Source organism: Bombina bombina, chromosome 2, assembly GCF_027579735.1.
Source record: "Bombina bombina isolate aBomBom1 chromosome 2, aBomBom1.pri, whole genome shotgun sequence".
NCBI lineage: Eukaryota > Metazoa > Chordata > Amphibia > Anura > Bombinatoridae > Bombina > Bombina bombina.
The window spans coordinates 677030777-677102865 of record NC_069500.1 but is presented as its reverse complement, the minus strand read 5'-3'; positions in this window follow the sequence as shown (position 1 = coordinate 677102865).

Below are 72089 nucleotides of genomic sequence, written 5' to 3'. Positions count from 1 at the left end.
AACATGAGGTCACGTTGCCATTGCTGTTAGCTTGTAGTACCAGCGCACATTAACACTGGTATTACACAGTGGAGCGCAAATATTGCTTTCTTGAAAGCGATATTTAGAGCTCCACTTGTAATCTGGCCCATAATATATAAAAATCCTTTGCAGTCTTCAGTGCTCACTGTTGATGCTGAAGCTCTCTGCTTACAACAAACCACTACTAAAACGGCATCAAAGGATCTATTATAATACATACTAGACTCTGTTGTGTTGTGAACCTATAAAATAATATATAGCGTTAAATCTTGGCCCTGTATCTAACCTCTCATTACCCTTTTCCCCTGTCCTTATTCAGACTCCTATAAATTAGTGTAGTTCTACTGAGGTGCAGTTTTCATCAATATCAAAGGAGAAATGACTTGCAGTGTACTATATCAAGGGAGAACATTTCAAAAGGTGTTTTTTTTTTTCATTTTTATTTCACACCATTCTACATGACATCATGAACAAAATGAAAAAGGTACAAACTGTTCACTGAAGAGAGCAGACAGGAATCTCTGGGCTGTGGAAAAATTAGCCCTTTTTATTGTGAGCCTGTTTTTCATTAGCACAGTAAAACTGAACTGATAATTATGACAGGGCATCATATAACAAAGATGTATGTAATAGATATAACATCAATAACACATATTGCTTTAGGGTCTAGCACCGCAGTGTATCTTTTTGACATTTGTTCAATTTTAAGCTGAAGTCAAGTACCTCAAGAATTCTTTGTAACATAAAAGAGACGTAAGCTGGTAAACTTGTGTAAAACAAGACAGCCCTGAAACAATTTATCTTTGCGGCACATAGAGAGGATAATGTAACAGATTTTAATATTATGTATGTGGTCTTACAGGGCTATTTCTGGAGTAATGCTTGTAAAGGGGTAAAAATGAATAGTGCGTACTACAATGTGAATATAATTATGGATGCTATAAGCATAGACACCAGATGTATTCAATAATTTTTTTTTTGTGCAGCTGTAGAAATTAAAAATCTAGGAAAACAAACGTGAAGACTGTTTATACAATTTGGATATCATATTAAGTGACAAGTCACACTCAATCGTCTAATTTCAATTTACCAGCCCTATAGGTTTGTTTCCTATGTAATGAATGCAGTTAGTGCAAGACATTTTTTTACCCTATTTTAGGTTGCACCCATTGTGCTTGTTGGGCTGAAGAGGTAGGAAAAATGGCCCTTACCACTCCCCTGGACCACCTAACTATGCGTAAGGCTACACAACTCAACCCACTGCAAACACAACCTCACCCACTGCAAACAGAGCTCCACTAACAGAACACCCATGACACGCTCGTCCAAAAACATAAAACGCTCGTCCTGACAGTGCTTGACCCCCATGACTCCCATACTCAGTCCTCAGCCTTTGGATATAAGAGATTCTCTTGGAGATGTCATGGCTCAAATACATTTCACTTTTGGTCACTGATGACGTTACTCAACCCAAAGCACAAACATACATGTATCCTTTACTTCCTTATAAAGTATACCACACCACTAGTGTCATCCTAATTATAATTAGTGATGTCCCGAATAGTTCGGCGGTGAATAGTTCCTGGCGAACATAGCTTGTTCGCGTTCGCCGCGGCGGGCGAACATATGCAATGTTCGGTCTGCCCCCTATTCGTCATCATTGAGTAAACTTTGACCCTGTACCTCACAGTCAGCAGACACATTACAGCCAATCAGTGGCAGACCCTCCCACCTCCTGGACAGCATCCATTTTAGATTCATTTGGAAGCTGTATTTTTAGTGAGAGGAGGGACAATGTAGCTGCTGCTGATTCAATAGGGAAATCGATAGCTAGGCTAGTGTATTCAGTGTCCACTACAGTCCTGAAGGACTCATCTGATCTCTGCTGTAAGGACAGCACCCCAAAAAGCCCTTTTTAGGGCTAGAACATCAGTCTGCTTTTTTTTTTTCCTGTGTAATCTAATTGCAGTTGCCTGCCTGCCAGCGTGTGTGTCAGGCTCACATCGTATACTGTGTCCACTTGCCCAGTGCCATCACTCATATCTGGTGTAACAGTAGTGTACATTTAAAAAAAACAACACTTTTTGACTGTGAAATAATAGCAGACAGCTGCCAGTACCCAAGATGGCCGCCAATAAGGCAGATGGGGAGGGTTAGAGAGCTGTTTTGGGGGGGGGATCAGGGAGGTTGGGGGCTAAGGGGGGATGCTACACCACAGCATATGTAAATATGCTAAAAAAAATAAATTTTAAAAACCTTTTATTTTAGTACTGGCAGACTTTCTGCCAGTACTTAAGATGGCGGGGACAATTGTGGGGTGGGGGAGGGAAGGGAGCTGTTTGAGAGGGATCAGGGGGTCTGATGTGTCAGGTGGGAGGCTGATCTCTAAACTAAAGCTAAAATGAACCCTGCAAGCTCCCTACAAACTACCTAATTAACCCCTTCACTGCTAGCCATAATACACGTGTGATGCGCAGCAGCATTTAGCGGCCTTCTAATTACCAGAAAGCAAAAGCCAAAGTCATATATGTCTGCTATTTCTGAACAAAGGGGATCCCAGAGAAGCATTTACAACCAGCTGTTTGTAAATAATTTCAGTGAGAAATCTAAAATTGTGAAAAAATTTAAGTTTTTTTTAAATTTGATCGCATTTGGCGGTGAAATGGTGGCATTAAATATACCAAAATGGGCCTAGATCAATACTTTGGGTTGTCTACTACACTACACTTAAGCTAAAATTAACTCTACAAGCTCCCTACATGCTCCCTAATTAACCCCTTCACTGCTGGGCATAAAACACATGTGGTGCGCAGTGGCATTTAGCAGCCTTCTAATTACCAAAAAGCAACGCCATATAAGTCTGCTATTTCTGAACAGAGGGGATCCCAGAGAAGCATTTACAACCATTTATGGCATAATTGCATAAGTTGTTTGTAAATAATTTCTGTGAGAAAACTAAAGTTTGTGAAAAAGTGAACAATTTTTTTTTTATTTGATTGCATTTGGCGGTGAAATGGTGTCATGAAATATACCAAAATGGGCCTAGATCAATACTTTGGGATGTCTTCTAAAAAAAAATATATACATGTCAAGGGATATTCAGGTATTCCTGACAGATATCAGGGTTCCAATGTAACTAGCGCTCATTTTGAAAAAAAAGTGGTTTTGAAATAGTAAAGTGCTTCTTGTATTTATTTCCCTATAACTTGCAAAAAAAGCAAAGAACATGTTAACATTGGGTATTTCTAAACTCAGGACAAAATTTAGAAACTATTTAGCATGGTTGTTTTTTGGTGGTTGTAAATGTGTAACAGATTTTGGGGTCAAAGTTAGAAAAAGTGTGTTTTTTTCCATTTTTTCATCATATTTTATAATATTTTTAATAATAAATTATAAGATATGATGAAACTAATGGTATCTTTAGAAAGTCCATTTAGTGGTGAGAAAAAACTCTATATAATATGTGTGGGTACAGTAAATGAGTAAGAGGAAAATTACAGCTAAACACAAAACCACAGAAATGTAAAAATAGCCCTAGTCCTTAAGGGAAAGAAATTGAAAAATGGCCTTGGTCCTTAAGGGGTTAAAAAAAAACCTAGAAATTTGACTGTGAAATAATAGCAGTCAGTTTCCTTCACGCGTGTGTGTTTCAGGGCCTGCCAGGGCACAGTGTCACACCAGTGCAACTCATATCTAGTGTAACAGTAGTGTACATTTAAAAAAAAATACAATTTTGACTGTAATAGATTGAATAGCAGTTAGTTGTCTGCAAGCGTGTGTGTCATGCCTACAGCGTCTACTCTGCCAACTTCTGCCAGTGCACAGTGCCACTCATATCTGTTGTCACAGTAGCTTGCACGCATAGTACCACTAATCGAAAAAAAACTGACAGGCAGAGGCAGGCCACCCCGCAGGGGCCGTCGTGGTCGTGGTGCTGTGATTCCCTTTGGCCCTAGAATAATGCCCAGTGTTCAGAGGCCACATACCCTGAACTCGAAAAGTTCTGAGGACATAGTTGACTGGCTAACACAGGACACCCAATCTTCTACAGCTTCCGCTCGGAACCTTAACGCACCATCCTCCTCCAGCTTAGCTTCGGGCACCTCTCAAGTTACCACTCGCCCGCCTGCCGCCACCACCAACACTAGCACCACAGCCGCTTCACTTGATCTGTCAGAGGAGTTATTTACACATCAGTTGGAAGAAATGAGTGATGCTCAACCATTATTGCCAGAGGATGTAGATAACAGGGATATGTCTCAGTCAGGCAGCATTACACACATGGACGTACGATGTGATGATGATGATGTTGTACCCGCTGCGGGAGTTTGGTCTGTCACTGTGAAGCGGGCGTAACCCTTACACTACCTGATCATACCTGATGTTTTAAAGCACGTTATTCCAAACAATTTAGGAATGTTAGGTGATTTATGCCCTTTATGGATTAAAACCAGACTCTGCATCAACTATGTAATTTTCCATGGGAGTTTTGCCATGGATCCCCCTCCGGCATGCCACAGTCCAGGTGTTAGTCCCCTTGAAACAACTTTTCCATCACTATTGTGGCCAGAAAGAGTCCCTGTGGGTTTTAAAATTCGCCTGCCTATTGAAGTCTATGGAGGTTCGCCCGGTTCGCCCGTTCGCGAACATTTGCGGAAGTTCGCGTTCGCGAACCCACATTTTTATGTTCGCGACATCACTAATTATAATTCAATATCTATTTAATTATCCAGATGATTCTTTATAAAACTGAGGCGTAATTATAAATGGCACTCACTCTCTGAACAGCATATAGTACGTTTTTAGTAATAAGGTTAGTAAGTTGTCAACATATTAGCTAGCAACTACTCTGGTTAAATATTAATATGACAAATGAACTTAGTATAATGATGACAGATTAAATAAGAGCATCATTAGGTTCATGTTACTTTATGAGAGTTTTACAACTATGGACAGTTTAGGTATCTGGCAGACACAGATTTACCATACTATCCTGGGAGTCTCACAGCTTGGGTAGTTTTCCTGCAGTAGTATATTTTACAAATAAAAAAGCTTTATGAATGAATTCCTTCTTTATAGGTCAAATAGATTAAATGTAATGAGCTGTATACCTGGATATCAGCAATTATAAAAGAGAGCTCTTCAACCATAGGATGTGCATTTGTGATTTTAACTCAACATCAAGGCAACACATATAGTGAATCCTTATTATATTTGTTGTGAAGATAGACTTTCCATACTGCTCAAAAGCAATCACATAAAAAGTCATTATGGGTTGAAAAGCTCTCTCCCCTGATTTATGTAGATCTCACAGAACATATAAACCATAGTGCTATTTGGATCTATATTAAAGAAACTGGAAAAAAAATTGTACTGAAAAAAATTCTCCCGTTTAAATAATCCGTTTTGCCCAGTGGAGTGTTTTAAATCATTTGCAAACAACTCATTTACCTTTATTTCTCTTGAAATAACTGCTTTTGCCTGTTGAAACTACCACCTAAACTGAACTACTATAGCTACTATAACTACTATAACTACTATAACTACTATTCGGCTAGATTATGAGTTTTGCGTTATGAGCGGCTCAGTGTTAACTTGCAAGTTATTTCCACTGCTTACCTCCCTATAGCGCTGCTATTGCAGGTTTGCAAAAACCCGGTGTTAGCAGGCAATATGTCAGCGTGGAGCAAAATTGAGCTCCATACCACACTCAAATACCAGCGCTGCTTTGAGCTGTTTTTACGTGCTCGTGCATGATTTCCCCATAGACATCAATGGGGAGAGCCGGCTGAAAAAAAGCCTAACACCTGCAATAAAGGAGCGTAAAGCTCCGTAACGCAGCCCCATTGATTCCTATGGGAAAGAAAATTTATGTTTACAGCTAACACCCTAACATAAACCCCAAGTCTAAACACCCCTAATCTGCCGCCCCTGACATCGCCGCCACCTACATTACCCTTATTAACCCCTAATCTGCCACCCCCAACATCGCCGATGCCTACATTACTCTTATTAACCCCTAATCTGCCGCCCCCAACATCGCTGCCACCTACCCACACTTATTAACCCCTAATCTGCCGCCTCCAATGTCGCCGCCACCTACATTACAGTTATTAACCCCTAATCTGTCTCCCCCGACATCGCCACCACCTACCTACACTTATTAAACCATAATCTGCTGCCCCCAACGTCATCGCCACTATACTAAAGTTATTAACCTCTAAACCTAACCCTAAGTCTAACCCTAACGTAACCGTAACCTTAACCCTAACATCCACTAACTAACAAAATTAAAATAAATGTAAATAAAAATTTATATTAATACCTAAATAACTCCTATTTAAAACTAAATACTTACCTATAAAATAAACCCTAAGCTAGCTACAATATAACTAATAGTTATATTGTAGATATCTTAGGTTTATTTTTATTTCACAGCTAAGTTTGTATTTATTTTAACTAAGTAGACTAGTTAGTAAATAAACTGAACTACTATAGCTCCTATAACTAGTAGCTATAGAAGTTCAGTTTATTTACTAACTACCTAGTTAAAATAAATACAAATTTATTTTATTTAATTAACTATTTACTAACTACCTAGTTAAAATACATACAAATTTACCTGTGAAATAAAACCTAACCTGTCTTACACTAACACCTAACCTTACACTACAATTAAATCAATTACATTAATCAATTTGAAATAAAAACTAACCTGTCTTACACTAACACCTAACCTTACACTACAATTAAACCAATTACATTAATTAAATACAATTAACTAAATTACAAAAATAATAAACACTAAATTACACAAAATAAAAAAGAAATAATCAAATATTTAAACTAATTACACCTAATCTAATAGCCCTATCAAAATAAAAAAGCTCCCCCAAAATAAAAAAAAACCCTAGCCTAAACTAAACTGCCAATAGCCCTTAAAAGGGCCTTTTGCGGGGCATTGCCCCAAAGAAATCAGCTCTTTTACATGTAAAAAAAATACAAACAACCCCCCAACAGTAAAACCCATCACCCACACAACCAAACCCCCCAAATAAAATCCTTTCTAAAAAAACGTAAGCTCCCATTGCTCTGAAAAGGGCATTTGGATGGGCATTGCCCTTAAAAGGGCATTTAGCTCTTTTTCAGCCCAAACCCTAATCTAAAAATAAAACCCACCCAATAAACCATTAATAAAACATTATTAGCCAATAAGATTTTTCAACTTTAATTACGAATGGCTGATAGAATTCTATCAGCCAATCGGAATTCAAGGGACGCCATCTTGGATGACGTCCCTTAAAGGAACCTTCATTCTACAGTAGCCGTCGAAAGAAGAGGATGCTCCGCGCCGGATGTCGAAGATGGAGCCGCTCCTCATCGGAAGAATGAAGATAGAAGATGCCGTCAGGATGAAGACTTCTGCCCATCAGGAGGACCACTTCTTGCTGCTTGGATGAAGACTTCTCCCGGCTTCGTTGAGGACTTCTTGCTGCTTGGATGAAGACTTCTTGCGGCTTCGTTGAAGTCTTCAAAAACTGTAAGTGGATCTTCAAGGGTTAGTGTTAGGTTTTTTTTTAAGGGTTTATTGGGTGGCTTTTATTTTTAGCTCAGGGTTTGGGCTGAAAAAGAGCTAAATGTCCTTTTAAGGGCAATGCCCATCCAAATGCCCTTTTCAGGGTTTTTTTATATAAGATTTTATTTGGGGGGTTTGGTTGTGTGGGTGGTGGGTTTTACTGTTGAGGGGTTGTTTGTATTTTTTTTTTACAGGTTAAAGAGCTGATTTCTTTGGGGCAATGCCCCACAAAAGGCCCTTTTACGGGCCATTGGCAGTTTAGTTTAGGCTAGGGTTTTTTTTATTTTGGGGGGTTTATTTTGATAGGGCTATTAGATTAGGTGTAATTAGTTTAAATATTTGATCATTTCTTTTTTATTTTGTGTAATTTAGTGTTTAATATTTTTTGTAATTTAGTTAATTGTATTTAATTAATGTAATTGAATTAATTGTAATGTAAGGTTAGGTGTTAGTGTAAGACAGGTTAGGTTTTATTTTACAGGTAAATTTGTATTTCTTTTAACTAGGTAGTTAGTAAATAGTTAATAACTATTTACTAACTATTCTACCTAGTTAAAATAAATACAAACTTAGCTGTGAAATAAAAATAAAACCTAAGCTAGCTACAATGTAACTATTAGTTATATTGTAGCTAGCTTAGGGTATATTTTATAGGAAAGTATTTAGTTTTAAATATTAATTATTTAGGTATTAATTGTAATTTTTATTTAGATTTATTTTAATTATGTTAAAGTTAGTGGGTGTTAGGGTTAGGGTTAGACTTAGGGTTAGGTTTAGGGGTTAATAACTTTAGTATAGTGGCAGCGATTTTGGGGGCAGAAGATTAGGGGTTAATAACAGTAATGTAGGTTTCGGCGATGTTAGGGACAGCAGATTAGGGGTTAATAATATTTAACTAGTGTTTGCAATGCGGGAGTATGGCGGTTTAGGGGTTAATATGTTTATTATAGTGACGGCGATGTCGGGAGCGGCAGATTAGGGGTTAATAATTTTATTTTAGTGTTTGCGATGTGGGAGGGCCTTGGTTTAGGGGTTAATAGGTAGTTAATGGGTGTTAGTGTACTTTGTAACACTTTAGTTATGAGTTTTATGTTACGGCTTTACAGAGTAAAACTCATAACTACTGACTTTCAGTTTATGGTACGGATCTTGACGGTATAGGATGTACCACTCACTTTTTGGCCACACAGGCAAACTCGCAATAATGGTGCTATGGAAGTCCCATTGAAAAAGGACTTTTTGAAAGCTGCGGTAGTTACGTTGCGTTACGGTCAAAAAAGTGTGCGGGACAGATATACCTGCAAAACTCGTAATACCAGCAGTAGTGAAAAAACATCATTATGAAGCTTTTTCACTCATAACGCAAAACTTGTAATCTAGCCGATAGAATTCTATATTTTATTTTAGGAAATATATGTAAACAGGAGACAGCAAAAGGAATCAACCTCACAGTGGGGATGGGAGAGATTTGTTTTGTATCTAAAATAGTTCGTTTTATTCAACCAACCAAAATAAATATTTCACTAACTTACTTTTGGTGTTTGTTTATACAGAAAGATAACACAAACAGCTCTATACTTTCTACAGGCTCAGCCTTATTAAAATTGAAATTAAACTTTGCATAGGGTACTTTCTATAGTGCACATACAATCTCATTGAAATATTGTCCTGTATCTCATAACAGTTTAGAAGCTTTCCAATTCTTTTTAGGAAATTAGTTTAGAAATACTGATTAAGATCAAGATTATCATTAATTCCTACAAATTAAATTTACATTGCATGACTTTTTACTTATGTCCAAGCAAGATTACAAGACAGATTCTGCTTGTAATCATTTTTGAGGAAATATCTGATCCAAATCTTCATGGCAGCAGATGTGTGTTATAATTTTGTTAATAAGGTATAAGAGAATGGCAAACCAATGACTGACATCACAGCATCATATACACATGTACTTTATAGTGAACGTACATGGATGAATTGTTTAAAACAGGATAAATGTAAACTCCTGTAAAGTCATACGTAATGCATCTACTGTTCAAATATAAACCATATTGTCTTCCTTAATTTTGTAATCTTACTCAGTTATCAGACATAACAATACCTTTACTCTTTCAGTTGTCGTCAAAACAACAATATGCAAAACAGCATTGCTTATGTAACCATTCCAGAAATAAAAATGTTTTACAGTCTGTAATATTTAATAGATTACTTTGTATATGTTCTCCTTCCTTAGTTGTTTTCTTATTAGTATAGTCACAATTTTCTATTGTTTTTATGCAAATTAAGAGGAATTCAGTGGTTTTCCTGACTTGCTTGTGTCTTTCATTGTATTTTAAAATGTAATATTTTATCTAATTAATTATTAAAAAATACATTTGACTGATAACTAATTTATCTTAAATACAATATAAAGTTTGTTGAAAAAAAGCCAGTTTTGGCACCAATCACTGGCTCTGGACATGAAAAAGGTACAGATCTTGGAGTGCTGAAGGTCTCTGATTGGTGAATATGAGCATTGCACTTGCTTATGTGTCAATAAAGCTTGTACAAAAGAGCGTACACACCAATTAGAGGCTATATCCCATCTCATTTCAGTCCCTGATATTATGGGGCCTATCTATCAGGCTCCGTACGGAGCTTGAGGGGCCGTGTTTCTGGCGAGCCTCCAGGCTCGCCAGAAACCCCAGTTATGAAGCAGCAGTCTAAGGACCGCTGCTCCATAACCCTGTCCCCCTGCTCTGAGCAGGCGGAAAGGAATCACCATAATTCAACCAGATCGAATACGATCAGGTTGATTGACACCCCCTGCTGGTGGCCGATTGGCCGTGAGTCTGCAGGGGGCGGCGTTGCACCAGCAGCTCTTGTGAGCTGCTGGTGCAATGCTGAATACGGAGAGTGTATTGCTCTCCACATTCAGCGATGTGTGTCAGACCTGATCCGCATTGTCGGATCCGGTCCGACAGACATTTGTTAAATAGGCCTCTATATATGAACTGAACAGCTCCCTTCTGATTATCAGACTTCCTTTTAGGTGTATAATGTATATTATAGAGTCAGAATATATTTTTCTATTCATGTGAAAATCCAATCAGCACTGCCTATTTACAGCAAAATTTGAAGTTCAATCTGTTTGGCAGATTTTTAAAGCAAATAAAAACTTTCCCAATATTTATATAAGAAACACTGGTTTATATGCTATAAATCTTGTCAAACAAATGTACTGCTTATCTGAGGCTTATAAGGTTTGTCATGTCCTCTTGAAAGATTTCTAAAGAAAAAACAAAAAAAAACATTGAAAACGTAGAAGCTGTGTTTGTGTTGTTCACTATTGCAAGAGTAGAAAGAGTGTATAATGATTTGAAATTTAATAGGGTGTAAATGTGCAGTTAATTCAGTTTATCATGAGGATTTATATTAGATATGTTACGAGTTTAAGTAGGAAAACAAAAATGAATCTCTCAGCTGTTGACTAGTATCAAGTTGTCCAAATCTTGCTTGTGAAGTGAGGTCTGGTGGTCAAATTCTCACTAGAGCTGAACATTTTATTACATCTTTCCAATGTCTAATTTAATCTGACAGATTGCTAACAAATAAAAGGCAAATCAGTCAATCAATGTATTAGGAAGCCACAAATTTTATCTGATTACACAGAATTAGGGCTGGGAAAAAAATGCTCATAGTAACTTTTTTTTTATAGCATAAACTCATAGGGCTCCATTTAGGAAACTGCAGCTTTGGAGAGTCTTTGACTGTAGGCTCACATGAGCGAGCCTGCAGCCGATAGTTTAGAAGCAGTAAGAAGTCTTCAGATCGCTGCTTCCTAACCTGTATGCCAGCTCTTAAGTGGCGTTTTTCAGTCCCCTACAACTTCTGCGAGAGAGGTGTCTGACAGGCTATGCGTGAGCCAGGGCGGCAGCATGGCACAGACAGCAGCTTGTGCAATGTTAAATGCAGGCAGTTTATTGCTACCCGATGGAAGGACTGTGGCGGAGGTGTCTGCCCTTATCTGTCTGGCCATTGTTTAATGTATCATATTATCTTATATTTTTGGCTACCTTTAATTTGTAATTATTCATACATATGTTTAGTATTTCCATATGTATTATTATACTTTATTTATAAAGCGCCAACATATTCCGCAGCGCTGTCCATGAATACAATTAATTTAAATAAAACAATGATATAAAATTTGTAAGAGACAAAACAAAATTTTACAAACACATACAGGAAGACTTGAGGGCCCTATTCCTCTGAGAACTTACAATCTAGAAGGGGAGGAGGTTGAGAAACAGGAGGTGAAGACTGCAAGATTGAGAAAGATGTTAATGCAGAGTTAGATGAGGGAAATGTAAGGTAAGTGAAATTAATTTATTACTGAGTTGGGGGTAGGCTTCTCGGAACAAAAAAGTCTTCAGGGAGCATTTAAAAGAAGAAAGATTAGGGGAAAGCCTGACAGGATGAGGGAGAGTGTTCCAGAGGGTAGGTGCTGCACGACAGAAGTCCTGCAGTCTAGCATGGGAAGACGTGATAGTCGAAGATGCAAGGAGCAGGTCATTGTTGGATCTTAGTGGGTGGGCTGGAGTATACTTGTGTATTAGAGAGGATAGATAATGTTGGTGAGAGCTTTGTATGTAAGGGTGAGAATTTTTAATTTAATTCTGCTGTGAATGGGGAGCCAATGAAGGGACTCACAGAGAGGTGCAGCAGACGGAAAAGGTAGATAAGCCTGGCAGAGGCATTTAGGATGGATTGAAGGGTGGGAGAGGTGGGAAAGAGGAAGGCCAGTAAGTGGGTTATTGCAGTTGTCAAGCCGGGAGATAATAAGGGAGTGAATTATTTGCTTTGTGGTGTTAGTGCTCAGAAAAGGGCGAATCTTGGAAACATTGCGTAGGTGGTTGCAAAGGGATGAAGAAAGCAATTGGATGTAGGGGGCGAAGGATTGGTTTGAGTCAAGTGTAACGCCGAGGCAGCGGACTTAGGGCAATGGGGAGATGGTGATGCTGTCGACAGGGATAGAAAAGTCAGAAGTCGGCGTAGAGCTTGAGGGGGGGGGGATTAGAAGGAGCTCAGTCTTGGACATGTTAATTTTTAGGTGGTGAGAGGCCATCTAGGAAGAAATACCAGATAAGCAGTCGCTGACATGAGAAAGGACAGATGGAGAGAGAGTGGAGGTGGAGAGGTAGATCTGGGTGTCATCAGCATAGAGGTGATATTTGAAGCCAGAACTGTTGATAAGTTTACCCAGTGAAGAAGTATAAATGGAGAAGAGTAGAGGACCCAGAACAGATCCTTGAGGTACTCCAACAGACAGAGGCATTGAAGAGAAGGTAGATAAAACAAATCATTTTTATTGAAGTATTGAAACATTGTACCCATTAAAGAGAGTTATTATTTTTTTTTTTATTTTTTTTTATCGGACTAGGTTTTTATTTTTTCCCTCTGGGCAGCAAATGAGCTAAATGCCCTTTTAAGAGCAATGCCCAACCACTGCACTAGAGGTATACCTTTTTGAGCGAGTTGGATTAGCACTGGAGCGATATGTTTTTACTTTCAACTCATAATACCAGCGCAACCCGACTCGCACAAAAGGTTTACCACTAGCGCATTTAGCGCTCTAGCAAAAGCGTTAGCGATCCACTTGTAATCTGGACCTTTATGTTTTTGCCTCTGGTTAAATTAATTATACTGAATAAATAACATTTCATACCCCTTTGTTAACATGAGAAAAATTGACAGTTATAAATCATGTTGCTGGTGAAAATCTGTGAAGTTTTATCATTTTGATAAAACATATTTATTGTAATGTATAACATATGTTTAATTTACAAAAAAAAAGTATAGACATTGAGAGTGCTCTATACAAAATATATTATCACCTATGCTTCTGCTGCGGTCCTAGCCACAGGCTGATTTTACAAAAAAAGGTTGACAGCTATGTGTAATAGCCATTGATAACCTAGCCAGACAGTGTGGTTATGAATTCAGAGCAATAATGTGTATAGACAGTCAGCTGGAGTCCAACAGTACTTATTTGAAGTAGAATAAATAATTCAAGGGAGTGATTAGTCAGGATTATATGTTTTTTGTTTTACCAGTGTAGAAAAGGTATGTGCCAAACTGGCTCCCATTGGACTGGAGCAAATGATTAGTGTTCACTTCATTTATCAAGAGAAACCTGATGCAAAGATATTAATATTGTATAGGGAGAAATATTTGTTGTGGACAGAAATAAAGGAGAATGTGTAAATTGATCAAATTTTTGACCTGTCTCAGACACAAATGGATCAAATGTAAAACACAAGAGGTATATGGTTTTTATGAACATAGAATGAGGCTGAAGTTCAAATAAGGTATAAATTCTCTTCAAACTTTCAGACAAGCACGAAAATGTCTGAGAGATACATAGTTACCACCAATCTTATCACTATTGATCTCTGACACAGGCCCAATTGCAATCCTTGTGTGAAAACTTCATATTGAACTCAGATTCATTTTATCTTTGCTTTCTATGTCATTAAAATCAATTCTAATGGGCCGATTTATCAAAGCGTCATTCTCTGCACATTCGCTGGAGTTAATACACTCGCCAGAAATCGCTGACGCAGATCTACATTATTTATTAAAAAGTCAGTCAAAAACACGCGGGTCGAGTACGGCGCGATGAGCATCGGACTGTTGATAAATAAAAGTCATTGATGTTGCGGATATTCTGTTTTTTCCAACTTTATTTATACTATTTCATTATTGTCCATGAACAAGCACATTTCTCTAAAGCTAATCTTTTATTTTTCATCTGTTTATGTCTAAGAAATAGCTAGATTTATACCTGAACAAACAATAATATCTCATAGAAAGTTCTTTCTATTTATTTGTTATACAAAAAATCTGATATATGATATTTTTACATAAATTAATGTGTATTTGTATTTCTATAAATCATGATATGCTTATTTCATGTTTTTTTCTTTTTTTTAAATGATTATTAATGCTAGAATTTGTACATATATATATATGTGTGTGTTATGTCAGAAATCTTTAGAAAACATATTTACATGTCCCTAAATTCCATTTTTTTGTTCTAAACACTGTTGTCTTTCATATCTATGTGTTTATTTATACCACTATATGTATATAGTGTAAATATATTATTATTCTGAGCAAGAAAAATTGCGAATATAACATGTAATCAGAGTATCATATGTATTTATTTGCAATCAATGGATATTTTTAGAGCTGTGACAGTTTTCTCTCTGCACCTGTGTAACCCTTCCTGATGACAACTCTTAATGAAAATGAAATTCAAGAGAAGGAAGAAAAACACTGATTATAGCATGACAGTAAAGAGGTGATTTTAATTTTTTGCTGTATCTGATTCATGACGGTTTAATGTTAGGTAGACTATCCCTTTGAGCTATCACCTTAAGATTATATTGAATCAAACATCATTCAATTATTGAAATCATTGTCAAAAATATTAAACTGTGTGGCCTAATACCATCATCATCAATGTTTATCTTTAATACTAATTTCACATATACATACTTTCAAAGTATAATAGATAATGTAACAAATGGCACTTACAAGTGATTGATGACTGATGAGTGATTAATGACTCAATTTGATTAGTTAGTGATAGTAGAAAATGTATATTTCAATCAGATTGGCTGATTTCATTAATCACGTGATTATGCATTTACCAATAAGAAGTTGTGGAAAACTTTACTAGTTTGTGGGTTGTTTAGGAGTTTGAGTATTGCATCAAATTTGGTGTGAAAAGTGTTACATCAAATTTGGTGCGAAATGGAGAGTGGGACTTGTATTACATGTGTTAAACATGGTAGTGCACCAAATTTGAAGCAATACTTTGCGCCAAATATGAAGCAATAATATTGTCCCCTTGCTTTGTAATGAGAGACAAAGATGTAACATAATTCATAAGTAGGGTAACATCTCCCTACATGATTATATTTAGTAATAAGGGCTAAGTAAAATCAACTTAAAAGGACATGAAACACATATTTTAACTTATTTAATAAAGTTTCTAATTTACTTTTATTATCTAATATGCTTCTTCGTTTTGCGGCATCAAACATAACCTTTCTGTGTTTTCAGACTCCCATTAATAGGTACGCTGCATCGGAATAGACACGAGCGTACCTGTTGAATGTTTGATAAATTGGCAAGAGGGTCAAATATAGTCGAATGTGATGGTGGATGATCAGTATTCCGCTAGAAGAACACAAGCATCGATTTGCGTCAGATTGATATCGCAGGAGCATATATTACGTCACACATTTCAACAGTGGACGATCTTGACGCTTTGTTAACTACGGCGGACCAACTTTGCGTTTAATTTGATGCGGAATTCCAGCATATTATCAGTTGAAGCACTGATTAATTGGCCCCTAAGAGTTGTTCAAATTAATTTCCTTGAATTATTCATATAACTGGAAAATCTGTTTTTCTTCCATTCGGTTTGGGCAAACTCTCTAGGTAAAAAGCTGTTCTTATGGGGCGGAGCCTAGCGACCGATGGAGATGGCTGCCTTTTGTTAGAGCTCTGTGGTCCCTGTATTATCTTGATTATACTCGGAGTGACTAGATAGCCCAAAGAAGTTTAGAAAAGTACTTAGGAAGGGACCTCATAACTTATCATCAGTAAAAGTGGAACTTCACAGCTGCGAGCGAAACTACAAACTTAGTGAGAGGAGACCGCCAGCCCCGGGGCGATACATCCGCACCCGGCTAACAGAGATCCAGCTGAGCAGATTGAAGCAGCCTAACTAAATAATCTCCCCAACACCTGTTCGCATAGCAGAGGTTGAACGGAACATACCTGCAGTGCCGGGTGCCTTTTTCGGAGAGCCGCGAACGGCCTAGGAGTTGCCGAGTCGCACCCACGTGGCCTGACTGAAACGTCAGAAGAGAAGGCCTTAGGATAGGGGATTTCTTGCGCAACTGATCCGTGGCAACCGGACCCTTTGAATCAAGCTGCAACAGTTCAGGAGACTACCGAACGCGACAACCTGGTGCCCGAAGATCCTCCTCAGACTGGTAAGCGATAAGCCCGGGGGCTGAGGGGGGCAACTGACACATAAGCTGAACCGGCACCTTAGCTGAGCGCGGTGTACAGAGGGAGATAAACCGCATTAACTCTGCAAACAGACATAGTCTGCCTGATCTGGTGCAGGGCAAAGGAGCAGCTGGTTTTGGAGGGATAGAAGGAATCCCACATCAAAAGTTAAATAAAAAGAACTTTCCTCAACTTCCCTATAGCAACTATTGGTAGAAAAAGAAAAAAAAATCACTTGTGTGTGGGAGCATTATACTTATTTGCACAGATCAGACTTTCACTTTCTTAATATGACCAGCAAAAGGAACGTAAAACCCCACAAGGGAGCACATTCTTCTGTCATGGAGAACTATTTAATCTCAGTAGACCCCAATGGGCCCCCTGGTAAGGCCACGCATGAAAGTATAGGACAGCCCAGCACAACACAGTCAACTGAACAAGCACAGGCCTCACAAACACATGAATATCTAACAAAGAATGATATCTCTCATCTCTCATCTAAGGATGATATAAAGAACGCCATGCTAGACTTTAAGAATATGTTTGGGGAGCTCAGGAGAGATATTGGGGCTGTAAGCAGGCGTGTCACACAAGTTGAGGAGAAACAAGAAACTCTCAGCTCAGATATGCAACAGCAAGCTAGCTTCCTACAGGCTCAGGAGGGTACAGTACAAGGCCTCATGGACCGGATAGAGGATCTTGAGAACAGGAGCAGGAGGAGCAACCTTCGACTGCGTGGTGTTCCTGAGGCTGTGGACCCTCCTGCCCTGCTACAATACATCCAAGAATTCATCAGATATTTGAAAAATAATGCAGATGCACAGGAGATACAAATAGAAAGAGCTCACAGGGCGTTGCGCCCTAAACTACCTAATAGAGCTCCACCGAGAGACGTTATAATGAAATTCCTCTCCTTTAAGGAAGAAGGAAGAAGTTCTCAAGATGGAAACGGAAATTCAGGTGTTCTCCGATTTATGCCCTACAACCCTACAAAAAAGAAGGGATCTGAGGCATATCACTTCAGCATTAAGGGATAAAAGGATCCCCTACAGATGGGGTTTCCCTACAAGTCTGATAGCTACCAAAAACAATATCACACATATCCTCAAATCACCAGATGACATCCCAGGTTTTGCACAGGCCTTGGAGCTGGACATCAGGCCTCCTCGGGAGGCTGAAGCCGCCCTTCAAGAACGCCCTAACATGAATCAGGTTGAAGCTCAGCAGCTGAGAAATTAAAATTGAGACTTTCCCTTCCCTCTGGTGCCTCTAACAGGGGCCGGGTGTCCCCGGCTCCCCGCCATGCAAAGATTTTTGTTTGCTTCCCCCAACAGTACAATCTCTCTTTGCAGGGGTCTGAATCCTGGACTTATTCGTATGGAACCCTAAGGTCGTATATGTAATGCCTTTGTCTGCATAGTGTTGAATGTATAAACATTGTTATTTTAGAATGAAATGCATTTCTCTATAGCTCAGATCTAAGTAACTGTTTTTATCACATAACTAACTACTGGGTTTAATATATGTCTATACACAGTCTCACTCCCTTTCGTGGATTGCTTAGCGATAGGTTCAGTCAGAGACACAAGGTAACCATCAGGTAGACACGTGGCCTATTCACACATCAAATTCCATTGCAGGTAGGACTCACACATAAGATAGTTGTCACTACAAGCCTTAGCATACATGTTAGCTAGTTCCAGATAGTGCACACTGCCCCCTTGCAGGCCGCTCAATCTGATCTTTAACTAAGGACACCCAGGGCATGACGCAAGAGCGGGACATATCAGACAGAATGCACCAGATTGCTGTGGGGGAGGACACGAGGATACTGGGGTGGGGGGAGGGTGGTTATCCCGGTCAAATCATTCTTATAATGTTACAGATGAGGCACTGTATAGAGTACGATCTTTATATTTATATGTCACTCCGAGTTACAATGTTAATGTTTTATGTTTATGATACAAACAAGATATGCAGGGACAACTACCCCTGATTGGTTAAGTAGTTTATACAGTTATTACCTTAAGAAATACAGAACTAATTGTTGATTGTTATTGTTGTATAGCTATAGATTGTTCTATCACTTATAACTCAATTAGAATAATCTTAGTCCTCCCTAAAGAGGACGTCTGTTATTCTCTTCTCTTCTCCTGACTACACCCTCTCTCGCTTACTCTTTTTTTTTTTTCTTTTCTTTTCCCTCTCCTTCCCCTGTTTCCCCTCCCCCTTTGCCCCCTCCCCCTTATCAATCAGCCCCTGATTAAACTTTGACGATCGGCCTGCCTCCGCTCCTTCCCCTCGTGGCCCCATCCCCTAATCATCATTGCTAAGCGAACACTCTGGACATGCAGCGCCGACGCCTGACCGGCGGGCCCCATCCATTAGAGCTTATCTCTATAAACACAAAAGGTTTAAATAGCCCTAATAAACGTTCCGTAGTCCTCAGAGACCTGCAGAGGATGGGTGGAGACGTAATTTACTTGTAGGAAACCCATTTTTCATCTTCACATGAACCAAAATGGTTTAGCCGTCACTACCCTATGGCATACTTTGCCTCGGGTCCTGAGAAAAAAAATGGGGTGGGGATTCTCTTCAGTGAGGGTTCCCACTTCCAGCTACTACAAACTTATAGAGACCCGGATGGTAGATTTCTCTTGCTCTCCGGTACACTGCATAACAGACCCGTGACGTTTGTAAATGTCTACTGCCCTAATGTGTCCCAACACCTCTTTCTCCAGAAAGTCTCTCATAAAATTCTAGAGATGCGAATTGGTGTCCTCTTCCTCGGTGGAGACTTTAACGCATCGCTTGATCCCTCCCTTGACACTTCGGACGGCCTCTCCAGTGCTCCTCAGAGAGTCCGGAGACGAATGGCTGCAACTCTCATGGAGCTAGCGATGCACGACATCTGGCGCACACATCACCCACAAGATAAAAATTACACATTTTATTCGCACCCACATCGGAAATACTCTAGAATTGATTATCTGTTTACTGATTCAACAGGTCTCATTGTTACTACGAGTAGTAATATTCACGCGATTACCTGGTCTGATCATGCCCCGGTAAGCTGCTCTATTCACTGGTCCACGACCCCAATCACTCCGTTTGTGTGGAGGCTGGATGACACGTTATTGGCGGATCCAGTATTCAACTCGGAAATCCGTAAAGCTATAACCGAATTCTTCCTATTAAATGACAATGACCAACTGAAGGACACCACTATATGGGAAGCACATAAGTGCACCATCAGAGGCTTGTTAATCAAGCATAAAGCGAGGCTTAAAAAACTAGGAAGAGAGCGATATAAAACCCTACTCTCTCGAGTCGAACAAGCAGAGCTAGTTCACAAAAACTCACCTCAAGATGAGGCAAGCTTGGCCCATCTGCTAGCATCTAGGAAAAGCCTGCTACAATATCTGCAAGAAGGGTACCAAAAACAAGCCCTAATTCTGAAACAATTATTCTATGCGCAGGGTGATAAACCCGGAAAGCTCCTCGCCAGAGCGATTGCGAGGAAAAAATTGAAAGCATATGTACACCACATGAAAGACACACAGGGTCTCACCAAATCGGACGGCGACTCCATAGCGGTGGTGTTCAGGGCCTACTACGAGTCCCTCTATAATCTACAAGACCCTGCCCGGTCGGAAGGGGTGCACCGCGCTCCCGAGTGCGATGCCGTAGATGTTCTGAAATACTTGGAGGATGCAGAGCTTCCTAGACTTTCGAATTCGGATTCCGAGTCCCTAGACTCCCCGTTTACGAACGAGGAAGTACAAAAAGCTATAAAGGACCTCCCTTCGGGCAAGTCTCCGGGACCAGATGGCTTTGGCCTCAAATATTACAAGATATATGCAGACATTCTGATCCAGAGACTAGTGAATATGTTCAACGCTCTGACGGGCAACCCCGACCTACCGGGATCTATGCTTGAGGCACATATCGTAGTAATCCCCAAGTCGGGAAAACCCCCAGATAGACCTGAGAGTTACAGGCCTATATCTTTGCTCAACTCAGATGTAAAGATATTGGCGAAGGTCCTGGCCACCCGTCTAAATAGATTTCTGCCTGGCCTGGTCTCTACTGAGCAAGTAGGGTTTATTCCTTCTCGTGAAGCTAGGGATAACACCCTTAAGGTCCTGCAGATGATATCATATGCGCATGAAAACAACTTGCCGCTGGCCCTGGTCACGACAGACGCAGAAAAAGCGTTTGACCGGGTCAGCTGGCGTTTCATCCGTGCTACCTTGCACAAGTACGGGTTTGGAACAGGCTTCATTAACGGAGCCATGTCACTATATTCGGCTCCTAATGCCAAAGTGAGGGTCAATGGTACTCTCTCGAAGTCCCTCCTGATCAGAAATGGTACGAGACAGGGCTGTCCTCTATCGCCCCTTCTCTTTGCTCTCACAATTGAGGTGCTGGCCAGTAAGATTAGAGCTAACCGGGCGGTGAGGGGGTTGGTTGTGGGCGGAGTCGAACATAAACTGTCGATGTACGCCGACGATGTCCTCCTCACTCTTTCAGATTCGAGGGACTCTCTCGGGGCAGCCCTGGGGGAATTTAAGAGATACGGAGAGGTTTCAAACTTCCTCCTAAATCCTTCTAAATCTGAGATTTTAAACGTATCAGAACCCGCTGATGTCTTTTCCGCAATTAAATCAACTTGCCCGATAAAAGTGGCTGAACATCAAATCAAATATCTAGGCATAACAATCACATCTCACTTAGCAGAGATAGTTGAGCTTAATTATAAAGGCATTCGTGACGAAGTCACAAAAGACCTTATAAATTGGAAGAACAAGACCATCTCTTGGATGGGCCGTGTCGGAGTGGTGAAAATGAACATACTGCCGAGAGTCTTATATATCATGCAGACAATACCGGCCTCCGCCGCCTCTCACTACCTTCAGCAAATTCAATCGGCAATGGAAACCTATATCTGGAACGGGGTCAGGCCTAGAATCAAGCGGAGCACTGTTTACCTCCCTAGAGACAGAGGAGGTCTTGGAGTGCCATTGCTGAAAGAGTACCAGAGAGCTATCTCTCTCCAGAGGATAGTAGAGTGGTGTAGAAACTCCCCTGATAAAAGGTGGATTCAAATGGATAACGAAATCCTCAGAAGTAGAAATGTGGGGGCGCTGGCCTGGGTGTCGGAGGGGAGCCGGCCGGCGGCCGTTTCGGCGTATCCTCTGATAGCAGACGCTCTTGCGACTTGGGATCAAACCCTGAATGGGTGCTCCTTTGTGTCGTCCAAAGCATCCCCAAACATACCGGTTCTCGATAACCCAGATCTGGGAATAGAACCTAAACCGTACTCACAGGGTGACACACACACCCTTGCTGAGGTGTCCATCTCGAACATCCTACACGGAGGGAAACTCAAACCACAGGCTGACCTCCTTGAATGGGATCGAAACATGTTTGTATCCTGGTATAGATGTGCACAAATCTCACATTACCTGAACTCGCACAAGGATCAAAGCGCACTTTCTAGACATAGAACACAATTTGAGGGGCTTTGTATCACGCTTCAGACCCCAAAGCATCTGATCTCACTACTGTATAAGATCATCCTGACTAGAGGGGGGTCAGAACTACCATCATATACGATAGCCTGGCAGAAGGCGCTAAACATGGAAATATCGCCCAAAGACTGGGCTAAGATCTTCTTGAGAACCAAGAAAGCCTCGATTTCGACGAGAGTGCAAGAAATGCACTACAAGCTCTTAAGCCGGTGGTACCTCACCCCCTCTAGGATCCATAAGATCTACCCTCAGGTGGGGGGGGGGGGAGTGTTGGAGGGGTTGCGGGGAGGAGGGAACAATTCTTCACCTATGGTGGGATTGCCCGCATATAAGACTGTTCTGGGAGGAGGTGCTGGGGACAATGAGTGAACTCCTAAAAATCATAATCCCCCCAAAATCGACATATCTAATTTCACACGGGTTCCCTAAAATATTAGGAGAGGACAAATACCTTCTCTTCCTGCTGATGCTCAACATTGCTAAGGGACTTATCCCAGCTCATTGGAAAAGTCCACAGGCCCCAAGTCTGCAGGAATGGAGGCTTAAAGTAGGGGAGATGTTGAGGCTGGAACGATACCACTTTCTCAAAATCGCAAAGATAGCTACACATGAAATGATGTCCCTGACCTGGGAAGGTCGGGGACTATAGTCTAAAATATATGGTTCTTATTAAGAATAGTACCTATGACGCTCCCTGTCCTCCTTCCCCGAGAATTACGACTGTCACACATCCTGCCCCCCCTTCCCTCCCTTCACTGCCTTCTCCCCTCGTCCCCTTCTCCTCCCCTCCCCCCCCCTCCTGTAATATAAATCCCCCTTTCCTTTTTTTTTTTTTTTTTCTCCCCTTCCTCTCTCCTCCCTCTTCCCCTTCTACATATACTTCTTACTCTTTTCGCACCTCTTTCTGTTCTATAGCTCTCACGCACATCTGTGTGTAGACATCGGGCAACATAATAGGCTCAGCAATGTATTGAGGATAAGCTGTGCTCTCTTGGTTCAATAGAAACTGCCCGATGTAGAAACAATATCTGGATATTAAGCCTGTATATATTTTTATTGTGCACTACGAGCATTACCACTCGACATGGCAAGCTCATGAACATTGCTCAATGAATGGACTCTAATTGACAAGAATGAGACAATCTAGCACTCACTGGAGTGAAGTTATGAGACATTTTGTGATGTGACACGGATCCAGTGGCACAGAAATCAGACATGTGAAACAAGATACACTCTTCTATGTAATGTTTATCACTGTAAGCAACCTCCTTTTTCAATTTTTATTGTACATCTCATCTTGTCATAAATAAAGCTTGTTGGAAAGAAAAAAGCTGTTCTTATGATTTTTACAGGATTTTCTAAGACTTCAACAAAAGTGAAAAACATGTGACCAATGCCGTTGTATAACTTTGCAAATAAATTATTTAACATTAATGATTGCCAGATTTTGAACTCACCATTACTCCCGTTCAAGTGTTAACTGTGCTAGCAAAAGAAAGGGGAGAGAGAGAGAGAGAGAGAGAGAAAAAGAGAGGGGAGAGAGCAAGGGAAAGGGGGGAGAGAGCCAAAGATAGGCGGAGAGAGAGCAAGAGAGAGGGGGAGAGAGAGCAAAAGAGAGGGGAGTGAGAGCAAAAGAGGCGGGAGAGAGAGAGCAAAAGAGAGGGGGGAGAGAGAGCAAAAGAGAGGGGGGAGAGAGAGCAAAAGAGAGGGGGGAGAGAGAGAGCAAGGGGTGGGACCGCTGTACTGCAAAAAATTGCCCGTGTACACGGGCTTTAGTACTAGTTTATTCATAAATAAATATTTCTGTAAATATCTGATCGTTTTTAGGTACAATATATATTTATACCTATATATATATATATATATATATATATATATATATATATATGAATATCTATTTATAAATACATAGAACATATTCTGCTATGTTCAGAACATTGGAATGTCAAATATTTAGAGTAAATGTATAACACTTTATTAAATGAATTAAATGAATATTGCATACATTTGCTTTTTCATGTTTTCATCTACTTCACTGCAAAGGGCTCCAATGCACTTATATAAATGTCTATAAACGTGTACATATGTGTATATATGTCTTTAACTAAATATATATACACATATAATATATAATACTTAAAAATATCTAAATACATAAATGCATATGTACACACAAGTATATACAGTATATATATATATATATATATATATATATATATATATACATACATATACATTTTAGAGATCTATATGTATGTATTTCAAAGGTAAAGCACTTTTAACTTGTAATACCAGCGGTAAATCCAATGACCGCAAACACCTGCGATAAACTCTTTATCGCTCGCATGCAAACAGCGCTCCACTCGTAATCTGGCCCTAAGTAAGCAAGAAATTAAAATAACAGTAAAGTCAAAATTAAACTTAAATGGATTGGATAGATCATGACATAATGGGGTCTATTTATGAAGCAGCGGATGCTGCCTCAGACCCACTTAACTTCAGTTCCGGCTCCTAAGGTTCTAAGTCCGCTGCTCTTTAACTCGTCTGAGGTGGCAGACAGCAATCCGCCTGATCGGATACGATCATGCTGATTGACACCCCCTGCTAGCGGCCGATTTGCTGCGAATCTACAGGGGGTGGTATTGCACCAGGTGCAATGATAAATGCCGACAGCGTATGCTGTCAGCATTTATCGATGTGCGGCGGACATGATCTATATCGGATCATGTCCGTCCGCACATTAATAAATGGACCCCTTAGAACAACTTTCCAATTGAATTATATTACCAATGTTGCTTAGTTCTATTGGTATCCTTTGTTAAAAAGTATTCTTAGATGAGCTCAGGAGTCTGCATGTGTCACTCTTTAGCCATCTGGCAGCAGTGTTTGCAACAATGTTTATATCAATTTTTTACATAGTTATGAACACTGCTGCCATAGAATGCTAAAGACACATGCACGCTCCTGAGTGCCCACATAGTTGCAAAAAATTCTGCTAGAAACACATGCATGCTTGTAAGATCTGATCAGCATACCTAGGTTTGGTCTTCAACAAATAATACCAAGAGAACAAAGGAAATTGCGTCGGCATTTATCATTGCACCAGCAGTTCTTGTGAACTGCTGGTGCAATGCTGCCCCCTGCAGATTCGCAGCCAATCGGCCACTAGCAAGGGGTGTCTATCAACCCGATCGTATTCGACTGAAGGCTCGCCAGAAACAAGGGGCATCAAGCTCCATACGAAGCTTGATAAATATGCCCCAATATCTGAATCATGAAGTTTAATTTTGACTTTACTGTCTCTTGTGGTTTTTTTCCTATACTTAATATTGAGTGGAGTAGTAACTTTCCTCTCCTGATTAGTAATGTTTGTTTCTCACGACTAGTAATCTATAGTGCTCTCCTGATTAAAGATGTTTGTTTCTGACGACTATTAATCTATTGTGCTCTCCTGATTAGTAATGTTTGTTTCTCACGACTAGTAATCTATAGTGCTCTCCGGATTAGTAATGTTTGTTTCTCACGTCTATTAATCTATAGTGCTCTCCTGATTAGTAATGTTTGTTTCTCACGACTAGTAATCTATAGTGCTCTCCTGATTAGTAATGTTTGTTTCTCACGACTAGTAATCTATAGTGCTCTCCTGATTAGTGATGCTTGTTTCTTACGACTAGTAATCTATAGTGCTCTCCTGATTAGTAATGTTTGTTTTTCACGACTAGTAATCTATAGTGCTCTCCGGATTAGTAATGTTTGTTTCTGACGACTATTAATCTATAGTGCTCTCCTGATTAGTAATGTTTGTTTCTCACGACTAGTAATCTATAGTGCTCTCCTGATTAGTGATGTTTGTTTCTTACGACTAGTAATCTATAGTGCTCTCCTGATTAGTAATGTTTGTTTCTCACGACTAGTAATCTATAGTGCTCTCCTGATTAGTGATGTTTGTTTCTGACGACTAGTAATCTATAGTGCTCTCCTGATTAGTAATGTTTGTTTCTCACGACTAGTAATCTATAGTGCTCTCCTGATTAGTGATGTTTGTTTCTCACGACTAGTAATCTATAGTGCTCTCCTGATTAGTAATGTTTGTTTCTCACGACTAGTAATCTATAGTGCTCTCCTGATTAGTAATGTTTGTTTCTCACGACTAGTAATCTATAGTGCTCTCCTGATTAGTAATGTTTGTTTCTCACGACTAGTAATCTATAGTGCTCTCCTGATTAGTAATGTTTGTTTCTCACGACTAGTAATGTATAGTTCTCTCCTGATTAGTAATGTTTGTTTCTCACGACTAGTAATCTATAGTTCTCTCCTGATTAGTGATGTTTGTTTCTCACGACTAGTAATCTATAGTGCTCTCCTGATTAGTGATGTTTGTTTCTGACGACTATTAATCTATAGTGCTCTCCTGATTAGTAATGTTTGTTTCTCACGACTAGTAATCTATAGTGCTCTCCGGATTAGTAATGTTTGTTTCTCACGTCTATTAATCTATAGTGCTCTCCTGATTAGTAATGTTTGTTTCTCACGACTAGTAATCTATAGTGCTCTCCTGATTAGTGATGTTTGTTTCTTACGACTAGTAAGTAGTAACTTTCCTCTCCTGATTAGTAATGTTTGTTTCTCACGACTAGTAATCTATAGTGCTCTCCTGATTAGTGATGTTTGTTTCTGACGACTATTAATCTATAGTGCTCTCCTGATTAGTAATGTTTGTTTCTCACGACTAGTAATCTATAGTGCTCTCCAGATTAGTAATGTTTGTTTCTCACGTCTATTAATCTATAGTGCTCTCCTGATTAGTAATGTTTGTTTCTCACGACTAGTAATCTATAGTGCTCTCCTGATTAGTGATGTTTGTTTCTTACGACTAGTAATCTATAGTGCTCTCCTGATTAGTAATGTTTGTTTCTCACGACTAGTAATCTATAGTGCTCTCCGGATTAGTAATGTTTGTTTCTGACGACTATTAATATATAGTGCTCTCCTGATTAGTAATGTTTGTTTCTCACGACTAGTAATCTATAGTGCTCTCCTGATTAGTGATGTTTGTTTCTTACGACTAGTAATCTATAGTGCTCTCCTGATTAGTAATGTTTGTTTCTCACGACTAGTAATCTATAGTGCTCTCCTGATTAGTGATGTTTGTTTCTGACGACTAGTAATCTATAGTGCTCTCCTGATTAGTAATGTTTGTTTCTCACGACTAGTAATCTATAGTGCTCTCCTGATTAGTGATGTTTGTTTCTCACGACTAGTAATCTATAGTGCTCTCCTGATTAGTAATGTTTGTTTCTCACGACTAGTAATCTATAGTGCTCTCCTGATTAGTAATGTTTGTTTCTCACGACTAGTAATCTATAGTGCTCTCCTGATTAGTAATGTTTGTTTCTCACGACTAGTAATCTATAGTGCTCTCCTGATTAGTAATGTTTGTTTCTCACGTCTAGTAATCTATAGTGCTCTCCTGATTAGTAATGTTTGTTTCTCACGACTAGTAATCTATAGTGCTCTCCTGATTAGTAATGTTTGTTTCTCACGACTAGTAATCTATAGTGCTCTCCTGATTAGTAATGTTTGTTTCTCACGACTAGTAATCTATAGTGCTCTCCTGATTAGTAATGTTTGTTTCTCACGACTAGTAATCTATAGTGCTCTCCTGATTAGTAATGTTTGTTTCTCACGACTAGTAATGTATAGTTCTCTCCTGATTAGTAATGTTTGTTTCTCACGACTAGTAATCTATAGTTCTCTCCTGATTAGTGATGTTTGTTTCTCACGACTAGTAATCTATAGTGCTCTCCTGATTAGTAATGTTTGTTTCTCAAGACTAGTAATCTATAGTGCTCTCCTGATTAGTAATGTTTGTTTCTCACGACTAGTAATCTATAGTGCTCTCCTGATTAGTAATGTTTGTTTCTCACGACTAGTAATCTATAGTGCTCTCCTGATTAGTGATGTTTGTTTCTCACAACTAGTAATCTATAGTGCTCTCCGGATTAGTAATGTTTGTTTCTCACGTCTAGTAATATATAGTGCTCTCCTGATTAGTAATGTTTGTTTCTCACGACTAGTAATCTATAGTGCTCTCCTGATTAGTAATGTTTGTTTCTCACGACTAGTAATCTATAGTGCTCTCCTGATTAGTAATGTTTGTTTCTCACGACCAGTAATCTATAGTGCTCTCCTGATTAGTGAAGAGCTAACTAGGTAGGTGTCTGGAGCACTACGTGGCAGAAAGTAGAAATAGAAAACATTCTTGCAAAACTAGTGCCATAGTGCTCTAGACACATGCACGCTCCTGGGCTTACGTCCATGCTTTTCACCAAAAGATACCAAGAGAACAAAGAAAAGACTAGTGAACAAACAGCCCTTTTCAATCACTTGGACTAGAGCTAAAGTTCCGTTCTGTGGCCCTGTAGTGTTCTAGTCATTCATCATCTCTTTTCCTGCCCTCAAAGAATATTTTGCTAAATTGCTAGTATGTAAGTACCTTGTTAATGTGTCATCTGGTGATATAAAAGAAATATAAGATTATTATTTTTTTTAAATAGTTGTATACTTTGCTTCAAATTGGAAAAAAAATGGGAACTAATTTTGTTCACAGAGAATTTCTTTACCGAATATTCTGACTAAACAAATACCTGCATGAGCAAAATTAGCCAAAACAAACTTAAAAAAAAAAAACATTTCAGAAAAAAATGATTTTGTTGCCTGTGAACATCTCTCCTTGCAAACCTAGATATTTTGTCCGCCGCACATCAATAAATGCCGACAGCATATGCTGTCGACATTTATCATTGAACAAGCATTTCACAAGAAATCCGATCGGGCTTATTGCTGTCCGTGGCCTCAGAGGTGGCAGACGAGTTAAGGAGTGGCGGTCTTAGAGCCGCTACTTCTTAATTCCTGTTTCCGGCGAGCCTGAAGGCACGGAAACAGATGCATTGGGGCCGATTGACGTCTTGATAAATCGTCCCCTTCATATAAAATCGCAAGGTTTTTATTGTCCCTTTAAACTCAGACTAAAAGGGATTTTCAGTAGTGAAAGCTAATACTTTACACGAATCCAAAAATCTGTATGATTGAGTATGACTGGAGGTTTGTGCATGTCATTTGCAAAAGTTGTAATCTTTAAGGGTAATAAACATTTGAGTGCCTAATTCTTAAAGGACATATGGCAAGATTACAAGTTTTGCGTTAGGAGCTATGCGGTGCTAACAAGCATTTTTTTCTCACCGCTCACTTACCTACAGCGCTGGTATTACAGGTGTTTCTAAACCCGGCGTTAAAAGGCAAGAAGTGAGCGTAGAGCAAAATTGTGCTCCTTACCGCTATCCAATACCAGCGCTGCTTAAGTTAGCAGTGAGCTGGTTGCACATGCTCGTGCACGATTTCCCTATAGACATCAAAGGGGAGAGCCGGCTGAGAAAAAGTCTAACACCTGCAAAAAAGCAGCGTAAAACTCAGTAATGCAGCCCTATTGATTCCTATGGGGAAACAAAAGTTATATAGTGGATCGATTTGGCAAAATCCACAAAATTCGTCGATATATTAGCTGTCAAACTGAAGGTGTTATCTATGTACTACGATGTACTTGTGACAAATATTACGTTGGGATGACAACGAGAAAACTGAGAACCAGATTGATGGAACACCTAAGAAATATAAAAAATGCAGCGAAAGATAAATTGGATGGGAAATCCATCACCAGTGTAGCTGCACATCTTCTGGAATTCCACGATTCAAAACAAGAAGATATTCTCTGTTGGACAATAGAAAAAGTGAGTATGGGAATCAGAGGAGGAGATTTGGAAACTGCTTTATTAAGGACAGAAAGCAGATGGATATATCTACTCAATTCAATATATCCATCAGGCATGAATGAGCAAAACAAATACTACGTATTTTTATAAAAATAAAAACTATTAAATTTAGGCTAGAGTACCTAACAAATTGCAATAAAGGAATTCTCATTATGTTAAAGACTCAAATAGGAACTGAATTTCAGAGAACACATTCAGAATAAAGGCAAATATAATTAAAGCATATGAATTAATACCTCAGGTCAAGAATGAAATCAAGCACATTCATTGGAAAATACACTTGAGATTTTATAATAATCTAAAAACTAGAATAACAAATTAGAATAGAGATCAGTGAGAACCATATTTGAACATGCTGATTGGATAAGTATTACACACATTCACGAGCACCGCACAAGACAATATACTGTTTTATTATTTTATTAGATTTTTTAATGTTATTTTTGTAACACTCATAATCTTGAGCACTTTTAAGACATACACATATCACTATATTATCAATAATAATATAAAAAAACTTTTATAAAATATATTTTAGTCACAATTTTAATTTCATGATTCATATAGACCTAGCGAGCTTGCTGCTCATTTGTCGGTAATTTGTCGGTAGGGTTAGACTTAGGTTTAGGGGTTAATACATTTAATATAGTGGCGGCGACATTGGGGGCGGCAGATTAGGGGTTAATAAGTGTAGGTAGGTTGCAGCAACATTGGGGGCGGCAGATTAGGGTTAATAAATATAATGTAGGTGGCAGCGATGTTGGGGGCAGCAGATTAGGGGTTAATAAGTATAATGTAGTTGTCGGCATTGTCTGGAGTGGCAGATTAGGGGTTAAAAAATGTATTATAGTGTTTGTGATGTGGGAGGGCCTCGGTTTAGGGGTTAATAGGTAGTTTATGGGTGTTAGTGTACTTTTTAGCACTTTAGTTATGAGTTTTATGCTACGGCGTTTTAGTGTAAAACTCATAACTACTGACTTTAGAATGCGTTACTGATCTTGGAGGTAGAGGGTGTAGCTCTCACTTTTTGGCCTCCCAGGACAGACTCGTAATACCGGCGCTATGGAAGTCCCATAGAAAAAAGGGTTTACGAAATTTACGTAAGTCGGTTTGCGGTAAGGCCAAAGAAGTGTGTGGTGCCCCTAAACCTGCAAGACTCGTAATAGCAGCGGTAGTGAAAAAGCAGCGTTTGGACCTGTTAACGCTGCTTTTTCAGCTTAACGCAAAACTCATAATCTAGCCGATAGTTTGCCAATATACATGCTGGAATAACAATTTGGACTTTTATTTTTCAGCCTTTCTTTTTACCAGGGCTGGACTGGTTATAGAAAGCAACCCTGGGAAAATCTAAAGACGAGCCGTATTTTTGGTTGAATCTGTAAAATGCACATACAACATTTTTCTCGGTGGTATTCCTCGGATACTCCTTCCCCAATATTTTTTTACTCTGAATTAAATTATATCAGTTTGTAATAAAAAAAGACAGATAGTCATTATATAGGCACCCTACAACACAATTTTATCCTTGACTCACTTTCACACTGTTATTATCCATATTGTGATTTGGAAAAGTCACTCCAAACAGTGTGTCACTCTTTTTCACAGTGATTTGACTAGACACTATAAACCATACAAAGGAGAGCTACTAAAATTCTGCATGATTTTGGAAATAAAACTGACAAGGAAATACTTTGTGACCTTAAAGGGACAATCTACACCAGAATTTTTATTGTTTACAAAGATAGATAATCCCTTTATTACCCATTCCCTAGTTTTGCGCAACCAACACAGTTATATAAATGCACTTTTTACCTCTGTGATTACCTTGTATCCAATCCTCTACAAACTGCCCCCTTATTTCAGTTCTTTTGACAGACATCCATTTTAGCCAATCAGAGCTGGCTCACCTGAACTTCACGTGCATGAGCACAGTGTTATCTATATGACACACATGAATTAACACCCTCTAGTGGTGAAAAACTGTCAAAATGCCCTGAGAGAAAAGACGGCCTTCAAGGGCTTAGAAATTAGCATATGAACCTCCTAGGTTTAGCTTTCAACTAAGAATACCAAGAGTACAAAGCAAAATTGGTGATAAAAGAAAATTTGAAAACTGTTAAAAATGATATTCTGTTTCTGAATCATGAAAGTTTATTTTGGACTAGACTGTCCCTTTAATACATATAGCTCAGAGGAGAAAAGAAGAGAGCAGGTACAGCTGTAACGCCACAGCAGCAGCACCACCCCTTAATTTTTTTTCCAATTTGCACTCTCCTTTGAAGTCTATAAGGAGAAGTTAGCGTGGTCATTATATCCGAAGTCCTGCACATGTTAAAAGTTTATTTCTGGAGGTGTTTGTACGTGAGCAAAATCGCTAAATAGCGTGCCACTTGTAATTTGGCTCTATGTGTTTGAGTGTGTGTGTAACGTGTGCACATTGAATTCTTTTTTTTTTTTTTTAAATAAATGGCATTTTAGATTTAAAAAAAGTGCTGAATACCTTTACTTTAAATTCATGCTAAAGTAATCATGATATCTCTATTTTTGCATTTTTAATAAAGCCATTGTAAAAACTTACTACTTATTTGAACTTAATATCTAAATTTACAATTATTAGCGTCTTATTAAAAATTAATATAGCACATGTTTATTAATAATTCTAATTAGATGGTATATTATTTTCAAATAAAGGCAGTACATCTAATAATTTAATTAAAGGGATACTAAACCCAATTTTTTTCTTTCATGATTCAGATACAGCATGCAATTTTAAGCAACTTTCTAATTTACACCTATTATTTATTTGTCTTTATTCTCTTTCTATCTTTATTTAAAAAGCAGGAATGTAAACCTTAGGAGCCGGACCATTTTAGCTTCAGCACCCTTGCTTATTGGTGACTACATTCAGCCAACCAATAAGCAAGCGTAACCAGGTTCCAAACCAAAAATGAGCCAGCTACTAAGCTTTACATTCCTGCTTTTTAAATAAAGATAGCAAGAGAGCAAAGAAAAATTGATAATAGGAGTAAATTAGAAAGTTGCTTAAATTGCATGCTCTATCTGAATCATTAAAGAAAATTTTTGGATTTAGTATCCCTTTAAGTGAAGTATGAAGATGCAGTATTTTTAACTAGATTATAACAATACTTCATGTAGTATAAATGTGCTCTGAATAATAATATGCTGCTTTTCTATTGGTGTATTGTAGAATGTCATTAGGTTTTTAGGATTTGTTTTGTTTGGGAAGTAATTTATTTTGTGGAATTATAGTGAAGGTAAACTTTGATGAATGAAAGCCCGTTTTTTTAAAATACTATTAAAACAGGGGCACTTTCATTCATCAAAGTTTAGAAAGCAGCCAGTTTTGATTAAAAACTTACCTTTGTTTTTTTCACAGCCAGAGCAGCTTCCCCCACACAAAGATCCTCTCTTCACACGTTATCAATGACTAATCCGGCTTCCTCCAATCACGGCTTTCCCTCCAGGGGAGTCATTGCCTGAGGCCATGTCATGATTGGAGGAAGCAGTATTAGTCATTGATGACGCGTGAAGAGAGGATCTCCGTGTGGGGGAAGCTGCTCTGGCTGTGAAATAAACAAAGGTAAGTTTTTAATCAAAACGGCTGCTTTCTAAACTTTGATGAATAAAAGTGCCCCTGTTTTTAATAGTATTTTTAAAAACCGGGCTTTCATTCATCAAAGTTTACCTTCACTTTAAGGTGTTAATCAACTTTAGAAATGGAAGCAGTTCTGAAGGCTGGGCCCCTTTAATACTAAGGCATTCTTGAGAAAGCAGATTAGGAGACTGATAAACGCATGGCTGACTTTTCCTTCACAGCATCTGACAAAGTTTAAGATGCTTCTTGAAAGATCATGTGACAGTCACATCACATGACTTCACATGCCAAAGCTTTTCATTGTGGTGAGAATTGCCTTGATAATGTTTCTGTTGTAGGCATCTCATGCATGCTGGACTCAGATTTGTGATGGGCTATTAACTATTTTATGGCTGTGAATGTGTCTGTTTATTACTAAGGCTAGCTACCTTGAAGATAATAGCACAGTTGTTTGTTTCTTGCGGTTTGCTTGCCTTCTGGGAATGTTGCAAAATATAATGATAAAGTTACAGCCCATGGCCTGCAGAACTTCACATCACATGTGAATGAAATATGCTTGGTTGACTGAGTATGCAAAACTGACACAGACCATCTATCTTAACTCTTTTTTATTCTTTGAAGTAATTCTAATAGCTGTATTCAATTGTGCCTTAAAACAGAAGTATTATGCTGTAGCTCTCATAAGTTATGAGATTATTATCAGTAACAAAAAGTCAAAAAGTCAACCAGAGGTTAACATTGCAATCTGATCTATAATAAAAAATTAGATTTCATAGTATATAGTAAATAGAAGACTGATCAGAGTTTTATATCACAGCATAAATCTTTATTAAATGTATTTTTCATTCTATAATGATTTAATGAATGTATTTCCAGATGCCAACAGTTTTATTTTACTTTCCTAAATTCCCGTGCCTCCATTAGAAAAGCAGTTGACTAGATAAATCATACAATATTTGTCTATATATAAACATAGATTTCATAATAATCTTCAAGAGGACCATATTTTTGTCAAACAAAAGATGCTTAACCTTACACTAAAAATTTCCTTCAAGTGCATAAAATTAAATAAGAATTTCTTTAGGGACTATGTGTAGTCCTCCAAAACAACAATTCAATATGTGCTATAGACACATCGATTTTATATTAGCTACATTAGGTTATTTTGTACAAACCCTCACTGATTATATATATATATATATATATATACATTTTATATTTATGCAAACACACACCTAGTGAGATTCTGGTGAGCTGCACTTTCTAGAATTGCTCCATTGTATTAGTACCTTTGTGGTTGCCCTAGACAGTTCAACCCTGCCTTGGGGCTCCTGAATTTAGTACAGCTGCCAAACACCTCCAAGCCTATCAGCCCCAGTCCTAACGCCTATGAAATTGCACAGCTTTGCCAGATCAGATTTCATACAAATATTTGTATGGGATGGTTTCCAAAATCTTATCAAAGAAAAGTATAATTACAGTTCATGATTCTTAAAGCTGATTCTATAGTGAACTCCAATCATTACGCATGTTCTGGACACCTCTTTTGCTTTATTAGTATTTCTTGTTAAAAAGTAGAAGTCTACTGTTAGGAAGGGGGACAAAAAATTCACTACACAACAATATCTCATTGTTTATCTTATACTTTAAATGCATTTTGAATCTTTGTTCATACACACTGAAGCATGAAACTAAGGGACCCATTTATTAATAACTGAATGGACAAGGTTTGCTACCGTGAACCTTTCTGCCTTGCATTGCTGTGTGCCGCTCCCTGCTAGAGCTCAGCCAACTGCGCAGGGGCTGTCAATCATCTTGATCAGATTGGATCGGGATGATTTCACTCTGCCACCTAAAATGTGGTTAAAGAGGTTAAGTAGCCTGCTGCTTTGCACAAGCCTGAAAAACTGGGGCCCCCGAGGCTGCTTTCACAGCTTGATAAATTGGGCCCTAGGTCCTAATTAAGAAATAATTTGTCTTTATTATATCTCTCTGCTTGCCAATTCATAAAAAAAAAAAAATCTGTTTTCTAAATACATATAAGATAAGATGTTCTACTTAACATATTAGTGCTTTGAATGAGAAATGATAAGAATTTACTGATCATCTTACTTCAAGGTAGTATAGTAAATCTTCTACAGTTTATATTCTTTATTATGTCTGTCAAAATATTATTGTCAGTAAATGTAATAGTTATATTTAAATAACTGAAATATAATGCATGAAACAATATTTAATTTAGGTCATATAAATACTTTTAAACATAAAAGCATAGATAAATATATTATAAGAAATAAAACCAATAGATGAAAAAATAAAAAAATAAAAAAATTGGCATTGTTTAAAGGGGCATTTAATTCAAAATGTAATTCAGTTACTGATAACTATAATTTCTGCATTTCTTCTGGTGAACAGTGACAAGGATAAAAAGGAAAAGTATTTTTTAAAACACAAGAGCACATGTTTTTGAATGTTGCAAGGAATTAGGCATGTGCTACATACAAAAAAAGTGTCTAAAATTTGCTTATAGGGCCTTTCAGAATTTGTTAGTTGATAATCTGTTCACCTGCTAATTCCTATATTGTCTTCTTTAGAGCAGTAGAGGAGCAACAGAGGATTACATTTAAATAAAGTTATAGTAGTAGCTAGTGCTATTGATATAAGCAAGAAGCACAAAACGTAAAGCTTAAAGGGACAGTATACACCAATTTTCATACAGTATAACTGCATGTAACAGACACTACTATAAAGAAGAATATGCACAGATACTGATCTAAAAGCCCAGTATAAAACCTTTTAAAAACTTACTTAGAAGCTCACAGTTTAGCACTGTTAAAAAGTTTAGGCTGGGACACCCACTGAATTGGGCTATAAAGCAAAAAGAGCAGACTCTCCCCTGCATATGAAAAGACCCTTTACACAAACAGGAGCAAGCTGGAGTAGGTAGACAATAGTCTACTTCTAAAACTTTGGGGGTTGGTTAGGAGTCTGAAAATCAGCACAATATTATTTAAAATTAGGCAAAATTATACATACCCCCCCCCCCACCAAAAAAAAAAACACACCAGTGTGGGCTATAAAAATGGATCGTCTACAAAATAGTTATGCAAAAAAAAAAGTACAATGTCACTTTAAATACTTGGCTGAAACAGGAAACAATCAGTTTACAAGGACATTTCTGGATAATCATGGAATAGTGTAAATTTGAGGCCTTGCCCACCTGCAGAAAATGCCTTTCTTGACTTTAGAATATAGGTTTTAACTGCATGAACAAATCACTTTAATTTTGTTGTTTTTGTTGTGTGCATTTGTTTATTCGATAACTAGTTAACTGCTCATTTATTGTATTTCTAAATAATACAAAAAATGGTGAAAATTGGTTAATTGTAGAATTCGACCCAAAAAGGACACACCTGTTTACAAAGGCTAAAACAACTTTAATGTGACTTTAAAATAACGTGCCTTTAATTTTTTTTTTAAAGGGACAGTACACTGTAAAATTGTTTTTACATGAATGTATTTGCAATGACTTGTTATACCAGATGCAGAGTATAAAATGTATGAGAAATTGCATTTTCAGGTTTATTTGTGTATATGAAGTAGCTGGTTTTGTGCTTTAAAACCACAGCCTATTACAATGGGTTGAGCTTCAGGTAATATCAGATCTCATTATGTTATAACTTTGTGTACACACACTTGCTTCCTTATCTTATATTTGTCTAGAAAACCAAAGCTCAATACTTAGAGAGAACAGTGGAAAATTATCATTTTATTACTTAACTATCATGCCCCCCACTGAGAGTGTAATCCCTTCAGCTGGCTGTGTTTACTTAGGCTATTCAATAGAATATACCCCAGTATAGAAACTTTCAGTATAGGTTGGGATACCACAGGCTAAATCAGCTATTTCAAATGTCAAAATAGGGGTAAAGGAGCTACTTGTAAATAATTTAAAACACTCCAGCAGGTAAAATGAATCATTGGGAACAATTTAAAGGGGAGAAAGTTTTTGGGTGAACTGTCCCTTTAAGTAAACATGAAAAGAGATCCAGATAATTTAATGCCATGGCGTTTAAAAGAGAAAAAATATATTATACTTCTACTAGACAACATAAAAGTTAAGTATATGTCTGCCTGAATTTCTTAGGGCTTAGGGAAGAAAAAGAAATACAATGATTAACAGGGATAGGAAGAAATTTGGATTAAACCCTTTAAAGTCAAACATTTATTTTCAAACACATTCTATAAATCCTAGTAACCACCAAGCTCAGAGGGATTTCATTATATTGATCTAATATTTTTTATTGATAACAATGTTTGTGGAGCCAACTTTATCTATGTTTAATATCATTTTTCTTCTTCTTAGAAGCAGTCATTATATTATCCCAAGCAAAAGAGGTCAATGGAAGTTGCATCAGCTCAATGGTGTTTCCTATTTCATTTATGTTTGATGTTATGCATTTTCTCAAGTTCCTGCTTAAATGTATAGGGCCAGATTACAAGTGAAGTGGTATTTAACGCTCCTGCTTACGCGCTCATATTAGAAGTTGAAAGTAAAAAGGTTTCGATTGTGCGAAAATCTGACGCATGCAAAAAGTCAAAGTTAGAATATTGCGAAAGTGTTAACGTATTCCCACATAGAGCGAATGGAGTGAAAAAGTGGAAAAAAACCTACTCGCGCGCAAATTGAATTGAATATTCTCAAGTGCACTAACCAGACATGAAAATATGAATATTTGACATTCCAATATTTATTCATAAATACATATATATATATATATATATATATATATATATATATATATATATATGATATTTGTTTGCTAAAATATATATCTATACCTGAGATATATATATATATATATATATATATATATATATATATATATATGATATTTGTTTGCTAAAATATATATCTATACCTGAGATATATATATATATATATATATATATATGATATTTGTTTGCTAAAATATATATCTATACCTGAGATATATATATATATATATATATATATATGATATTTGTTTGCTAAAATATATATCTATACCTGAGATATATATATATATATATATGATATTTGTTTGCTAAAATATATATCTATACCTGAGATATATATATATATATATATATATATATATGATATTTGTTTGCTAAAATATATATCTATACCTGAGATATATATATATATATATATATTCAAGGTGAATAGAAGAAGGGAAGGGCACACAGAGAAGCCAGATCTGGGTGTAGTATGTTATGGTATCAAAAGAAAAACGGACATTCATGTGCAATATACACTAACTTGGTAAAACCCCAATCAATATGAGGTAAGGTACTGGTGTGAAGGCTGTATCAAGCCTTATGTGACATCCAGCGATGCTTTTCACTGCATAGGATTTCTCCCCAGTGTTAAAATGTGCTTCCTCCACAAAAGTCCTTTTCATCTATTTTGTTAGCCTGTTTTAATCTCCTATATCCCCCTATATTCAGTAGGGAAGTGGATGGGGCTATATAGAACAGACTGGGTGTATATAAAATATATAAAAATATAAGTTTATTTACAACACACCACACTGTGTCAATAAGTATCACACTGGTGATGCACTAGTTAAAGGCACTCCAAGGCCTCAAGTTATCATGGTCTGTCGGACTCTGATCCGACAGTGCGGATCAGGTCCGACAGACCTCGCTGAATACAGCGAGCAATACGGGAAGGCTCGCCAGAAACACGGGGAATCAAGCTCCATACGGAGCTTGATACATATGCCCCCAAGTCACACAAAAAAAAAAGTGTAAAATAATAATAAACAGAGAGTCCTACTTATCAAGCCGTCAACTGTGCTGCATTCGCCGGCACCAATACGCTCACCTAACATCGCCTAAGATCGCGACCGCGGACCTGAATACGTTCTCCATAGTTACCAAAAAAGCTGTAAAAAAGCAGCGCATCAAGTACGGGGCGATGAGCAGAGGACTGTTATTAACTAACAGTCATTGCTCTCGCTGCTCTTTGGCTTTTTCTCAGCTTTATTTGTATACTGTCACTAAACACCCACACTATACTATACCGCTGCTCCCAGACCCGCCGCAACTAAATAGAGTTATTAACCCCTAAATCGCCACTCCCGGAGCCCACAGCCACTCTAATAAACTTATTAACCCCTATTCCTACGCTCCCTGAGCCCACCGCCACCTACATTATACTTATTAACCTCTAATCTGCCGCCCCCTACAGCGCCGCCACCTACATAAACTTATTAACCCCTATCCTGCCGCTCCTGGAGCCCACCACAACTAAATAAATGTATTAACCCCTAAACCGCCAGCCCCCCACATTGCCATAAACTAAATTAACCTATTAACCCCTAAACCTAACAACCCACTAACTTTATATTAAATATTAACTCATCCCTATCTTATAATAAATTTAAACTTATCTTTAGATTTAAATTAATTTATATTAAACTAATAATTAACTATTATAATAAAATTACATTATTTAATATACAGTTAGCGGATTGTTAGGTTTAGGGGTTAATAGGTTAATTTAGTTTATGGCAATGTGGGAGGCTGGCGGTTTAGGGGTAAATACATTTATTTAGTTGCGGTGGGCTCCGGGAGCGGCAGGATAGGGGTTAATAACTTTATCTAGGTGGCGGCGTTGTAGGGGGTGGCAGATTAGGGGTTAATAAGTATAATGTAGGTGGCGGCTGTGGCGGGGTGGCAGATTAGGGGTTAATAAGTATAATTTAGGTGGCGGCAGTGTAGGGGACGGCAGATTAGGGGTTAATAAGTATAATGTAGGTGGCGGCGGTGTAGGGGGCGGCAGATTAGGGGTTGATAAGTATAATGTAGGTGGCGGCAATGTCTGGGCGGCAGATTAGGGGTGTTTAGACTCAGGGGTTATGTTAGGGTGTTAGGTGTAAATGTTACTTTATTCTCCCATAGGAATCAATGGGATATCGGGCAGCAGCGAACATAAGCTTTCCCTGCTTTCAGACTCCCATTGATTCCTATGGCATCCGCCGCCTCCAGGGTGGCGGATTGAAAACCAGGTACGCTGGGCCGGAATTGTGGCGAGCGTACCTGCTAGGAATTTATTAACTAGCAAAAGTAGTCAGATAGTGCCGAATTTGCATTCGGAACATCTGTAGTAACCATCGATCTGTGTCGAACTGAGACCGGCGGATCGTATGTTAAGTCACAAAATTCTACTTTTGCCGGTCTGTAGCCTTTGATAAATAAGGCGAATCAAGCTCTCCACAATTACGCTGCGGAATTCCAGCGTATTTGCAGTTGACAGCTTGATAAATAGAGGCCAGAGTCTAAAACACCGCTTCTGTGAGTAAATGCACTAAACGTTTGTGGCTGTTAACAGAAGATCAACCGGAAACAGCCAGTTAGTTTATGGTACCTAACAAACAGAGTGTGATTGTGTCGGGGGAAGCTCAATCCTATTGGCTTATTGCATTAGCCAATAGGATTTTTTCACCTTTAATTCCGATTGGCTGATTTCTATCAGCCAATTGGAATTCAAGGGATGCCATCTTGGATGACGTCACTTAAACGAACCTTCATTCTTCAGTCGCCGTCATCAGAAGAGGATGCTCCGTGCTGGATGTCTTGAAGATGGAGCCGCTCCGCGCTGGATGGATGAAGATAGAAGATGCCGACTGGATAATGACTTCTGCCCGTCTGGAGGACCACTTCTTGCCGCTTGGATGAAGACTTCTCCCGGCTTCGTTGAGGACTTCTTGCCGCTTGGATGAAGACTTCTCCCAGCTTCGTTGAGGATGGATGTCCGGTCTTCAAAAACTGTAAGTGGATCTTCAGGGGTTAGTGTTAGGTTTTTTTTAAGGGTTTATTGGGTGGCTTTTATTTTTAGCTTAGGGTTTGGCCTGAAAAAGAGCTAAATGCCCTTTTAAGGGCAATACCCATACAAATGCCCTTTTCAGGTCAATGGGGAGCTTAGGTTTTTTTAGTTAGGCTTTTATTTGGCGGTTGTATTTTTTTTAAAAGGTAAAAGAGCTGATTTCTTTGGGGCAATGCCCCGCAAAAGGCCCTTTTATGGGCCATTGGTAGTTTATTGTAGGCTAGGGTTTTTTTATTTTGGGGGGGGCTTTTTTTATTTTCATAGGGCTATTAGATTAGGTGTAATTAGTTTAAATATTTGATCATTTCTTTTTTTTTTTTTTTTTAAATGAATTTTTATTCGGTTTTAGAATAAGAGGTAACATTTGGGGACACGCAGGACCCCTGATCTAACATACACAAACAAAAGTATCGGACACGCAGGTCCGGTTGCAATAGCTGTTCAAACATTGATATATCGTAGATAAATTGCAGGGAAAGGTAACACTTGGGGACACACAGGACCCCTGTTCAAACATACACAAACAAAAGGATCGGACACGCAGGTCCGATTGCAATAGCTGTTCAAACATTGATATATCATAAGTAAATTGCAGGGATATGTGGTGAAAATAATTCACCAAGGTGGAACCCTAGTGTGGGCTCTAGAAATAAGGGGGGGGAGGGGTGGTACTTATAAATTAGATTTAATTCCAGAGACAAGTAATATGCACATTGTGTCTAGTACATACTTTACCCAGCACTTATTGTGCCTAACACGCACTGTATCTGGCACTCATTACCCTTAGCACATGCCGTACCCAGCACACTTTCTCTGTACTTCACTCATTGTATTTAGCATAAACCACACCCAGCGCACACAGTTCCCAGCACACAATATACCTGGCACACACTGTACTTAACCCACATTGTACCCAGCCTACCCTGCACCTAGCATACATCATACCTAGCACACATTGTATCCAACACGCATAGTACCTAGAACCTACTGTACCTAGCTCACACTATACTAAGCACACGCAGTACCCGGCACCCACCCTGCCTAGCACACGCAGTACCTAGCACACAGTGAACCTAGTACTCATTGTAGCCCGCACTCATTGCATCTAACGCGCGCTGCATCTAGCACACATTGTATCTATCACGCACTGTACCTAGCACACACCATGCCCAGCACACACCGTGCCCAGCACACACTGTGCCCAGCACACACCATACCCAGCACACTTTATACCCAGCACACTTTATATCCAGCACACTTTATACCCAGAACACTTTATACCCAGCACACTTTATACCCAGCACACTTTATACCCAGCTCACTTTATACCCAGCTCACATTGTACCTAACACACACTGTACCCAGCACAGACCGTACCCAGCACACACTATATCCAGCACACACCGTACCCAGCACACATGATACCTAGTACCCGCAGTACCTAGCTCACACTGTACCTAGCACACCCCGTACCCCGGCACCTCCCTTGCCTGGCACATGCAGTACCTAGCACACATGGAACCTAGCACTCACTGTACCTATCACGCACTGTACCTAGCACGCACTGTACCTATCACGCACTGTACCTAGCCCACACTGTACCTAGCACAAATTGTACTTTGCTCAAACTGTGCCTAGCTCACACTATACCTAGCACACGCCGTACCCCGTACCCGGCACCCCCCTTACCTGGCACAAGCAGCACCTAGCACGGGGGGGGGGGGGGAGGTGAGACTTATAAGTTTAATGTTCCGCAGAGCAAGTTAGGATAGATCACTGTAAAATGCATTAATGGGATTGACCACAGAAATCGAGGAGTAGGTTCTACCAACATACTAGTCAACAAAATACCCAGCACAGACTATACTTAACACCCGCCGTATCCAACACTCATTGGGCCTAGCACACACCGTACCCACTGCACCTAGCACGCACTGCACGTAGCACGCACTGCACCTAGCACATGCCGCACCTAGCACACGCCGCACCTAGCACCAACCTTGCCTAGCACATGCTCTACCTAGCACACGCTGTACCTAGCACACGCAGTGCCTAGCACACGCTGTACCTAGCACAATTTATACCTGGCACACATACCTAGCACATGCCGTACCCACAATGGCGGATCCAGGGGGGGGGCAACGGGGCAATTGCCCCCCCCGAGAATATGAGAGAGGGCTTCTATTCCGCCGGCTCATACCCGCAGTCCCGGCCCGCACCCACTATCTATTGATAGTGCTCCCTCTGCCCCAATGATTACTTCTTAGTGCCAAATTGCCAAAGCGAGAGTCAGCAGTGCACCCTGACCCAATGGCAATAAACTAACACGGCCCAGGCAGCTCTTGATGCTCAGATAACGCGCAGTCACCTGCCAAGCGCTCACGCTGATTGGTCACGACTCAGAACAGGGAGTACCAATTGATTCGCCAATCAGGTTGCGCCGCTTGCGCGCCTGTTCTGCAGACCCACGTCACTCACACAAGACAAGAGCAGCACTAAATGAACGCCCGCCGCCGCGGCCCTATTATAAATTCAGGTACTTTAGTTTAAATGGCTGTAAATTTAGCCACTGATTTATCTTTCAAACAATGAGATTTTAGTGAGGCTCTGGGTTTTAAAAGGGAATCAGGGGAAAAAATATGGTCCTCCTGATGACGTATGATGATACAGAAGTGCTTAGGGATAGTGTAATGTTTTTAAACACAGTAGCAAATACTAAATGCCCCCTCACTCTTAAAGACTTAAATGGCTCTTGTTTCTCATCTTTCTGTAAAATTATTTCATATGCATCTGTCTTGTGAAAAGATTTGTGGGTCCATTTTTTTCTCTTTCCCCTTAACTAAGACAAATTAAAGCTTAGCAGAAATGACAATAAAATTTAAATTTTTCCAGTTTGATGAGATACATGATGTATCTCATCAAACTGGAAAAATGTAAATTTTATTGTCATTTCTGCTAAGCTTTAATTTGTCTTAGTTAAGGGGAAAGAGAAAAAAATGGACCCACAAATCTTTTCACAAGACAGATGCATATGAAATAATTTTACAGAAAGATGAGAAACAAGAGCCATTTAAAGGATTACTTTCTGTTATAATTTTTAAGCTAAACAACTAACATATTAAAGTTAATAAACATTAATTAAAACCTACTGACCTATATTTTCTCCAAAACGAAGTTTCATAACGTTCTAAAAGTTATATCTTTTATTCGCCGATGATGTCACGTTATCCTGCCCACTATTTTCAGCACTGCATGTTCAAAATACTTAAACCAATAACTTTGTGTTTAAAGCGCCATTTTGAAACCTAGGTATTGTAAGCGGATTGGTACAGAGCAAAGGATACCCACGGAGTGGGTTTGGAAAACAATTAAATTTGCAGACAAGATTTCTGATATACGGTAGAGATATGTTAATGAAATGCTATTGATAAAAAGCGTATTTGGGGTAGTTAGTTAGTAACAGGCATAGAAAATATTTACTTACAGTGGCCCTTTAAGTCTTTAAGAGTGAGGGGGCATTTAGTATTTGCTCTACTGTGTTTAAAACATTACACTATTGATCCCTAAGCACTTCTGAACACTTGGCATTTTTAATGGCAGCTAATTGCTTTATATAAAATAATAATTATGCTATACTAAACTAAAGCTGGATTATATATTTGCAGTGCACAATAATGTATACAGCGCATGGTTCGCAACACAGGTGTGACCACTATATCAGCATTTAGCTTTTAGTTCACTTCTTTCGGTAACTGCTAGGACATTGTTGAAAATCTTTATTCATATTTCTGTGGGTGCTAAAATACATTCTTCACTTGACTCTCCAGGGGCTACATTTTTGCATCTGTTTGCTTATTCTCAAGAGAAAATGAATATACATTTAGCCTTTAGTTATCAAATGTTGCTCTGCATTTACGTAATGATTACTTGGTTTACTTCATGGCTGATTTCTTGTAAAGCGTGTGTCTCCTGTGCACTGTTTCCATAAGCATTTGAATTGTTTTATCTGTAGCTGAGTTAGCTCTATACCTGTGTCTTAGTGTAAATTCATAACCTTAACAATAACTTGTAATATTCTTAATTATTTATACATTTAGAATTGAGCATGTCTTATATTCACAATACTAGATCAAAAATACAGTCAGCAAATGGTTCATAACACTGGAATTAATTTAAAGAATGAATGCTATATTTTACAATGTATAATATATGCAGCACAAATGCTTATATATATATATATATATATATATATATATATATATATATATATATATATATATATATATAATATCACTTTAGTATAGTGTTGCAGTGATGTCCTCTAATTATTCTGTGATGCCATAACTATAAAAAAGGATGTTACATACTGTGGTTAAAGGGACACTGGATTCAATTTTTTTATTTTGTGATTCAGATAGAGCATAACATTTTAAGCAACTTTCTAATGTACTCCTATTATCACATGTTCTTCATTCTCTTGGTATCTTTATTTGAAAAGCAAGAATGCCATTTTTGGTGAACAACCTGGGTTGTCCTTTCTTATTGGACAGCAGCAATAAACAAGTGCTGTCCAAGTCTGAACCAAAATTTTCATTTCTCTAACTATCTTTTGTATCCATTCTTCCCCTCATTGTAAACTCTCCATTTGTCACCACCTCATCCTGTCTTGGTGCCCAATAAAAACTTGCTTCCATGGAGAATAATCACTCATCATATTGTGTGATTTTATTTTTTTTAAAGCTTATAAGGTAATACAGGAGTCTCTCACATACATAACCCTTCATGGTGAGATAAACATCTCTCAAGGTAAAATATGTGTTTATAAAATTCTTTGAGGGACCTCCTCATACAGACATCACTTCTTAGATCATCTGACTTGAGCAGGGAGCTTTAAATAATCGAGCCCTAAATATTAATTACATTGACAATAACATTTAACCCTCCTATGTGATTTATTTATATATGGTGCTATATAGCGCTGTCTGTTTTTTGCTTATATTCTATATTCTCTGTTATCACTCTATACTGTAGTGTCCAGACTGCCAAGTAACAGCAATTATGCAATACTGTTTATTTGGGCATTCGTCTGGAACAATTTATTTAAGATTATGACCCTGCTTTTATTATTTGATTTGAATCCTATATATTTTTTGTGGCGGCGGACAGAAAATAATGAGTGCTTATAGAACAGACTATTTTATTTAACCTATCGTACAGCTCTAACCTTATTTAAAAACAGTCACATTTGTCTTTCCAAATTATGGATTTAAAAAATTAGAAACAGGTGACATTAAACCACATATAACTTTATTATTTAACAGTTTTGTAGACTTTTTTATCAGGAGTTTGTATACTGATTATAGAAGAGAATATTCACAGACAAAATCGTAACAAACCATACACAATTATGGTCCATAGGAAAGCATTGAGAAACCGCTGATGTCGAACGGGGAGGAGAGGTCACCAGTGCCAATCGAGCCCGGCTCTGGATTAAGGTAAGTTACTGAAGGGGTTTTAACCCCTTCAGCACCACGGTGGGGGCACACTCAGGGCATTATAGTGTCAGGAAAACCGCTTTGGTTTTCTGACACTATAGTGATCCTTTAATTATATTAGAAGGCTAGCTCTATTGTGCTTTAAACAAGGTGCTGTTGCATTTAAGTATCATGATATAACATAATGGATGTGGGCATGATGTCCTAGCAAACCAATTTTTTTTACATGTGTTCTTTTGTGCTTTATTTGTAGAAAGTGCAAAATGAGCCAGAAAAGGGTGAATAGCAGGACTATTGATTCCTTCTTCAGTACTAGTGCAAAAAAGTCAACAGGAGCACAGCCTGTACTAGAAAGCACTTCAACTATAGAAACTGACACTAGCTTCCCTTCGTGTTCTGGTACACACGTAGAGCCAATACCTTGTCAAACTGATTCTGTGTTGCCACTGTCTGTTGATACCCCACCTCAAACTGGCAGTATCCTAATGAATGACATTGGCACACATCTTGGGAAAACAATTGATGATTTCACCAAATGCATGTTACTGGAAAATCCATGGCAACCTCCTCCTGGATATGAGCTACCTTTCTCTGTTCAGAACATAACTTCCAAAAATGGAGAAACTCGGACAATCAAACGATACTTGTCAAAACAACATATTGACAGTTTTCCATGGCTCGTATATTCAGCTGTTAAGAAGGGTTTGTTTTGCAAGTACTGTGCGTTATTTGCACAACATCGCAAAGGTGGTCATAACAAAGGCATGGCACTTGGAAAATTGGTAACTGAGCCCCTTACAAATTTTAAAAAGCTTAAGGGTAAGGAAGGAGATTTGGAAGTCCATGCAAGACTTGTTTATCACCAGGAGAGTGTAATCGAAGGAAAAACATTTTTAAAAACCTACCATTCCCCTGACAATGAAATAGTCAATCAAATAAATTCTCATCGTCTTCAGAAGGTGAAGGAGAACCAAGAGCGAATTCGTCCTATCATTGAGTCCATTATATTCTTGGGTAGACAAAATATACCTCTGCGTGGCCACCGAGATGATGGTGCATTAATGGATGACTCCACCCCGGACGTGAATGAAGGGAACTTTCGGGAATTGCTGAGATACCGCGTTTCATCTGGAGACAAAATGTTAGAGAAGCACCTCCTTACTGCATCTTCACGTGCTACGTACATTTCAAAATCCACACAAAATGATTTAATCAAGTGTTGTGGTGATGAAATCTGCAATATCATTGTTGGTAGAATTAAAGAGGCTTGCTATTTTAGTGTAATATTTGATGAAACTACAGATATTTCACATATAGAACAACTTTCACTTAACTTTAGATATGTCTACAATGGATCTATTCGTGAAGATTTCATAAAATTCGTAGATGCCTATGAATTTGCAACTCAGAGTGAGTCAGGATTGGATAATTCAGATTCAGAACTAAGGCTTACAGGACAGGTTTTAGGCCAGATGGTAATTCAACTAATCAAAGACCTCTCCCTGGACATCACTCATTGTGTTGGCATTGGAACAGACAGTTGCAGTGTTATGTCTTCAGAGGTGGCTGGTGCTGTTTCAGAAATTATTAGATCAGCACCCAACAGTTGCAGATGTCCTTGCTACAACCATTCTCTGAACAATTCAATTTCAAAGTCATCACAAGTTTCAGAAGTTCGCAACGCAGTAGCAGTGGTCAAATCAACCATTTCATTTTTTAATCAATCAGCAAAGCGTCATTTTGTTTTAAAGCAGGAGTTAGGCTCTCAACTGACCAGTCTTTGTGAAACTAGATGGGTGGAGCGCCATGATTCTCTAATAAGATTTCGGGATGGACTAGTTAAAGTGGTGAGTGCACTATCAGCAATATCTCAATGGAAATGCTCAAGCTCTAGTTCATCAGCCTCTTCTCTCATCCATTCTCTGTGCAGTGCAGAATTTATCTTTTCCTTGATTTCACTTATCAATGTTCTGAAAGTAACCCTACCTCTGAGTCGTTTTCTTCAATCTCCAACACTTGATTTGACAAGCGCATCTGAATGTCTGAATGTCACCATGAGAACCCTGGAGAATATGCGATGTAACGCTGATCATACTTTTTCCACTTTGCATATGGAGGCTACAGAATTGGCCTCAGAACTTGGAGTGGAACTAAAATTGCCACGTCTTGTAGGAAAACAAGTGCACAGATCAAATTACAATGCAGGATCAACTGAAGAATTCTACAGGAAATCTTTGTATATTCCTTTGCTGGATAACATTATTAACGATTTAAAAGCTCGTTTGCCAGAAAACTCGATGCAGTGTTTCCAGATTCAAATATTGATGCCATCAGTACTTGTAAAAAACAAAATCGAAACCATGGATCCTGTTGCTATCCACTCATTATCAAACCGTTTCCACCCTCTTCTAGCTGATGGTAGCCAGAGGATAGTGGAGACATTACTTCAGGGAGAAATTTGTCTCTGGCTCACAAAGTGGAAAAGCGAGTTATCCCAAAAAAAGGAAATTCCACAAACAGTCCTTGAAGTTTTAGATGTGTGTGACCAGGACCTCTTTCCAACCATCAGAAGTTTACTTCTGGTCTTGGCAACTCTACCTGTAAGTGTGGCCTCTGCAGAGAGATCATTCTCAACCCTCCGTCGTGTTAAAACATGGCTTCGGTCACGAATGTCAGAAGACAGATTAAATGGTTTGAGTTTGCTTTACATTCACAGAGATGTTCCTGTGAATACTGACCGAATCATTGAGCTGTTTGCAAAGCAAGGAAAACGAAGACTTGAGCTAATTCTGTAATTTGTTATTTAATGTAAAAATGTTATGTGTCTGTTGCTTTTAGTGTTTGGAAAGTGACACTGTTATCAGTATATTTCTACCTTTTTGCACATAATTGTGTATGGTTTGTTACCATTTTGTCTGTGAATATTCTGTTCTATAATCAGTATACAAACTCCTGATAAAAAAAGTCTACAAAACTGTTAAATAATAAAGTTATATGTGGTTAAATGTCACCTGTTTCTAATTTTTTAAATCCATAATTTGGAAAGACAAATGTGACTGTTTTTAAATAAGGTTAGAGCTGTACAATAGGTTAAATAAAATAGTCTGTTCTATAAGCACTCATTATTCTCTGTCTGCCACCACAAAAAAATCTGGAAGTGCCCCTCCCGAGACCAGGCTCTGGATCCGCCACTGCGTACCCACTGCACCTAGTACGCACTGCACCTAGCACGCACTGCACCTAGCACACGCCGCACCTAGCACATGCCGCACCTAGCACCAACCTTGCCTAGCACACGCTGTACCTAGCACCCACCTTGCCTAGCACACGCTGTACCTAGCACACGCAGTGCCTAGCACACGCTGTACCTAGCACAATTCATACCTGGCACAAAAACCTAGCACACGCCGTACCCAGCACCCACCTTGCTGAGCACACGTTGTACCTAGCACACGTTAAACCTAGCACATATTGTACCTGGCCCATATTGCACCAAGAACACATTGTACCTAGCATACACTGCACCTAGCACACGCCGTACCTAGCACACGCCGTACCTAGCACCCACCTTGCCTAACACACGCTGCACCTAGCACACGCTGCACCTAGCACACGCTGCACCTAGCACACACTGCGCCTAGCACACATTGCACCTAGCACACATTGCACCTAGCACACATTGCACCTAGCATACATTGCACCTAGCACACATTGCACCTAGCACACATTGTACTTTGCTCAAACTGTGCCTAGCTCACACTATACCTAGCACACGCCGTACCCGGCACCCCCCTTACCTGGCACAAGCAGCACCTAGCACGGGGGGGGGGGGGAGGTGAGACTTATAAGTTTAATGTTCCGCAGAGCAAGTTAGGATAGATCACTGTAAGATGCATTAATGGAATTGACCACAGAAATCAAGGAGTAGGTTCTACCAACATACTAGTCAACAAAATACCCATCACAGACTATACTTAACACCCGCAGTATCCAACACTCATTGGGCCTAGCACACACCGTACCCACTGCACCTAGCACGCACTGCACCTAGCACATGCCGCACCTAGCACACGCCGCACCTAGCACCAACCTTGCCTAGCACACGCTGTACCTAGCACCCACCTTGCCTAGTACACGCTGTACCTAGCACACGCAGTGCCTAGCACACGCTGTACCTAGCACAATCCATACCTGGCACACATACCTAGCACACGCCGTACCCAGCACCCACCTTGCTGAGCACACGTTGTACCTAGCACACGTTAAACCAAGCACATATTGTACCTGGCCCATATTGCACCAAGAACACATTGTACCTAGCATACACTGCACCTAGCACACGCCGTACCTAGCACACGCCGTACCTAGCACCCACCTTGCCTAGCACACGCTGCACCTAGCACACGCTGCACCTAGCACACACTGCGCCTAGCACACATTGCGCCTAGCACACATTGCACCTAGCACACATTGCACCTAGCACATATTGCACCTAGCACACACGGCACCTAGCACACACGGCACCTAGCACACACTGCACCTAGTACGTACAGTACCTAGCACCCACCCTGCCTAGCACACGCTGTACCTAGCACACACTGCGCCCAGCACACATTGCGCCTAGCACAAATTGTATCCAATACACGCAGTGCCTAGCACACGCTGTACATAGCACAAACTATACCTGGCACACATTGTACCTAGCCTATGCCGTACCCAGCACCCGCTCTAATGTGCACACGCTGTGCCTGCAACACGTTAAACCTAGCACGTATTGTACCTAGCACACATTGCTCCTAGCACACATTGCACCTAGCACGCACTGCACCTAGCACGCACTGCACCTAGCACATGCCGTACCTAGCACACGCTGTACCTAGCACACGCCGTACCTAGCACCCACCTTGTCTAGCACACACTGTATCTAGCACCCATTGCGCCTAGCGCACACTGCACCTAGCTCACACTGCACCTAGCTCACACTGCACCTAGCGCACACTGCACCTAGCTCACACTGCACCTAGCTCACACTGCACCTAACACACACTGCACCTAACACACACTGCACCTAGTGCCCACCCTGCTTAGCACACATTGCACCTAGCACACGCTGTATCCAATACACGCCGTGCCTAGCACATGCTGTACCCAGCACCAAGTATACCTGGCACACACTATACCTAGCAAATGCTATACCTAGCACACACCGTACCCAGCACCCGCCTTGCTGAGCACACGCTGTACCTAGCAAACATTAAACCTAGCACACATTGCACCTAGCACACGCTGCACTTAGCACACACTGTACCTAGCACACACACATATCACCTAGCAACACACAACGCCTAGCACTCATAGCACCCAGCACACACAACACCCAGCACAAACAATTGTGTACTATGTTAACCTTATGTGGAGCAGTAGTTTTGACATTGATAGAATTATACATATGAGCATCTTTCAGTACTATTATATAGATATAAATCACACAGTAAAATACATGGTAAGCAATAGAACAACGGTCTAAATAGTCCATAAGTAGTGAATCCTGTATTAGTGTTTCCCGAGGGCCCCCCACAAGCCCCCATGAGGACCTTGTAGAACATGTTAGTACGCGCTCTATAGGTGCTACACAGTGTACCTTTGCAAAATATAAATTTCCTTTATGATTTCAACATATAAGGACATGTGAACTGTCATCTGTGTGCCCGGTTTAGGACTAAACCACCTATGCAAAAGGGCAAACAGGGTTTATCAATAGGGCAAGACATATCCCTAAACCTAATATTACCATATCACTTCTGCAAAAATAGTAGACCTATCTAGTACATTACTAATGGAAGGATTCATACACTGTGTGCTATATAGCTAGCTAAATAATTAAGTTTGGGTGGTGTATAGTAACATATAGTGCTCCAAGTCACGAAGTTGTAGGTAGCACCTTTGATGCTCAGTGGCTGGATGTTAGGATCACACTTCATAACATAGGTTATGCTAGCAGGTTATCCTATATTAAAACTAAGTGAGGCTTCTGTACTAGTTAGGGCAAGATAGTAAAAGCAAAAATCTCTTACAGCAGAACTGACAGTGGTTTGCGGTTACCCAAGCTTAAGGCCACTATTGTTATTACTAGATAATATAATAAACAACCAGAAATAAGCAAAAAGAACAAGCCTAATAGGTATCAAATGTGACAAAAACAAATTGAAAGTGTTCAGCCTGACCTCTTGTGAGGACAATGTCCGCAAGCCTAGTTAAGTACACAGTGCCACATTGTCCCACCCCGATCTTGCAGGCAGACATCTGTAAACTCAGTGACCCATGCTGCTGCAAAGATTGAACAGGCTGGAGAAGCGTCTAAACAGCGGGACAACCCAAGGGAGCTGTACTAAATTTCCTACAGTCCCAGAGTAGATCCTGAGTTCTGGCATTGTAGCAGTAGTCCGTCCCATAACTCGTGGCAAGAGTAAACACAAATTTTACATTGGAGTCAAGATAACCCCTCTCTGCTCTTGAACACTCTCCAATCGCCCTTACCAGTGCAGTGTCTCCTTCCAGAGGCCTCAAATGGCCGCCGTTCGTGCCAAGCTTGTAAAAGAAGCGCGGCCTCTCTCACTGACTCCAATCCTTGAATCTCATGTCCCTTCAGTCAGCGCCACCACTCTCTATCACAGCATGGCTCCCGACTCAGTCAGTCCTTTAGGTTTCTACTGGGGTGGATAATCCGCTCCAAGCAAGGGTCTCAAAATGGCTTGGGTGTACCCAGCTGACATTACTTAATGCGGTGCCGGCAGATGAAGAGAGCGACTCCCTCGAAACAGGCAGACTCTGTGGCTTCCCCGGGAGGCAATGCCTGCATATTGGCCAAACAGTGGAAGGGCGCTTCTAGCTTGCGCGCGACCCTGTAAGCACAATGTGGGGTCCCAATATAACTCTGCCCTAGGCCAGATGTGGCTTCTTTGTGTCGGCGGCTTAATTATGGAGCGACAGTAGTCTGAGACTGTGGCCATAATTGAGGCCTAGATATTAGCATAGAATGGTCCCCTGGCCTCGTAGGCGGCTACGTATGAACCGCAATTGGAACCTTTGGCTCTCTGATGAGATTCCTCTCTGGCGGTGTGTCCGACCGAGGCGTTAGCGGACGAGGCTCCAATCATCTCCGGGCTGATCGCAGTCATCTGGCTGTGGACCCGGCTAAGTATATGCCGCATTTAGATCCTCAATCTCTTAGTTGCAGTTTCCCTCCAGCGAGGCCTACTGTATTGAAGGCCATAAGTCCACAATGTTTCCTAAGGCCAGATGGTGTTCGGCAGATACACCTGTTTGGGGCATATGCTTAAGTGGTCTCTAAATATAGCCAGAGTGGTCCTCAGTGTATTGGGCACATAGTTAGGCAGATCCGAATAGCATAGGCTGAAATAAAAGATTTATAACAGGGTCTATCGCAGCAGCTCTGCACAAACACGTCTGCCCTGTTCAGCTGCTGACTCCGCCCCCCCCGATAATTTCTTTTTTATTGTGTGTAATTTAGTGGGGTTTTTTTGTAATTTAGTTAATTGTATTTAATTAATGTAATTTATTTAATTTTAGTGTAAGGTTAGGTGTTAGTGTAAGACAGGTTAGGTTTTATTTTACAGGTACATTTGTATTTATTTTAACTAGGTAGTTAGTAAATAGTTAATAAGTATTTACTAACTATTCTACCTAGTTAAAATAAATACAAACTTGCCTGTGAAATAAAAATAAAACCTAAGATAGATACAATGTAACTATTAGTTATATTGTAGCTAGCTTAGGGTTTATTTTATAGGTATTTAGTTTTAAATAGGAATTATTTAGTTATTAGTAGGTTTTCTTTAGATTTATTTTAATTACATTAAAGTTAGTGGGTGTTAGGGCTAGACGTAGGGTTAGGTTTAGGGGTTAATACCTTTAGTATAGTGGCGGCGACGTTGGGGCGACATATTAGGGGTTAATAAGTGTAGGTAGGTGGCGGCGATGTCGGGGGTGGCAGATTAGGGGTTAATAACTGTAATGTACGTGGCGGCGACATTGGGGGGTGCCAGTTTAGGGGTTAATAAGTATAGGTAGGTGGCGGTGACATTGGGGGCGGCAGATTAGGGGTTAATAAGTGTAGGTAGGTGGCGGCGACATTGGGGGCAGCAGATTAGGGGTTAATAAGTGTAATTAGGTGTTGGCGATGTCGGGGGCAGCATATTAGGGGTTAATAAGTGTAATGTAAGTGTTGGCGATGTCAGGGGCAGCAGATTAGGGGTGTTTAGACTCAGGTTTATGTTAGGGTGTTAGGTGTAAACATAACTTTTGTTTCCCCATAGGAATCAATGGGGCTGCATTACGGAGCTTTACGCTGCTTTATTGCAGGTGTTTTTTTTCAGCCGGCTCTCCCCATTGATGTCTATGGGAAAACCAGCTCACCGCAGCGCTGGTATTGGAGTGCGGTATGGAGCTCAATTTTGCTTTACGCTGCAATATTGCCTGTTAACGCCGGGTTTTTGTAAACCTGTAATGCCAGCGCTGTAGGGAGTTGAGGCTGTAATTCTTACCACTATATTAGCACTATATTTTTAATTAATTAAAAAAAGGGGTCCAACAGGAGCAGCTTTGTCTCTCCTGCTCGTTTTTTAATTTGCTTACTCTTGTGGGTATAATGGTAAATTTCTAATATAGTGGTAAGAATTACAGCCTCTAGTCCTTATCGTCAATAGATTAAACATTAATAAAGCCCTCGGATTGTACTATAATAAATATAACGGACTGAGGACTGTTAAATTAATTTATAATTGATTGCTATTTCGCAATCCACAGAGTTCAAGTGTTTTTAATTCACAGCCTTTGCTACTGTATGTGTGCATGTTCCTAGTTGATTATAATAAAGTTAAAATGTATGAATGATAAGGAACGTTTTTTAACATTTGGATAATCTCTGGTCTTGCAGAGTTAACCCTTACTATACACTTGTGGAACTGCTTTTCCTTTAAACTGTATTGTATTCTCAGTTACAATTATTTTAACTAGTTGTTGTATGTCTCTCTTAGCTAGTAACCCACAACAGGTATTGCTTTCAATAATTTTTGAAATTTAAACATTAGGTCTTACACCGTATATATGTAATAAAAGTGATAACTGGTACTTTACCAAAACTCTGCTACCCCCAAACCCATTTAATTCTAAAGTCTAAACTTGAGGTGTCTTAGTTTACAAATGAAGCGGGCACACTATGTGTGAATCTCTTTCTCCTCCTCTATGTACTTGTCTTCTACCCTCACTCAAGTCTTAGAGATGTTTAAAAGCAGCTGTTGAGACCACCTATATATATTGTTTGATGTTTAATGTGTTCTGTATTAAATTGTTACCTTTTAAATTAAGCAAGCAGGTTGGTTTTGTTCTTCAGGTGTCTAGACCTCTCACCAGTAGATCAGACTGGTGTCTACTTATTATCAGTATATTATTCTGTCTGCTCTGAACCTTATGTATCTATTGCCTGAAATATATTGTATGTATTTATTTGTTAATTTCAATAACATTATTTAAAAATAAATAAATAAAGTGGACATAATTAACATCAACATTTGTCTGTATGTCAACTTGTCACTTTTCACAGTGTTTAGTGATGCAAATAGGTGACGTGCAATAAACCTGTTGTGATTCATAACCATAGCTATATGTGTGTATGTCTGTCTAAGGGATTTGAACAGGGACATTATCATTATAGTGGGCGGATGTGTTTATTGGGTTATTCACTCCGAAAATTTTAATTAGTGTAAAAGTGTTTATTAGTATTTTTTAGATGATTGTGCAGGTAGTGTTTGTGTGTCTATTGTGATGTTGCTTCTCTAATGTCATTTAATATGGCGACAAAGGGGAGTAATGTCAGTGTATTTGCTCAGGCTCAAAACCATTGTTACATTTGAAATTTTTTGGGGTACCTAATAATAATTAAAAAGTGTTGTCTGGGGTTTGTTTTTTTTTACAAAAAATGTCCATGGAAATGTGTTGATAATTATCAAGATATTAGAGTGTCATCATAATAAACAGGACTGGCACATTTTAAAGGGATTTATTTTAATTATTCAGATAGAGCATGCAATGTTAAGCAACTTTCTAATTTACTCCTATTATCAATTTGTCTTCCTTCTCTTGCTATCTTTATTTAAATAGCAGGAATGTAAAGCTTAGGAGCCAGTAACCCAGGTTCTGAACAAAAAATGGGCCGGCTCCTAAGCGTTACATTCCTGCTTTTTAAATAAAGATAGCAAGAGAAGGAAGAAAAATTGATAATAGGAGTAAATTAGAGAGTTGCTTACAATTGCACGCTCTATCTGAATCATGAAGCAAAAAAATTGGGTTTAGTATCTCTTTAAATATAGAGACATTTTTCACAAAACCAATAATTAAAAATTCTGATTCTGATATACAATTAAAAATGGGTCATTGTGATCGTGGTGACATAAAAATGGCTCATCTGCAGCTGTTAACATGCAGATAAATATCAAACAATTTTGTTTAAAACTTTATTAGAAAACATCAAACATATGAAAAAGAAATAAATAAATATAAGAAATAAGTGTATCGCAAGATTTTTAAGTGCATTCTTGCAAGGATTTTCTCAGAGCTTTATGGAAGCAGGCATTAGAAATAATTAATTAAGTATCAATGATGACTACTTAATATGTCTAAATGAAGTTACTTCTTTAGTAATGGCATTTGCAGTATTTTATATTAAATTTACTTCTATATTTTTCAGCATGCCAGTTTACCCATACCCCCATGGCCACGGCTTTTGTTTAATTAAAATCAGCAGCAGGTGGTTCAGCCGACAAGAAGATGGGAAGCACTAACTTATAGCACAAACACCTGTTCTACCGAGTATGTGCAATTACTTTCCTCAAGCAAACAGTTGGCTTAATGAAAGCTACCCCACATGTGTGGCAGTAGTGGATACACAAACTATAGTAAATACGTTGTGGCTGGTAGTATCTTTCTAATATGACTACTATTTAAAGGTATTATATATATTTAATTACCCAATTGAACCTACAACCTTGCAAAGTGGTATTTTAATGTGCAGTGCATGTGGCAAATTTTACATTCTCAAGAACCCATCTGATTATTTTTTTTTTAGACTTATGACTAGTGATGTCGCGAACCTAAAAATTTGGGTTCGCGAACAGCGAACACAAACTTCCCCAAAAGTTTGCGAACCGGCGAACCGGGCGAACCCCCATTGACTTCAATGGGCAGGCGAATTTTTAAACCCACAGGGACTCTTTCTGGCCACAATAGTGATGGAAAAGTTGTTTCAAGGGGACTAACACCTGGACTGTGGGGGATCCATGGCAAAACTCCCATGGAAAATTACATAGTTGATGCAGAGTCTGGTTTTAAGCCATAAAGGGCATACATCACCTAACATTCCTAAATTGTTTGGAATAACGAGCTTTAAAACATCAGGTATGATGTTGTATCGATCAGGTAGTGTCACCCCAGTGTCACTGGGGTGACACTGTGCCCTGGCAGGCAGGCCCTGAAACGCACATGTGTGAAGGAAACTGACTGCTATTATTTAACACAGTAAAAATGTGTTGTTGTTTTTTAAATCTACACTATTGTTACACCAGATATGAGTTGCACTCTGGTGACACTGTGCCCTGGCAGGCAGGCCCTGAAACGCACACGTGTGAAGGAAACTGACTGCTATTATTTAACACAATCAAAAAAGTGTTTTTTTTTTTAAATCTACACTACTGTTACACCAGATATGAGGGGTGGCACTGGGCAAGTTGGCACAGTATACGCTGTGAGCCTGACACACACGCTGGCAGGCAGGCAACTGCACTTAGATTACACAGGAAAAAAAAAGCAGACTGATGTTCTAGCCCTAAAAAGGGCTTTTTGGGGTGCTGTCCTTACAGCAGAGATCAGATGAGTCCTTCAGGACTGTAGTGGACACTGCATACAATAGCCTAGCTATCAATTTCCCTATTAAATCAGCAGCAGCTACACTGTCCCTCCTCTCACTAAGAATGCAGCTTCCAAATGAATCTAAAATGGATGCTGTCCAGGAGGTAGGAGAGTCTGGGAGGGAGTGTCTGCTGCTGATTGGCTGGAATGTGTCTTCTGACTGTGAGGTACAGGGTCAAAGTATTACTCAATGATGACGAATAGGGGGCGGATCGAACATCGCATATGTTCACCCGCCGCGGCGAACGTGAACATGCTATCTTCGCCGGGAACTATTCGTCGGCGAACTATTCGCGACATCACTACTTATGACCAAAAGGTAACACAACAGTGGGGAAAAAGGAAAACTACACCTAAAAATTATATTAAAATCTAAGATCCATAAAGCTATGTGAAAACATCAAACTATAGTATAGATGTGTGATAAATATGATGCTATCATCTGGGGTCGTTAATCTTTTCTGTAAAGAGAAGGGTTTAATTATAAATAATGAAGAACATCTTTACCAACATCCAAACTTAAAAAAAAAAAATGTTAAATTCAGTCATATGCCTTCAATTGCTGCCCATAGGGTCATGTTAAATACAGATAATTCTTACACAGTATAATGTTGTATAAGTAGTGAGATTATAATGTAATTTGGACTAAGCAATAATTGTCAATAGATAATTGGGATAATAACATAATTTATGCTATAAAAATAAACTTATAAGAACAGATGTCCCACACAAAATCTTGATGTAAGCATTTTCTATGGTCAGTTATAAAATGAGGGCAGCACTATTTACTGTCATGTAGTGCTTCAGACATGTGCACGCTACCTATCTAGATATCTCTTCAACAAAGAGCAACATTTAGTAATATAAGTAAATTGGGAACTTTTTATAACATTTTTATCTCTATCTGAATCACAAAAGAAAAAAAAATGGGTTTCATGTCCCTTTAAACACATTGTACGCTAGATTTTTCTTTGCATACATGTTTTGTAGATGATCCATTTATATAGTCCATCTGGGAGTGTTTATGTAACAATATATAGTTTTGCTTATTTTTTCTAATAACATTGTGCTGATTTTCAGACTCCTAACCAAGCCCCAAGTATTAAGACTCCTGTTTGTGAAATGGTTCTTTTCATTTTCAGGGAAGGGAGAAAGAAGTGTCTGCTCTTCCTGCTTTCCCAGTCCCTTTAACTGGGCATCCCAGCCTAACCTCATCATCGTTTTATAGCATATATGGCCAGACCAATGGACTGCAAGCCTGGCGAACCTAAACAGGCAATATTTTGTTGGTCTGACGATGCTTTGAATATTGGGCCCCAGAGAGATAAAAGATGCCTCCTATAAACCTTTAGACTCAAGATTTTAGACAAGCAAATTTTGCTAATTTTCTTCAAGGGACATTGTATGTGAAGGAGAGACAAGCCCAGTGCAGTGTAGCACTGCATAACATGAAAGTTTTGTTACACTTACACTCTGTGCTTTGTATTTTATATTACTTTACACTTCAGATTGGGTCATGTTTTATTACATTTAAGCTTTGCATTTTCTTTTTTGAATTTCAATTAATTTAGATTCTATATACCTCGCTGATTTCACAAATTTTGATTATGTTTGAGTTTCTGTGTTATCTTACCAAAGTAGGATCATACATATTGTATATGTCTGTGTATCTTTTACAGATGATATTTCACTTTGTATTTGCCCCATTGTAAACAAAAATTGACAACATAAGAAAGTGTGAGCTTCTTAACTTCAATTTCCAGATCGCCGGAAACTACGCGCAGAGATAGCAGCATCCGTTGCTTATTAAATCTCCCTTTATATCATCCCTAGGTGTTCTCCAGTTAACTTGTCTCTTCCCTGTAAAATTAGTTATCCCAGAGAGCCTCATTACTTTCTATAGAAGGCATCTCTCATTTCTTTGGGACTTCCAGGATCTGCCCATTTTCTTAAAGACTTCAGTGAGCTCAGCCCAGTATACTCTTCAGTGTATAGATACATCATTATGCAGTGTAGTGTGTTCACTATTAGTGTATAAATATTCCTTCATTATACAGTACAGCATGTTTATCAGAGCAGTAAACTCATCTGGAATATTGTATAGAAACTCACATCATTAAACAGCACAGTTTGCTCACTGCCAGTTAATACTCAATATCATTATAAAGTGCAGCATGTGATTGTGCACCAGGGACCTCTGTTAAGTAAGTATGCTGCTAGCTGTAGCTTAGGGTCCTATCTACGGAGAAGCATTTATGTAGTATGTGGGCCTATGACCATTTGGCTAAATGATGTAAAAAAAATATATTTTTATGCTTACATAAACACACACACACATACCAACATTATAAATATTGGCTTATTTTCTTTCTTTCTTTCTTTCATAGAGAATACTTTAGCACATTCACTCTATGGGGCCAATTTATCAAAGTGCGAGCGGACATGATACAATGTAGCGTATCATGTCCGCCGCACATCAATAAATGCCGACAGCAAACACTGTCGGCATTTATCATTGCACAAGCAGTTCTTGTGAACTGCTTGTGCAATGCCGCCCCTTGCAGATTTGTGGCTAATCGGCTGCTAGCAATGGGTGTCCTATATGATCGGGCGGATTGATGTCCGCAGCCTCAGAGCAGGTGGACAAGTTATGGAGCAGCGGTCTTTCTCCTAATGGCTCGCACAGAAACAGGGGCATCAAGCTCCATTCGGAGCTTGATAATTCGGCCCCTATATATTGTTATATGTTGCAAAATGTCTCTTGGTATGTGCATCTATATTTATTGTTCCCATACTGCATTTGCATTGAATCCTGCACTGTAAAGTGCTTTTACAGCTGAAATGTAAAATATTCCTTTGGGCAAATATTGGCACCTTGGACAGCTCATACCCTTCTGGAACCAAGGGAGTTCAACAATTTTATAGTTTAATTGCTCCAACATTGATGTTGATTCATAATTGCTTAAAAGAACATTTTTTTGGCTCCCTCTTTTGCACACAGGTTCCACACATAATTTATTAGTAATCCATCAGTATTCTTCTTTGTATCCAGATAGCAGTCAAAGTGTGATGTCATTGGCAGCCGAGTTAGCACCATCATGCGTCTCCTGTTACACTAAATAAATGTCAGGTGGGGGTTTAGCCTTTTGAACTTCCAATTCTTCCATAACTGAGATAGCTCATTGCATTTTAGAGCTTCAAGTGTAATTCTGGAAGATGGTGTGTTCAGTGCCTCAGAAACAAAAGGATGCCAGAAACTGAACTTATCTAAATTGTTTTCAGCCCCGTATCCTTCTTAATTCTCATACTAATAACAAAAAACACCCAGTTAGTAAGGTCTTAGAAAACAGACTACAATTAAAAGTTTATTCAGACAAACTAAGAAACATACGGCTAGATTACGAGTTTTGCGGTAAGCTGAAAAAGCATCTTTAACAGGTCCTAACGCTTTTTTTTCACTAACGCTGCTATTATTATTTTGGCCTTACCGCAAACCGACTTATGTAAAGTTCGTAAAGCCTTTTCTCCAACATTGGTGTGTCCGGTCCACGGCGTCATCCATTACTTGTGGGATATTCTCCTCCTCTACAGGGAAAGGCAAGGAGAGCACACAGCAAGAGCTGTCCATATAGCTCCCCCTCTGGCTCCGCCCCTCAGTCATTCTCCTTGCCGCTCTGAACAAGTAGCATCTCCACAGGGATGGTGAGGAGTTTGTGGTGTTAGTTGTAGTTTTTTATTTCTTCTATCAAGAGTTTGTTATTTTAAAATAGTGCTGGTATGTACTATTTACTCTGAAACAGAAAGAGATGAAGAGTTCTGTTTAAAAGAGGAGTATGATTTTAGCAGCAGTAACTAAAATCAGTTGCTGTTCCCACACAGGACTGTTGAGATGAGAGAACTTCAGTTGGGGGGAACAGTTTGCAGACTTTTCTGCTCAAGGTATGACTAGCCATTTTCTAACAAGACTGTGTAATGCTGGAAGGCTGTCATTTTTCCCTCATGGGGATCGGTAAGCCATTTTCTTAGACTTAGAAAGAATAAAGGGCTTATTATGGGCTATTAACTGGTGGACACTCTTAAGGGCTAAATCGATTGTTTATTTAAGTTTTTATTTAAAGTTTGAAGTGGATTTCACACTTTTATTGTTTGGGGAACGTTTTTTAGGGGTGTTAGGGTTAGGGTTAGACTTAGGTTTAGGGGTTAATACATTTAGAATAGTGGCTGCGACGTTGGGGGCGGCAGATTAGGGGTTAATAAGTGTAGGTAGGTTGCGGTGACATTGGGGGTGGCAGATTAGGGTTAATAAATATAATGTAGGTGTCTGCGATGTTGGGGGCAGCAGATTAGGGGTTAATAAATATAATGTAGGTGGCGGCGATGTCCGGATGCCGCAGATTAGGGGTTAATAAGTATAATGTAGGTGTCGGGAATTTCAGGGGCGGCAGATTAGGGGTTAATAAGTGTAAGATTAGGGGTGTTTAGACTAGGGGTTCATGTTAGGGTGTTAGGTGTAAACATAACTTTAGTTTCCCCATAGGAATCAATGGGGCTGCGTTTTGGCAGGTGTTAGACTTTTTCTCAGCCAGCTCTCCCCATTGGTGTCTATGGGGAAATCGTGCACGAGCACGTACGACCAGCTCACCGCTGACTTAAGCAGCGCTGGTATTGAAGTGCGGTATGGAGCTCAATTTTGCTCTACGCTCACTTCTTATCTTTTAACGCCGGGATTGTAAAAAAAAACGTGATACCAGCACTTCAGGTAAGTGAGCGATGAGAAAAAACTGCTTGTTAGTACCGCATAGCTCCTAACGCAAAACTCGTAATCTGGCCGATAGCTTTTTTCTTATTTTCTGCGTTTTTCTTTATGTATTTAGTAGGATTGTCTAGATTTTAATCAACAGTTAAGATGCAGTTCTTATCAGTCTAGCAAATACGTAAGGCATTCATTTATTTGCAGTAATTATTTTAAAGAAAAGTAATTTGCTAAATTTGCTCCATTAGCTACATTTTCAGCAGTTGAAAGGAAATTAAACACCTCTTGCTTTTGTGTAAAAATTGTGCTTTGTCACACGTTCCCCTGAGAGGCCAAAAAAAGAAACATCCGAGACTGTAACATAAATCTTCAAAATGCTACTAACTGTGTAACCAGCTATTTGATTGGCAGCATTTGCAGTTTACATATGATGCTATTTGGCATCCCTAGGGAACAAGAGACAGGCACTTTTTATACACAAAAACAAGATGTTTAATGTATAATTTTACAGATAAACACACATGAATCTCACATACACAGAGAAAAAGTGATAGAAAAATAAAAGAAGAATAAGAAGAAGAAATAGTTTTTTTATTGGACTAAGAATGCATTTGAAAAAGAGAGACATCGCTTCTTCAAATCTAAAACCATTGCTCAGTATGATAGAATTGAAAAATGATTGAACAAAAATCTAGTATTAAGAACACAAGTGACAAAACAAATGTATTACCAAATGTGCCACAGTCTGAAAACCACTGATCTACAAATCAATCTACAGAAACGTATATACATTTGAGAAATATAAAGTAATATACAAAATTGCTAAATATGTACAGTATATGTGCACATGCAACTGATACAAAGAGAAAAATATTGGCATAACAGTGGCCCTAAGTTTACAAATATCCATTTATATGAGGTTTAAAATATTAAGTATAATGAACCAGATGAACGAGCAAATTACAATTATGTGTGAAGGAACTAGAATCAACAGTGAATCTGGCAACTAAAGTGTTCTAATGCATTGCCATTTTAATTTCAAATGTTTTTGTTTCAGGGTGTTCCTGAAATTCCCCTAAAAGTTTTGTATGGAGTGGTTAGTCTGGGTGAAATGGTGCCTAATTGGAGGGCAATGTTTGCTTTCACAGAAGAGAGCACTCTCTGAACTAAATTAGACTTCTTAAAATTCTAGATCTTGAATGACGAAGTTCTATCTATCAGTAAACAACAGCTTGGAGCATTCCTGGCTATCATTGTTTTATTAATCCGTCCTTATGCCTCACCTTGCATACAGAATTAGTTTTTTGTATCCCTTCATAACTAAAGGGTTTAGATAAAATCAACACAGTTCTTAAAGACTTTCAGCAAGATTACGAGTTGTGTGTTCGTGTTTTAATGCTGAAAATATGGCATTTTCAGCATTAAAACAGCACCGCAGCCATTACAAGTCTTGTCGGTATAGCTGTACCGCAAGCCTTTTAGCCTGTAATGCAACGTTAGTCCTGCACACGTAAAAATTATGTTTTTTTCATGGAATTCCCATGGCGCTGCCATTACGAGTTTTGCGGTGAGGCTAAAATACCTGCGTTACAGCCTAAAACAACAAGATCTGTACCGCCATCTAAAAGCAGTAGTTATGAGTTTTACGCAACAAAACTGTTACATAAAACTCATTACTAAACTGCTACAAAGTACACAATTTCAACCATAAACTACCTATTTACCCCTAAACCGAGGCCCTCCCGTATCGCAAACACTATATTAAATTTATTAACCCCTAATCTGCTGCTCCCAATATCGCCGCCACTAAAAATTTTATTAACCCCTATTCTGCCGCTCCCCGACATTGTCACCACTGTAATAAATGTATTAACCCCTAAACCACAAGCCCCCCACAACAAAATATACTAAAGTAAACTATTAAACCCTAAACTGAAAGCCCCCCACATCGCAATAAACTAAACTAGTGACCCCTAAACCTAACGCCCCCTAACTTTAGATTAAAATTACAATTTCCCTATCTTAAATTCAATTAAAATTTACCTGTCAAATTAAAAAAACTAAGTTTAAACTAACAATTAAAATAATATAATTATTAAACTAAAATTAAACTAACTACCAATTAAATAAAACTAAACTACACCTTAAAAAAATCCTAACACTATTCTAAAAATTACAAAGTATCTAATTACAAAAATAAAAAAGACTAAATTACAAAAAATAACAAACGAAATTATTCAAAATAAAAAAGAATTACATCTAATCTAATAGTCCTATCAAAATAAAAAAGCCCACCCAAAATAAAAAAAAACCCTAGCCTACAATAAACTACCAATAGCCCTTAAAAGGGACTTTTGCAGGGCATTGCCCTAAGTTAAACAGCTCTTTTACCTGTAAAAAAAAAATACAAAGACCCCCCTAACAGTAAAACCCACCACCCAACCAACCCCCCAAAATAAAAAAAAACCTAAGCTACCCATTGCCCTGAAAAGGGCATTTGGATGGGCATTGCCCTTAAAAGGGCATTCAGCTCTTTTACAAGCCCAAACTCTAAACTAAAAAAACCCCACCCAAAAACCCATAAAAAAACCTATCACTAACCCCCGAAGATCCACTTACAGTTTTTGAAGTCCCGCTTGAAGTCTTCATCCAGGCGGCCTCTTCTATCTTCATCCAGACGGCATCTTCTATCTTCATCCAAACGGCATCTTCTATATTCATCCAAACGGGATCTTCTATCTTGATCCTGGCGGCGCGGAGCGGGTCCATCCTGAAGACATCGGCATAGAGCATCCTCTTCATACGGTCACCGACGTACACGCACATATTACAAATTGAAAGTAAATAGTTTGTGTACAAAACCAATGCACGCTAAATTCAGAACTTTGGATACTGCAACCGCCGCTGCTTTAACTTCTTTTCCCCATAAACTTTAATGGAGAGTGCTTTAAAAAAGAAAAACTAACAATTATTGCTCGCTAACCTGACACCTCATTAGACCTACAGCATCAAACCCGAAGGTAGTTATGAATATTTAACATTACAATATTCTTCACATAGAAAAAAATGTTCTTTATACAGTATATATCAATCAATAAAACTTCTTGCACATGGTTCTTAAGTTCCAAACAGTTTATTTCTTCACTCAGTGGTATAACACTAAGCCCATAGACTGCCCTTTTCTGTCCCAAAATTGGACCTTTTCAAGGGTACAATCAGCACTGGTAGGGTTGCCACCTCGGCCATGTTTTCCTGGACACTTATGAGTTACACATGCTGCAGGGTGTGCAGGGAGGAACATGTATTGTGTTTCTGGACAGCACTATTCATATTCCCCCCTGCACACCCTGCAGCATGTGTAACTTATAAGTGTTCTGTATTTTAAGGGACAGGTGGCAACCCTTGCAGTGCATTTTTAACAAAACAACACAAACAACAAACCTTAAATAGATAATCACCGTTTAATAGCGACCACTTTTGGTTGTGACGTCACCAAAAACACTTGTGAATAACAGCATTACAAAAAAATTCTAGCAACAGATACTTTAATCAACTAAGCACTATAGAATAATACATAGCAATACTTGCACCCTATAAACAAAAAAATACAAACATTCATACATAATTTTCTATGAAAAAAATGTCCCCCCCTACCATGTAATGAGTTACCACCAAACATTACCTCAGTTGGCATGGCAACCAACAAAACATAAACAAAAAGAATTGTGATTTCAAAAATCAGAAGGGATTAACACCTGTCACTATTAAACACATTAAACTCCTCAGAATATATATCACTTTCAAACAACTCAGCTAATCGATATTGTCTAATCCTACTCTTAGCTTCTACACTAAAACAAAATATGGGTGGTTGTGTGTGGGAACCAAGAGATAAAAATACAATATCCACTTATCCCCTACTATATAATTTAGTACAAGCACAATACTCCATTCATCTCTTCAATAGGAAGCATGATAATAGAGTTTTTAAATCCAAACTCCATGGCACCATAAATCTAATTGGTTTCCTTTTAAAGCAGTAGTTTATTAACATCCCTTTCCCTTGGGGGTCTCTTAAATTAATACATTAACATATAGTGTAGATATTTTCGCATTAACAAAATGTAATGCAACCGGTGGGTGTTTACTGATTCCATTTTTCAGCGCTTGTTGAATAGTGGACCTATGACTGGCCATTCTCTGCTTCACAGGGAGTTCAGTTTTACAACAAATGCAAGACTACACGGGCATTTTATAATGTAAACCACCATTTTTTAGGTACATGTTAAACATTGTTTCAGCAAAATTCTTTTACCAGTGTGTGGATGTCCAAACGAGTTTTAACAACCAAATTGTTGCAGGTAGTACAGCTATCAGATTGGTAGCAACCTGGAGTGATCTCCCAACTTCTCAATTTATAACATCCAACAGAGTCTGTATGGATCAGTAAGTCCTTGAGACTTCTTCTTTTAAAGCTCACCATAGTGCGGTGGCCTATCTTGTCCTTTAAAGAGCTCTCTGATGACAAAATGTCCCAATGTTTAAAAATTGCACACTTTTCCAAAGTGGATAGGTTATAGGTAGGAGTGAATATATAAGAAGGTGGATCATATGGGCTCACAGTCCTCTTGATCCCCAACTCTTTTCCCTAGCCGCCTTTATACAGTCAAGAGTGTATCCCCTCTCGAAGAACCTTGATTCCACCTGTCTTTCTCTTTCCTTAATGTATTCTGTTCTAGAAACAATGCTTCTCACTCTTGAAAATTGGCTAACTGTCAAGCTGTCCCATAAGGATTTGGGATGAAAACCAGAGATCAATAATAAAAAATACCTATCCGTATCTTTTGTAAAGCAATCAATCATCAATTCCCCATCTTATCTCACCACCATAACATCCAGATAGCTAATATGTGTATAGTTTACATTCATTGTAAATCTGATCTTAAGACGGAATTGTATTTAATTTATTGATGAAATAAATAAAAAATTCTGTAGAGCCCCTCCACACAAAAAACAAGTTGTCTATATAGTGACAATAACAATAAATGTACTTGCCAAATTCCTGGTCTCCTAAAATAAATGTATAGAAATACCTGTTACACTATGCAAGCGTAACTCTAGGGGGCGCTAGAAGAAATATATAATTATTTTAAAAATATAATTGAACATATACATATACACTGTTCACTGAACATTTTTATTTTTATTGTATCATTTTAGTTAAGTCTGCACTCACAATATACACCTCAACATTATCTCCAACACATTAAACAATATTGTTACTACTGTATTTCTATACCATCTTATTTTTGTATATTGAACATAATGTATTACAACCCTGTTTTTACACATTAGAGTAGGTTAATAGATATTCACTAAGTACACTTATCTATTGCTTAATACATACATTTCATATTGCTTAGATTAAGATATTACCACACTTCCCTGAATGTACCTGATTCCGTCTGATCTTGGATGCTAAGCAGGGCCAGGCCTGGTCATTACCTGGATGGGAGACTGCCTGGGAACACCAGGCGCATTAGACTTAAAATATGTATGAATATATGTGTGCATATGTGTATGGATATATATATGTAGATATGGATATATATATATATATATATATATATATATATATAGTTTCAATAAGGCCTGCATAATATAAAGGGCTTTCTCCTATAGAAAATCTTGCTTATACATATTTGACCAAAGGCTGTTAACATCAATAGGTGCTTTAATAAGACTTTAACTTATTTAGACTAACTGACAACATACTAAGGCCTAGATTTGGAGTTCGGCGGTAGCCGTCAAAACCAGCGTTAGAGGCTCCTAACGCTGGTTTTGGCCGCCCGCTGGTATTTGGAGTCATTGATTAAAGGGTCTAACGCTCACTTTTCAGCCGCGACTTTTCCATACCGCAGATCCCCTTACGTCAATTGCGTATCCTATCTTTTCAATGGGATCTTTCTAACGCTGGTATTTAGAGTCGTTTCTGAAGTGAGCGTTAGACATCTAACGACAAAACTCCAGCCGCCGGAAAATAGCAGGAGTTAAGAGCTTTCTGGGCTAACGCCGGTTCATAAAGCTCTTAACTACTGTACCCTAAAGTACACTAACACCCATAAACTACCTATGTACCCCTAAACCGAGCTCCCCCCACATCGCCGCCACTCGATTAAAATTTTTAACCCCTAATCTGCCGACCGCCACCTACGTTATACTTATGTACCCCTAATCTGCTGCCCCTAACCCCACCGACCCCTGTATTACATTTATTAACCCCTAACCTGCCCCCCACAACATCGCCGCCAGCTACTTAAAATAATTAACCCCTAATCTTCCGACCGCAAAGCGCCGCCACCTACGTTATCCCTATGTACCCCTAATCTGCTACCCCTAACACCGCCGACCCCTATATTATATTTATTAACCCCTAATCTGCCCCCCTCAACGTCGCCGACACCTGCCTACACTTATTAACCCCTAATCTGCCGAGCGGACCTGAGCGCTACTATAATAAAGTTATTAACCCCTAATCCGCCTCACTAACCCTATCATAAATAGTATTAACCCCTAATCTGCCCTCCCTAACATCGCCGACACCTACCTTCAATTATTAACCCCTAATCTGCCGAGCGGAGCTCACCGCTATTCTAATAAATGTATTAACCCCTAAAGCTAAGTCTAACCCTAACACTAACACCCCCATAACTTAAATATAATTTACATCTAACAAAATTAATTAACTCTTATTAAATAAATGATTCCTATTTAAAGCTAAATACTTACCTGTAAAATAAATCCTAATATAGCTACAATATAAATTATAATTATATTATAGCTATTTTAGGATTAATATTTATTTTACAGGCAACTTTGTAATTATTTTAACCAGGTACAATAGCTATTAAATAGTTAAGAACTATTTAATTGTTACCTAGTTAAAATAATAACAAAATTACCTGTAAAATAAATCCTAACCTAAGATATAATTAAACCTAACACTACCCTATCAATAAAATAATTAAATAAACTACCTACAATTACCTACAATTAACCTAACACTACACTATCAATAAATTAATTAAACACAATTCCTACAAATAAATACAATTAAATAAACTAGCTAAAGTACAAAAAATAAAAAAGAACTAAGTTACAAAAAATAAAAAAATATTTACAAACATAAGAAAAATATTACAACAATTTTAAACTAATTACACCTACTCTAAGCCCCCTAATAAAATAACAAAGCCCCCCAAAATAAAAAATTCCCTACCCTATTCTAAATTAAAAAAGTTACAAGCTCTTTTACCTTACCAGCCCTGAACAGGGCCCTTTGCGGGGCATGCCCCAAGAATTTCAGCTCTTTTGCCTGTAAAAGAATAAATACAATACCCCCCCCCAACATTACAACCCACCACCCACATACCCCTAATCTAACCCAAACCCCCCTTAAATAAACCTAACACTAAGCCCCTGAAGATCTTCCTACCTTGTCTTCACCATCCAGGTATCACCGATCCGTCCTGGCTCCAACATCTTCATCCAACCCAAGCGGGGGTTGGCGATCCATCATCCGGTGCTGAAGAGGTCCAGAAGAGGCTCCAAAGTCTTCCTCCTATCCGGCAAGAAGAGGACATCCGGACCGGCAAACATCTTCTCCAAGCGGCATCTTCGATCTTCTTCCATCCGGTGCGGAGCGGGTCCATCTTGAAGCAGGCGACGCGGATCCATCCTCTTCTTCTGTTGTCTCCCGACTAATGACGGTTCCTTTAAGGGACGTCATCCAAGATGGCGTCCCTCGAATTCCGATTGGCTGATAGGATTCTATCAGCCAATCGGAATTAAGGTAGGAATTTTCTGATTGGCTGATGGAATCAGCCAATCAGAATCAAGTTCAATCCGATTGGCTGATCCAATCAGCCAATCAGATTGAGCTCGCATTCTATTGGCTGATAGGAACAGCCAATAGAATGCGAGCTCAATCTGATTGGCTGATTGGATCAGCCAATCGGATTGAACTAGATTCTGATTGGCTGATTCCATCAGCCAATCAGAAAATTCCTACCTTAATTCCGATTGGCTGATAGAATCCTATCAGCCAATCGGAATTCGAGGGACGCCATCTTGGATGACGTCCCTTAAAGGAACAGTCATTCGTTGTTCAGTCGTCGGTCCGGATGGATGTTCCGCGCTGGAGGTCTTCAGGATCCTGCCGCTTCGCTCCGGATGGAAGACCATAGAAGATGCCGCCTGGATGATGACTTCAATCGGATGGAAGATCCTCTTCTGCCCCGCTTGGATGAAGACTTTGACCGGATCATGGACC